The 55,341-nt window shown below is 34.6% G+C and overlaps 6 protein-coding genes across 6 annotated transcripts; 3 read left to right on the forward strand and 3 right to left on the reverse strand.

Annotated features, from left to right (window-relative positions):
• Nucleotides 1-15,538: 15,538 nt before the first annotated feature.
• LOC110624046 (dynamin-like protein ARC5) lies at nt 15,539-22,666 on the forward strand. Its single transcript, XM_021769104.2, has 17 exons — nt 15,539-15,934; nt 16,004-16,168; nt 16,264-16,386; nt 16,755-16,976; nt 17,600-17,733; nt 17,843-17,935; nt 18,016-18,079; nt 18,412-18,460; nt 18,666-18,748; nt 19,193-19,350; nt 19,472-19,532; nt 20,227-20,289; nt 20,379-20,479; nt 21,027-21,084; nt 21,555-21,899; nt 22,031-22,195; nt 22,282-22,666. Exons 1-17 carry the CDS (start codon nt 15,620-15,622, stop codon nt 22,369-22,371), a joined length of 2,289 nt encoding a protein of 762 aa, XP_021624796.1. The 5' UTR covers nt 15,539-15,619; the 3' UTR covers nt 22,372-22,666.
• Nucleotides 22,667-22,812: 146 nt separating this feature from the next.
• LOC110624048 (pathogenesis-related thaumatin-like protein 3.5) lies at nt 22,813-24,802 on the forward strand. Its single transcript, XM_021769107.2, has 3 exons — nt 22,813-23,343; nt 23,743-24,412; nt 24,519-24,802. Exons 1-3 carry the CDS (start codon nt 23,235-23,237, stop codon nt 24,655-24,657), a joined length of 918 nt encoding a protein of 305 aa, XP_021624799.1. The 5' UTR covers nt 22,813-23,234; the 3' UTR covers nt 24,658-24,802.
• Nucleotides 24,803-25,162: 360 nt separating this feature from the next.
• On the forward strand, nt 25,163-30,016 carry LOC110624047 (putative disease resistance RPP13-like protein 1). Its single transcript, XM_021769105.2, has 2 exons — nt 25,163-29,521; nt 29,644-30,016. The coding sequence occupies exon 1, from the start codon at nt 25,384-25,386 to the stop codon at nt 29,440-29,442; it is 4,059 nt and encodes a 1,352-aa protein (XP_021624797.1). The 5' UTR covers nt 25,163-25,383; the 3' UTR covers nt 29,443-29,521; nt 29,644-30,016.
• Nucleotides 30,017-33,336: 3,320 nt separating this feature from the next.
• On the reverse strand, nt 33,337-33,861 carry LOC110624332 (basic blue protein). The gene is made up of 2 exons (XM_021769431.1): nt 33,696-33,861; nt 33,337-33,584 (listed from the first exon to the last, which is right to left on the reverse strand). The coding sequence occupies exons 1-2, from the start codon at nt 33,859-33,861 to the stop codon at nt 33,337-33,339; spliced, it is 414 nt and encodes a 137-aa protein (XP_021625123.1).
• A 2,772-nt stretch (nt 33,862-36,633) lies between these two features.
• LOC110624333 (basic blue protein) lies at nt 36,634-37,132 on the reverse strand. Its single transcript, XM_021769432.1, has 2 exons — nt 36,961-37,132; nt 36,634-36,854 (listed from the first exon to the last, which is right to left on the reverse strand). Exons 1-2 carry the CDS (start codon nt 37,130-37,132, stop codon nt 36,634-36,636), a joined length of 393 nt encoding a protein of 130 aa, XP_021625124.1.
• A 2,995-nt stretch (nt 37,133-40,127) lies between these two features.
• Nucleotides 40,128-40,692, reverse strand: LOC110624334 (basic blue protein). Its single transcript, XM_021769433.2, has 2 exons — nt 40,515-40,692; nt 40,128-40,357 (listed from the first exon to the last, which is right to left on the reverse strand). Exons 1-2 carry the CDS (start codon nt 40,690-40,692, stop codon nt 40,128-40,130), a joined length of 408 nt encoding a protein of 135 aa, XP_021625125.1.
• Nucleotides 40,693-55,341: the final 14,649 nt, after the last annotated feature.

Below are 55,341 nucleotides of genomic sequence, written 5' to 3' on the forward strand. Positions count from 1 at the left end.
TTAACGATGTATCAATTATTTTATTAGCTTCAATTTCAATTTAGAAGGGTGAAGACATGTTGAAATTTGCACCTGTGAACTTGTGCATGCAACAAATCTCTATTTAATTTCTTTGCTTGACATAGTATAAATTTTAGTTTTTTTTTTTTAAATAAAAATTTTGTAAGTTAAAAGGAATTATTTGTGATAAATAAATAAATTAAATTAAATTTGTACAAAATTTTTAATTTTAAATAATTAGTTAAGGTTATCCGGCTCGAATTATCATTTTATAAATAAGTTGTCGAACCAAAATAAATAAAAAATCAAACTGAATTTTTAAATTAATTCAGTTCACCCATATATATATGTATGGATGAGTAGTATTCAGTTCAAATCGAAAAAATCGATTAAACCGAATTAATTTAAAAATTCAGTTTGGTGTTTTATTCATTTCGATTTGATTCGGTTTTTAATTTTAAGAATTTCGGTTATTTCAGTTTGTATTTTGATTAGAAAAAATTGAAAAAATCAAAGCGAACCGATTAGTGATAATAATAATATAGAGAGATTACATCATAAGATTAAAATATTTCAATGAAATTTTTAAATACTAAAAATAAAGTGTAAAAAATAAAAAGTTTATTAAAATTTCAAATTGATCAAATCGAACTGAATTAAACTAAATCGGACCGATTCGATTCTATTTTTGATCAAAATCAGTTTGATTCAATTTTTATAAATATCAAAATTTCAATTTTTGATTTATTCAGTTCGATTCAATTTTAAATCAAACCGATCGATTACTCACAATATATATATATGTAATTAAAATTATTTAGATGACTATTTTGTGTTAGGTGTAAAAGAGGCTAAAAAATTATTTAAATTAAATTTAACCAGACTGACCTTTAAATAATGGATTTTGTATCATTCTTCTACATTTAATTTGATCCACATATTGTGATCTTAATTTTCATGCTTTTTAATTTGACTATAAATTTACTCAATAATCAACTATCCTATAAGGACAACCTTAGAATAAGTATTTCTTCATCTTTTTTGAACAAAATCCTATTAAAACTTTGTACTTGTACATGTTTTTTATTTGGAGAAATTTATGGCTGCCAATTAGACACTTGGCTTATTGTTATCCCTTCTCTATCATTAAAAATTGTACAATTGATTTTTAAAAAATCTAATATTTATATTTAATTCAAATCTTTTAATTTTAATTTAATTAGTTCAATTTTTATATTTTAATTAATTTATAAATTTCGTAATAATTTAATTATTTAGTTGATATTATTATTATAATTATTTTTTAATTAATTAATGGATTACAAAAAACATAACGTTTGTAGCATTTTATAATTTAATTTAAATATTTAAATTTTAAATAAATTAGTCCAATATATATCAATTTTGATTAATTTTTAAAATTAAAATTAAACATAAATAATTTAATTATTAAATATATTTTTCATATTTTAATAATGATAAATTTTATTTTTCAATAATAATTATAAATATTTTATAATAAATATATTATTTAATTAAAATAGTATATAGAATAATTAAAAATAATATATTTATTATAAAATTTTCATAAATATTAATGTAAAATAAAAAAATTATTTACTGTGAAAACTGTCGAATATATATTTAATAATTAAATTATTATTATTTTTAAAATTAAATATGAGTTAATATTTATATATAAAATTAATTTATATTTAAAAAATAATAAAATATTATATTTAATATTCTATCTGAATTCTTATATTTTAAATTTTGAAAATTAACTAAAATTACACTTAAATGGATCAATTAAATTAAAATTGAAACATTTAAATTAAAAAAAAATAATATAAACATTTGACATTTTTCAATCATTTAATCATTAATTTATATAAAAATAATAATAATAATAATACATATAACATATCAATTAAATCATTAAATTATCATATATATTATTAAATTTAAAAATTTATAAATTAATTAAAATTATATAAAATACAATGGTTGAGCTAATTAAATTAAAATTAAAATATTTAAATTAAAATATAAGCACGCCACAAATTTGAAGTCCTTTTAGATTAATTAGCCTTAAATTTTTTCTTTTAACAGGCTACATGTGATAAATATGTACATGTTTTAATAAATACATGTGATAAATACTTTGTTTTTAATATGTGAAATTTATTTGAATTATCAAAATCTATAAACAGGTTTTAATAATTCTGAGCAGATTTAATTTTAAGATCAATTATATGTTGAAAATTTTGATAATTAAATTGGGTTGTTTTATCCTTGACCTTTAATTTAATAGTATTAAAATTGTAGATTTCAAGTTCAAATTTCAATCCATATATCAAAAATAATAATTGATGACCGCTGGATTTTTCTCACCCCAGTCTAGGGTCAGACCTATGAAAATAGCCCATTACTTAGAGATTCACAAGCCACTCACGTGAACTAGGTCCAGTCCGCCCAGCCTCACGACCGGGCTTCACTTTCGTTTCTCAACCAGGTCGACCTCGCCTTCACTGCATCTCGGGCCGATTCTATTTGGGTCCAGCTTCGTTCCTGTCCTCCGGTTCAATCCGGAACCCGAAGGAGGACCCATCCGTCTGCCTTGTGGACCCACTTATACGCGCACAAAGAGAATCAGAGGCCGTTACGCATGAAACAAATATCTGATTCTCTCGTACGTCCGTATCAACGTAGCAGGAGCTTCGTTCCTGTCCTCCGGTTCAATCCGGAACCCGAAGGAGGACCCATCCGTCTGCCTTGTGGACCCACTTATACGCGCACAGAGAGAATCAGAGGCCGTTACGCATGAAACAAATATCTGATTCTCTCGTACGTCCGTATCAACGTAGCAGGGACAGGTGGTCAGTGATACGCGTTCCGTTGACACGTCACTAGCAGACAAAAGGAAACATATAAAAGGAGAAATACTCTCTTCTAGGTTTAAGTTTTTTCCAGTTTTACAGAATCCTTGTAAAACCCTATTTTCTGGATCTCATATCATCAATAATAATAATAATAAATTTATTTCAGTCTTTTTAAGGAAATAAAAATAGCAATATTTAAATATTATTTTCAATTTTAAATTATTTTTATTATTAAGTGAAAATTAACGATATAATATTATAAAATATTATTTTAATATAAATTAAATTATAAATTTTAAAGTAAAAAGCTAATAATTTTTATATTTTTTCTGGTTGTTGTTCCCACCGCCATAAATAAGGACTGCAAGGTGAGTGTGTAGGTCCGAAAGGGCGGCAGCAACGACCACCATCACCACCTACATCTCTTCCAGCACATACCCATCTTAATTGCTAGAGATTAAAGGCCAGTCTGTAACATGAAATTGACGTCTCTCACCTGTGGTACCCAGTTTTATTTCTCTGTCTCTCAACTATTAAAACTCCACAAATTTTATTACATGACCATTCGACTATTGACATTCAAGTCTCAATCAAATCGAACCTAAAATTCATTAGAATTCATTATGCAAAATTAGCACATAATCTAGTTGAAGTAGGTCAGGTTAATCGGGGTTTGAACTTATCAAGGAGGAATTCAGCTCATTTGACATGATTGGATAAGAGAGCAAGTCCAGCTGCATTACGATCCTATCAATACGAGCATTAGAAGAAAATTAAATAATCGTCTGACGATAGTGAACAGACAAGTACACCCCTAAGTACAGTTTTATATAATAGCATTATGTAATATTGTAATAAATTGACGGTTATATATTAGTCAGCGGTTATATGTTATTATAGATTAAATAAATAAAAGAGAAAAACAAAAAAAATGAAAAAAGAAAGGTGTGAACTATTCAAGTCAATCTTATTCATTCATTCTAAAACTGGATTTCTTTTTAAATCTCAAACCATTACCTGTCAATTTTTTTTAATGTTCTCATACATCAAAATCTATCAATTATTTTATTTATGTCAATTACGTATAGTTTAAACTATAATTCTTTTAAAACAACCACAAATTTTATAAGAATTCAATTTAATTAATTTTTTTAATAATTATTTTGATTAATTAAATAAAAATATTAATTTTTTTTAATTTAAAATTTTTTATTATAAATTAAAATGAAATTATGAATAATTTTATAATGTAAAAATTTTCATGAATTTTTTTTAACTCATTAATAATCGTGGGCTTCTACACAGCCAGGACAACAATACTCATTGCACAATGGATGGATATACATGCTAGATTTGACTGTAGGTTGGTTTTAATTCATAATTGGATTAAAAACGATGAAATCCGTAATTTACTTAAAACCATAATTGAAGCAAATTAGAACATGCCAATTCATGTTTAGCTAAATATGAAAATTACATTTAAAATATAAAAAAATTCATGAAAAGATTTGATTTATTAAATTTTATTAAAATCAAATCGAAATAAATTCAATATAAGAGCTTTAATAAATTAAAATAAATCAAATTCAATTCATATTTAACCCAAACCGTAATTTACATATATATTATATGATAAGCATAGTTTATCGCTCTATTTATTTTGTGATCTCGGTATGTTATGACTTTTAACTATATAATAAAATGCTATTGGTATATATTATTATATAGAAAACCTTTTAAAATTTTAGCTTATAATTATTTTGAACCAAATAATTTTAACCTTTTTATCTATCCACTCAAAAACAAATAAAAAAAAAGCTATTAGATTCAAAAAAAAAAAAATACATAGGTAAATCCAAAAGGCAAATCCACGAACTCTGAATTTTTAATGTTGAGTCGAGAAACTTTCGTCATCGTCGCCTTTTCAGTGACAACAAAGGAGGCTCATATAGTTGTCATTGACAAAAAAAGGTCTAATACTTATGAAATACAAAATAACTATTAACACAAGAGGACTTTAATAACTGAAAAATATGAAACAATGCCTAATTGTCGTAAGCACAAAATAACTATTAACACAAAAAGATCCTAACAATCCAAAACCATGAACCAATGCCTAGTTGTCGTCTATGCCAAGAGAAGGAATACTAAAAAGAGCTCCTTGGCAATATCTTCTCCTTGAGGATCTATTATCTAAAACTAGCAGAGTCGTATAGAAATTTACAGGTGCTTAGTGATGATCTGAGATCCAGAGAAATAGGGTTTTTACAATGGATTCTGTAAAATTTAGAAAAAGCTTAAATATAGAGAGGAGTATTTCTCCTTTTATATGTTTCCTTTTGTCTGCTAGTGACGTGCCAACAGAACGAGTATCATTAGACCACCTGTCCCTGCTATGCTGATACGGACGTACGAGGGAATCAGATCTCTGCCTCATGTGTAACGGCCTCTGATTCTCTCTGTGCGCGTGTAGGCGGGTCTACGAGGCGAATGGATGAATCCTTCTTCGGGTTCCGGGTTGGGCCGGAGGATAGGAACAAAGTTGGGCTCAGATGGGATCGGCCCGAGGTGCAGTGAAGACGAGACCGGCCTGGTGGAGAAAGCCAGATGAGGCCCGGTTGTGAGGCTGAGCGGACTGGACCCTGTTCGCGTGAGTGGCTTGAGGATTTCTAAGTAATGAGCTATTTTCATGGGTCTGGCCCTAGACTGGGGTGAGGCGAGTTGAGAGGTCATCACTTAGCAACAAAATTTGTTGAGTTGCCCCTCCATCCAACTAAGAAAGATTAAAGACAAACTAGAATATCAAACAAACGAGCTAACAAGACTTATGAAGTGAGAAAAAAATCTTTTCAAGAGCAAGATCCATCTCTCCTTTGAATATTCAAGATCAATGCGTGGAAAAAATAAGACCGGTGAAACTTCAATTGGAATGGTCTCTACATGCAAAAAATCTTACAACTAAACAAAAAAACAACAGAGAAATGAATAGATCGAAAAGATTTTCTCTCAAAATTTAATTAGATCTACAATTAAGAAAATAAAAAAACAAAAAAAATAAGAACAAACGGAAAAAAAATTCTAAACATCGTTCAAAAATGGAAGGAAAATCCCCTTATTCGGACGGAGCATAGAAAAACCGATTGGTGATAGAGGAAAGATTGAGCTCTCGGGCCGAAAAAAAATGTGTAGAGAGAGTTTTTTCCACTTAGTAATTTTAGGTTATATGATATTTTAGAATTTACCCAATTATGCAAGGCTAGTTTAATTTAGTTTGTGAGAAAGTTGTAGAGATGGACCACTGTGGTATGGGTGTTTGCTGAATTGTGCTCATTTCAGTGTCAGTTCTTTTCAGCGAGTTCGCACAGTATGGTCTAGCGCATGTCATTCATTATTTTCAGTTGGAAAGATATAACAGATCCATTTCATAACAATCTTTCTCAAGGGGAACATGTGCTACAATTAAATGATTTCATTTTCATAGTTCAGGGTTCGATTTTTTATTTTTTATTTTTATTTTTATTTTTGGGCAAAATTCAATTTTCAATCTCTGAATCCTTAGTTAAATTGCTATCAATTAAAGTCCTCCATTAATACAATTAAAATTAATTGTACATAGCTTTAAAAAATTCATTGAATAAAAAATTGCTGTATACAACTTTTTTACATATTTGAATCATTATTTATTTAATAAATTCAATGTTTGATTTAAAAGGGATAATAGCACCAAAATCTTTTTAACAATTATATTTAGAATTAAGCAGTATTTAATTTAAACTAAAAAAAATAATTGAATAAAATTAATTTAAAAATTCAGCTTAATTTTTTATTATTTTCGGTTTGATTTTTATTTTTAAAAATTTTAGTTATTTCGATTCGATTTGATTTTAGTAAAAAATTAATAAAATCGAATCGACTAGTGATAATATTAAATTATTTTTAATAATATAGAGAAATTAGAGTATATCTAATATTTAAATACTTCAATTAAATTATAGATTATTAAAAATAAAGTATAAAAAATAAAAAATCTATTAAAAAATTCAACTAACTGATTTGATTCAAATCAATTTTTATTTAAAATCAATTCGATTTGATTTTCATAAATACTAAAATTTAATTTTTAATTTATTCAGTCCGATTCAATTTTAAACCAATTAACTATATTCTAAATTAATATTATTCTGCCTTATAAACTACTGAATATTAAAAAAATTTACTTTTCAATATTAACAATTTACAATAGTGACTTATCTTTCTCATTTTTTTATTTATTTTATATTCTCTTCCGTTCGATGGAAGAAAAAAATATATTTCTTCTTTCTTCAAGATATATTTTTTAAAAAAAATTAAAAGACTTTAATTTTATTTTAATTCAAATATAAAATTTTGCTTGAAAATGCATTTTATATTATTAATTTTTTCAAAATCTTTTAAAAAACAAATTTCATATATTGTTGATGTTTTTCCAAATGTCTATTGTTAATGAAATATAATACTTGTATGTTTTGAAATTAAAATTTTACTTAGAAATAAAATAAATTGTCGAATGTTAAAAAATGTTTTTATTTATTATTTTCTTTGCTTCCTTTCAATAAAATTAGAATACATAAATATAATAATAATAATAAAGTTACTTAAAAAATATTGAAAGTAAAGAAAGTAAAACAATAATAAATGTGCAATTTTAGGGAAAAAAACCGAAATTTACACTTTTTATCTTGAACTTTTATTCTTTTTAACAATTGTACACTGCTATTAACAGCATGATTAACTTCTACTGAGTTTCACGACCATTGATAATGCTACATGAGAGTTTTTCAAAATAAATAGTAAACTATAATCATAAAATAGGATATGTAGTAATAATTTGATAAGTTGATATACGATCTCACCTATATAAAGAAAAATTCATGAGAATTTTTAAAAATAAGCCGTGAACTATAACTATAAGATAGGAACACGTGACAAAAATTTGATAAGCTGATACACGGTCCTATCCATAGAAAGGAAAACTCGTGTGAATTTTTCAAAGTAAGTCATGAACTATAACCATAAGATAGGGCCACGTAACAAGAATTTGATAACCTGATACACGATCCCACCCATAAAAAGAAAAACTCATGAGAATTTTTCAAAGTAAGCCGTGAACTATAACCATAAGATAGAGTCACGTGACAAGAATTTAATAAGTTGATATACGGTCCCACCCATAGAGAGGAAAACTCATGAGATTTTTTCAAAGTAAACAGTGAACTATAACCATAAAATAGGGCCACATGGCAAAAATTTGATAAGCTAATATACAGTCCCACCATAGAAAGGAAAACTCAAACGCCTGGACCCTTATAAATACTCAGGCGCCCGGCTCCTTATGAAGACTCAAACGGCCATTGTGCTTAGAATCAAGAGAAAGAAGACCTGCCTCATAACAAATCAGCCTCAGGTCAAACAGACTCACTCTCTCAACTTCAGGATAAGTCTCTATAAGAAAGTTATCGTTAACAACTATAATCCAGTAAATCCCCTTTACATCTGTGATCACAGAATTCCTGACCAATTAGACAAAGAAGATCCCTTACCAGCGAGTCGGCCACATTATTGTCGGATTATCAGAAAATACTATATTTATCTCTATTTTCTTACAGTATAAAAGGAGACTGATCCCAGAGACCAAGGCACACTATTCTCTCACATCAATACTCTGAATTCTAAGTAATTCATTACTCCCGCCTTGTTCTTCAGTTTACTAACTTGGATATTGTAGTGGCTGCCGCGGGCACCCACCACCTCATTTCCTTTGTTTTGTAGGTTCAGCCGATCTTAGCAACAACTTTGTTCCGACCATGTTCATAATTTTTAATTCTAGCAACATCATTGATTCTGTTACCGGAAAATCCATTGAATTCTCTCTGATCATTTGGATTAAAACCGGTCTCCTACCCTCTTCTCTTAAAAGAAACCTTTCTTTTATCTCTCTCTCGAAATGGCCGATACTTCTCGAGCTGTTGCTCAGATTGCAACCAATGAGGGCGATATCCTTTCTTCCACACTTGGCAGTGGACAAAACATGTCCTCAATAGTCAACAAAGCAAATCTCAGCAATTTGAACAACAAGCAGATGCTCCAATACATCCAAAGGCTGTAGGCTACCCTCGAATAGTATAAGGCTCGGGGGAAAGCATCAAACATGGCTCCCAGGGGAAGGGAAGAAGTCTCTGTAGACATCCCCAAGGGCTCAGACATAGGCAGTCAAAACGCCGCCTAAAGAAAAGGCCGAGTTCGAAGATAAATCAAACGAGGCTCCGAAAGGCATCAATTGGAAGCTGGTATAGGCCATGCAAAGATACCAGAAGAAACAAGAAGAGGATTTCAGCCTGGATGGTGCCTCACCTCTTTCAAAATAAATCTTAGCGCAAACATTCTCAATAAAGTTCAAGCTGCCTGGCTTAGACACAAATGATGGTACAACATATCCTAAAAGCCATCTGGTGATTTTCAGGACAACCATGCAGCTTTAGGATGTCAACAATTTTGTGTTATGCCAAGTGTTTCTGTCAACACTCATAGGTTTAGCTTAGAAATGGTACCAACATCTGAGCCCAGATTTGATTCAGAACTTTATGTAATTCGCTATGTTATTTAAATCTAGGTTTATTATTTGTACACCTCCAAAAAAGCTCTTCTGAGTTGTGAAAGATTCGCCAAGAAGAGGGCAAGTCTTTAAGGAGTTTTATCTCACATTTTAATATAGAAGTAATACAAGTGGAATAATTAAATCATGAGATAGCTTGTGAAACATTAAAGAAAGAGACACACAACGTCAAGTTCATGGATTCTCTAATTACGAACTCAGCCGCTATGTACCAACAGTTAATGGATAAAGCCCGGAAATAAATCAGGCTGGATGACGAAGTCTGAACATTGAAAGAGGACAAAAGGACGGGTAAAAAGCAAAACGAGAAATCAGAGGGGCGAGGATATGAAGGAGACCACCGAAGCTACCTCGTCTCCCGAAGAGGGGATGACCAAAGAAAGTATAAGAATTATACTCCGTTGAATGATTTTCAAACACGTATTCTATTGTGGATTAGGAAGAACGATAAGAAGATTAGATGACCTCCCAAACTCAATCCAGAAAGAGCTGGAAAGTGAGCTAGGATAGGTACTGTCATTTTCATAAAGACTACGGACATACGAAGAAGGAGTGCAGATAGCTGAAAGACGATATTGAGAGGTTAATAAAGGATGGTACACTCTAGAAATTTTCTAAGAAAAGTAGTGAAGAGAGGAGATCTGAACCCAAGACGCTAGCTCAGGAAACTACCATTGATAGTGAACCTGTGGTGATTATTATGTAAGTGCAGAAGGACATAGTGATGATTAGAGAAAATAAGCAAATCACAAAACAGATATAATAGATGCCGAGTCTGGTAAGATTAGGCAAAACTAGAAAGGACCATTTAGGTTCTTGAAGGATATTCACTCAGGGTCTGATAAGCTGGCCAAGCTAGATGGTCGAGTCTTTCGTCAGGCTATAATCCGGATATTAAACCGTGGAAACAGAAACAAAAATAAAAGGCCATAAGTCGGGAGTCCGTAAGGCCATAATCCATGCGTTGGACTGAGAAAACAAAAACAAAAATAAAAATCCATAAATCGAAAATCCATCAGGCTATAATCTGGGCATTGGATCGTGGAAATATAAAAAGCCATATGTAACAGCCCGAAAACCGAACTGCTACCGGCACTAGGATCCAGATCGACTTAAGGTCGCCGGGACCCGTAGTAAGCCTGCTATCCTGACTGTGAACCTGTGACATCCCATACATGATCATGTATTTTCTGTATAAACATATAAAACTTTTCTTCATTCCAAGGTTTAACCTGTACATGCACTATCTCTGTTCTCTACCAATCCCTACTAGAGCTCCTCATTGCTCTAGGCGGATCAAACTCATAATGTTAAGCCTGGCAGGCTTTTCTCATAAACATACAACAATATATAAACATAAACTGATCATGTGAAAACACAAAAAGGGATTACAACTCTTATAATCAAGCACCATTCTATCCACTGTACACATACATTATCTCTTTACATTTACATGTCCACACTGACTCTAACTATTACAAACTATATACTCTTCCTGTACCCTGCTGACTTCCCTCTGAATTCTGAACCTGCAATACTGAAGTTAGGGGAGAGGGATGAGCTACTATAGCCCAGTGAGTAGAACAGTAATAAAGAACAGGTGAGAAAACATGCTCTCATGCAATGTATCACATCACAAGTAATCACATCTCAGCATGGACGGATCAACACTCCCTCTATACCATATGCCTGGTCCCCGTAGGGCTGTTCCAGGTCTTTGTGCCTGGTCCCCGTAGGGCTGTTCCAGGTCTTTATGCCTGGTCCCCATAGGGCTGTTCCAGGTCTTTCCTCTGAGGGCGATTGACTCCTTACTATGTCCATACAGTCATAGAATCAAGGATAAATGCAATGCATCATATTCGTGTACACTAATGCACTCACCCTATAGCATATTCATGATGCATGAAGTATGATAAAATATTCATTTTTCATATTAAACCATTACAGTTAGTTCCACTCACCTCTGGCTATCTCTGAACTGACTCTGCAGGTTCTGAAACTGAACTCACTGCTCTTACCCTTCTCGAGGGTTCCGACACCCGAGATTCCACCGGACTACAGGAATTCCGATGCCGGACTCAAGCCGGGTATTACACCATAAGTCAGAAATCTATCAGGCCATAATTCGAGCATTGGACCGTGAAAACAAAAAAATTCATAAGTCAGAAATCCATCAGGCCAGAAGAAGGGAATCCATTAGGCCAGAAGAAGATCAGGCCATAAGCCAAGAATCCGTCAGGCTAAAAGAAGACCAGACCATAAGTCGAGGATCCGTCAAGCCAAAAAAAAACCAGGCTATAAGTGGAAAATCCATCAAGCTAGAAGACTGGGTGTTAGTCCATTTTACAAAAAGTTTCTACCAGGCCGTAGGGCAAGTATACGCCAGGCCGACCAAATCGGGTGTTAGTTCCGCTTCACCAAAAGTTTTTAAGGGATTTCACACCAGGCTGCAAGGCGATTATATGCTAGACCGACCAACTGGGTGTTAGTCTCGATTCACCAAAAGTTTTTAAAATATTTCATGTCAGGCCGCAAGGTGAGTATACGCCAGACCGACCAACTAGGAGTTAGTCTCGCTTCACAAAAAGTTTCTAAAGGCATTTGATGCAAGACCACAAGTCAGGAATTAGTCAGAAGATCAAGACATTAGTCAAGGCAAAAAAAAACCCAGAAGATGCATAAGAGCCATAATACTCGAAAGACGCTTAAGGGCAAGAGAGCCCGAAAGAGGCACAAGAGCAAAAATGCTGGGAAGACGCTTAAGGACAAAAGAGGCCGAAAGAGGCATAAGAGAAAAAATACTTAGAAAACGCTTAAGGAAAAAAGAGACCAGAAGAAGCAAAAGTGCAAAAATGATTGAAAGCTAGTCAGGGCTAGAAAATGTCCGGAAGCTCGACAGGATGAAAAAAATGATCAGAAGACTAGTCAGGGCTAGAGAATATCCGGAAGCTCGACAAAGTAAGAAAATTCTCGAAAGATTAGTCAGGGCAAGAGAATACCCAGAAGCTTGACAAAGTGTGAAAATGCTCTGAAGATTAGTCAGTGCAAGAAAATGCCCAAAAGCTCGACAACGCGAGAAAATGCTTGAAAGATTAAGTCAAGGCAAGAAAATGCTCGGAAGTTAGTCATGGCTAGAGAATGTTTGAAGCTCGCAAGGGCTAAAAAATGTTTGGAAGCTCATCAGAGCTGAAAAATGCATGAAAGGCCCATCAGAGTTGGAAGGTCAAGGAGTTCGCAAGGTCTAGAAGATGCCCGGAAGCTCGAGCTAGAAGCTCAACAGGATTAGAAAATGCCCGGATGATTCCCAGAGATAATTAGAGCAACATGGAACTCATCAAGGCATTACTATATCACTCGAATCAATTTTTACCAGACAAGACCTTGAATTTGATTGATCGACAGGGCAAGTAAGAAGAAAGTAAGGATATCGTGCGCTCAACCTGGACAAACAAGCCACATGGCTTAGACCACGGAGATAACTGTCACCTTCGAATCTAAAGAATTGAAGACTAGTAGGAGAACTTCTAATGCTGCATGAGAATTTTTCAAAGTAAGGCATGAGCTTCCGCCATAAAACAGTGTCATGTGGCAAGAGCTTGATAAGCTGATACACAGTTCCACCCATAGAAAGAAAGACTTGGACGCTCGAATCCTCATAAATACTCGGACGCCCAACTCCTCATGAAGACTTAGACGACCATTGTGCTCGGAACCAAGAGAAAGAAGACCTTGCCTCATGACAAATCGATCTCAGGTCAGACAGACTCGCCCTCTCAACTTTAGGGCGAGTCTCTATAAGAAAGTTACCATTAACAACTATAATCTAGCAGATCCTCTTTATGCCTGTGATTATGAAATTTTCGACCAATTAGCTGGAGAATATCCCTTACCAGCAAATCGTTCTACATCATCGCTGAATTATTAGAAAATACTATATTTATCTCTATTTTCTTATAATATAATAGGAGAACGATCCTAGAGACCAAGGTATGCTATTCTCTCACACCAATACTCTAAATTCTAAGGAATTTAGAGTAATTTATTACTCCCATCTTATTCTTCAATTTACTAATTTGAGTATAAAATTAACTGCCGTGAATACCCACCACCTCACTTCATTTGTTTTATAGATTCAGTCGATCTTAGCGACAACGCCGTTCTAACCATATTCATAATTTTTAGTTCTAGCAATATCAGATACTAAAAAATCAAATTAATTCAATAACCATAATTTAAAGTATAATTATTAATAAACAATATTTAAATATAATTGTTAAAGTTAATAAATACTAAAATAACTTTTTTAATATTATCCCATTGAAAATGCAAATTGTGACAATTAAATAATGAAAAGCACAAGTAATATAAAATATTTTGGGGGTCATTATTAGACTATTGCTATTTACTGAATATAATATGATTAATATATGCTTCCAAAACATTAGTTGAGATTATTAAAACATAGAGGAAAGCAAATCTGACTATTATAGTATAAAATTAAATTAAATAAAAAAGAAATGAAAAAGAGAGTGAAAATATTATCTGTGAGTATTTACAGGAAAAAAAAAAGTAGCGAAGTAGAATATTTTGAGAACTCTCGTTTTTTTCTTAAAAAAATAAAAAATTATGTTTCTAAAGAAAAATATTTTTTTTAAAAAAAAATTATACCATTAGCACCGACAAACTATTCCAATCATATATGGTGGTAAAAATATTTATATCGCACCTTAAATTATAAAGTTTGATCTTTAAAATTATATTTATATTTAAATACCAAAATAGAGATGTTTAAAATATTTATATCGCTTTGTATGTGTGTACTTGTCTGTCTAAATATCTAGTAGGAGTAGATTTTGCTAGACATGTAGTTCTCAAAAAATATTTTTAACAAATTTTGAATTTTATAATTGTTAGAGAAATTTTTAAGAAGCGAAGGTTGGGATTAATTTGGAAGATTGGGATTATATTTTTAAGAAATATAAATTTGTTAAAGAATTTTTAAAGGGAAAATGTATGGAATTTTCTATTATTAATGTGAAAAATGAAAATTTTATATTCATTCTATTTTCATTGGTTTGGGAATATTAATATTTCTGGTGATATTTCTATCACAATGTTATTAAAATCGTATTATTTGAATATAATTTTCGTAGATATTATATAAATATTTTTTTAATAATATATTACTCTTTCTATTTTATAATTTTTATTAACTTTTTATTATTCTAAAATTATCATTTACTTTCTTTTTTAATCATAATAATAAATAAATCAATTATTATAATTCTATTTAATTTTATTTTATTTTTAAAAAATTTCTTAAAATATCTATTAATGTTTAATAAAATTTAATATATTTAAAATGAATATAATTAAAAAATTAATAAAATAAATTATATTTTTTAATATATATAAAAAGGTAAAATGAATAAAAATTATAAGCCAGTAGAATATTACATGATATTTTTAAAATTTATATTTTTAAGTAAAATAATATGCAAATATGTATTTTCTTATTATAATCGTATATAAGATTAGAAATTATTACTTTTACCCAATAAAACATGTAACACAAAATAAGAAAAAAAAATCAATTAAGATAATTTAATCATGTTCAATGTTTAATTTAATTATGTACAATGTATAATATCAAATTATCATAACACTAAAAAGTATGTGCTTCATTTTATTATTTGCAAGAAAAAAATAAATAAATTTTTACATAATCATAAAATAACTCTATTTTTTAAAATAAGATTTTTTTTTAATTTAAAAAATTGAATTGTTTTATTTTAATTAATATTAAAGCATGGGAGAAATTTCATTTCTACTCCGTTATATCAAAATGTCTAAATAATGAAAAAAAAAATAAAGGAAATGGAAAGCTCGTAAAGCTAATCTACGGCTCAAGTTCTGAATTTGAAAAATAAAAGAAATAAATTTCAACGACACCGTTTTATACATAGATTCCCGGGAACTGTAGAGTGTAGTGTAGACTGCCGTTTTCAACTACCTTCTCTGCTCTACGCATAGGATAAAGCTCTCACTCTCTGCTCCCTCTGTAGCCTATCACTTCTGAGCGATAATGACGAGAGACGCAGTGCAGGAGCAATGGAGCCTTTACGAAGCCTACAACGAGCTCCACGGCTTGGCCCAGGAGCTAGAGACCCCATTTGACGCTCCCGCAGTGCTAGTGGTGGGTCACCAGACTGACGGCAAGAGCGCTCTCGTGGAAGCCCTCATGGGCTTCCAATTCAACCACGTCGGCGGTGGTACGAAAACTCGTCGTCCAATTACCCTCCACATGAAGTATGATCCCCAATGTGAGGTCCCTGTCTGCCATCTTATGTCCGATGATGATCCCGCATTTGTTCAAGAGAAACCCCTTCATGAAATTCAGGTATAATTGGTTGAATTTTCTTTCATCTGATTAGTTCGTTTCTTGATTTTTCGATTTTTTTTTGGTTAGGCATTCATTGAATCAGAAAATATGAGGTTGGAACGAGAGTTGTGCCAGTTTTCAGCTAAGGAAATAATTATAAGAGTGGAGTATAAGTACTGTCCCAATCTCACCATTATTGATACTCCTGGGCTTGTTGCTCCTGCACCAGGTCGAAAGAATCAAGCATTACAGGTGGGAAGAAGAATTTTTAACCATTTGCAGCTTTTCTTTTATGGTTATCTTTGTGATTTGTGATGGTTATGGCTTTGAAACGCATTTCATTGCAGAGCCAAGCTCGTGCTGTGGAGTCTCTTGTGCGAGCGAAAATGCAGCATAAGGAGTTCATTATATTATGCCTTGAAGATTGTAGTGACTGGAGTAATGCAACTACTCGAAGAGTAGTAATGCAAGTATGTGTCTTTTTTATTAGTTGTCCAATGAATTTTATTTTCTTTGCCTTCTATATTTAGGTCTCTGGGATTCGGATAGGAATGTGTGAAGTTTTACTGTTATTCGTGACAGCTTCTTGGTAAGCTTACACTATGGGGACCGTGCAGTGACTTGCATCTGGGCTAAATAATAGGAGAAGTGTGAAATAACATTATACCCAACTTCAAATATTGCCTTTTTTTTTAAGGAAAAGAACTGAACTTTTGTTTGCAGCGTATATATGATTTGTAAGTTGGATAGGTCATACTGATAGAAACCATCTTCAGAATGGTATGATTATGTTAAATCTTCCTCCAGAGTTTATGGATGCTTTTGTTATTGCATACAGATTGATCCTGAACTTTCAAGGACAGTTATCATCTCAACCAAACTTGACACTAAAATACCCCAGTTTGCTCGCTCTTCAGATGTTGAAGTTTTCCTTTCACCCCCAACACATACACTGGACGGTTTCATATTGGGTGACTCTCCCTTTTTTACATCTGTGCCTTCTGGAAGAGTTGGTGCGGGTCATGATTCAGTTTATAGATCAAATGATGAGTTTAAACAGGTTCAATGTCTAACTACGACAGCTATTCTTTTATTTAGCTTTTGTTTAATGCTTCATAACTTCAATTAAATGAACTTCGTCCCATTTACATTTGTAAGTAGAAAATTACTATCACATTGCAGCAAGTTCATATCAATTCCAAAAAATTGAGAAAAGAACAACAAAACTAAAACATCTTTAATAGTGCAGACATGTTAGATTGGAAAAGTAACAAAAAAGAAGAAAAGAAACAATTATCAAAGAGAGAAATCAAAAGGATAGGAAGCTGGAAGAAAATAATTCAAGCACAAAAATCTGATTGATAAAAATCACGTCATTAGCTTTATTGATAAAATTAGTTCATGAACCTTTTGTACACTCAAGCTAAATACACAACTGATATTATTAGAATTTGAAATGTAATTTATGTTAGCACTTCCCCTTCATTTTTGTGAAGTGAATATGACTTGACATTATATTTTTTTTAATAATATATATTAAAATCCTTTCTTGTCAAATTGCTGATTAATGAAGATATGTATTAAAAATTGTCTTAAACATCATAAGCATATATGCAACTCATGTACTAGTCTGTATTCTAAATTTACCATGTCATAACTTCATAACCAATCCTCTTGAAGCAGGCCATATCCTTAAGGGAAATGGAAGACATTTCAGCTTTGGAGGAAAAGCTAGGGCGTTCATTATCAAAGAAAGAAAAAAGTAGAATAGGTGTTAGCAAACTAAGGTCATTCTTAGAGGAATTGCTACTGAAAAGGTATAATATCTGTTTAGGGCCTTATGCTTGTGTTTTTCTCACATTACATATGTTTCTTTGTTGATCTTTTTGTGTTGAATAACCAAAATGTTTGATATCTGTTTGTAAGGTACATGGACAGTGTTCCATTGATTATTCCACTTCTTGAAAAGGAGTCTCGCATTGCAGCAAGAAAGCTCAATGAAATCATTAAAGAACTCAGGTTTGTTGTTTAAAGTATGCAACACATTGCAATTTGTATCTCATGGCTGATTTTACAATATTTTTTTTCCATGCATGCAGCACTTTGGATGAAGTGAAATTGAAGGAAAAAGGAAGAGAATTCCATGACCTATTCTTAACTAAGGTTTCTCTAACTTGGTGCTACTGCTGTCCCCCCCCTTCCCCCTTCTCTTTTTGTGCTGATGTTAACATTTATTTTCTGCCTCATCTCTCCTTATCTTTTTTTTTTCTTTTTTTTTTTTGTGCATCTTTTTCTCAAATATGTAATGTAATCTGAATTGGCTTAGTGCAATTTTTGGGGTAGAAAAAAGGTTGACCTCGTTTTGAGTGCTTAGTTGCTTGTGATTTTGGTCCTAAGAACTAAAATTTGAAACACATATGATATAAACAGCTTCATTCGCTTTTTTTAGCTTTCCTTGTTTGTTTATGTTGACTAAATATGCTTTTTATGCTCAGTTGTCATTGCTCTTGAAAGGAACGGTAGTTGCTCCCCCAGATAAATTTGGTAAATAATTTTATATTGTTCATTTAAACACATCTTAGTATATGCTAAATATTTGTCCTATTATGATATGCAGTTATTACTCAGAGAAGTGAATTTAGTCTCTTCAGTCTCCTCTATGACTATTCTTTAATCATTTTTGGCTTACTATTAGTAAATGCAGGAGTCTTGTCTTTGACAGTGAATGGATCATGTATGTTTGTTGCAGGTGAGACGCTACAAGATGAGAGAACTAATGGAGGGGCATTTGTTGGTACTGATGGTCTTCAGTTTCCGCAGAAGCTAATTCCTGTAAGATATGTAGCTACCTGACTTCATTTTGTGAATTCACTTTCTTTTGCTTTGGCACGAATTGCATGATGTGCAGCTTGAGAATAGTGGCTGTATGCTAACCCTGCAAAGCTATTCTATACTCATTTTTCTACAATAACTGATTCCTAGTTTATTCCCTTCATAGATTTTTCATAAACCTAAATCCCGTGCCAGGGAATCTATTCTGGCATCCCTCTCTCATTGATAATCTTTTTGTTCTCTAAGCAGCGGATTCTTTATTAGCTCTGCCATTTAACTTGAGTTAAAAATATTTCCTTCTTCTGCTTCTTGTGGTATTATTATATTGTAACATGCTTTTAATAAATTGACAAAAGCAAATAACATTTCTCTTCTATTCCAGTCACTAAGTTCTAATATTTAATAATCTAAATAAAAGTTTAGCATGTTCTTTTCCTGGTGTAGAATGCAGGGATGCGTCTTTATGGGGGTGCACAGTACCATCGAGCCATGGCAGAATTTCGATTTGTTGTGGGGGGAATGAAATGCCCTCAAATTACTCGTGAAGAAATTGTAAATGCATGTGGAGTTGAAGACATCCATGATGGAACTAACTACTCTAGGTATTCATGGATTTCTGAGTGAGCCATTAATGCAGTGCAAGTTGTCTATAGGTTGTAAAACTCCTCCCTTTTATTTGCAGTCAAACTTTATTTTTCCAACTTGTTTTTTATGCGCTCTCAGGACGGCATGTGTGATAGCTGTAGCAAAGGCTCGTGATACATTTGAACCTTTTCTTTATCAGGTGACTAGTAATATTTTTTTTTCTTAACAAAATAATTGATCTGCATTTTCATCCTCCTCCATGCCCCGCGTCCCCAAAGCACATATGCAGTCAATCCCTCACTTCTCTTAAAACATAAAGTATGCATTTTTTTTAATCTGTTGACCAATGATACAGCAGATAGTGATTTCATTTATACTCACATAATAGCATTTTCCAACTGTACAACTACTTCAAAAAAGTCAGCTCATAGAGAAGCAAGTAACCTATTCAAAATTCTCTGGTGCTGATGTGTATATTGTTAATAGAAGGGTGAAAGTGTACATTAGTTTTAAAAGTTAAATGCAATATAATCCAAGTGAATAAAAGCAGAATCCCTGTGCATATCTTGTCTGAAAATCCAGGGTGTTTGGTGTTTATTGTTTACTTTTATTTTTCAAATTTTGTTGAACAGAACGGAATTGAGTATTAGGGATTTAGGCTGGTTTGCATAGGAAATATCTTATTAATATTAGTTCTATTCAAGTTGCATGACCAGTATCTGAGCTTCTGTAAATGAAATTTTTTTTTATCTATTGATTTGGGCTTCCAAATTTCATTTTTTGTTTATTTGTCTTTGCCATCTATTGCAAAATTTTGTTTGCCACCCCCCTTCCTCCAACACACATATTAAGTTGAATATAGATTTTAGAATGAATTTCTTTTGCTGGTGCAGTTGGGTAATAGGCTTTTGTACATCCTGAAGAGACTGCTTCCCATCTCTGTCTATCTGCTTCAGGTATGGATTTTGTTTATTGGGGGTTGCTGGTGTTTATTTTCTGAACCAAATGATTCTATTTGTATCCTACTTTAACTGACTTGTGACAGAAAGATGGTGAGTATCTAAGCGGTCATGATGTATTCCTTAGGAGGGTTGCTTATGCCTTCAATAACTTCGCAGAATCTACAGAAAGAGCATGCCGTGAAAAGTAAATTGTTTCTTTTGTTACATTAATTTATATTCATTATTTTAATTGTTTTTCTTTTCCTATTGCTAATTTATCATTTACCTGAATTTTTTTGCAAACATTAAAATGCAATAACATAGGCCTGAATCATGAACTGTGAATTTCACATTTCCCGGGAGTATGAGCTAATATGAAAATATGTGGTTCCTACAATTTATTGCATTATGCTGTGATGGATGATGTTTCTTGGATCTATTCATGTTTCTTAGAGTTTACAGGAACAATTGAATTGAATTCTTGTAAATCCTTGATTTCAAACGTTGGGTAAATGTTTTTGTTCTACACACTTGTTTACTTTGTTTTCATCTATGTGCTAGTTGATGTAACAATCTCTGTTGTGATTGTTGTAGCAAATCTCCCTCTTTGGATGAAATGTTCAGAAATATCAGATGTGATTTTTTTTATTAAGCCTTCAAATTGTTGTCTTTCCCACTGAATCTGTATTGCCATCCTATGATAAAAACTGTTGTTTCCTCATTAATGTTCTCTTTCTTTAATTTTTTTCCAGATGTATGGAGGATTTAGTGAGCACCACACGTTACGTAACATGGTCTCTCCACAATAAGGTCAAAGACATTTGTGATATAAGGCATTAAATTGGATGGGCATAATACTTTTAGATCTATTCTTTGCGGATGTTTCATTTAGCTGTTGAGAGTTAGCTAATAGTGGTTTGACTCCCAACAGCTAAGTTATTCTTTTTGGTAAAGTTCAATAAAAAATTGGTAGTTGTTGGGACACTGAACCAGATTGATGCGAAAAGCTCCATATAGAGCTTTTCTGCTCACCTGATAGCTGATTTCATTTTATTTTTTGTTTGGACTAAACCACCCTTATTAAAATTCATTGATAACAAAATCAACATATCGATGGCAACCACTTACATGACCAAATAGTTAACATTTAGCAACTGTCAGCTATTAGCAACAAAAAGTGGCTAAACTTAAACAAGCTCTTAAAATCCACAAACTTCTGAATGTGTTTATTTTGTTAGTCCATTTGACATGCATTCACTCACTTTGATGTCAAACGATAGAATCGATCTGGGCTACGCCAATTCTTGGATTCCTTTGGTGGCACAGAGCAGTCTTCGGTGGGAGCTAATTCTGTATCAGCTGGTGTCTCCCAAGACTCGTCCTTGGTAACTGCAAATGAGAAGCATGAGAATAAGTCAAGGACAGAAGTTAAGCTGTGTCATTTGGCCTCAGGAATTGATTCAGGGTCTTCTGTTCAGGCAACAGAAACAAGGCTCGCTGATCTTCTAGACAACACACTTTGGAATCGGAGACTCGCTCCTTCATCTGAAAGGATTGTTTATGCTCTGGTACAACAGATATTCCATGGCATAAGAGAGTATTTCTTGGCATCGGCTGAATTGAAGGTTTAAGCATTTTCCATGATTATTTTAACTGATTGATGAGGAAAAGCTACCAACTAGTTAATAGCTCCCTTTTTACACACACATACACTTACTGTTGTATCTTCTCCTAAGTTTTCACTTGCTGTTTGCAGTTCAATTGTTTTCTTTTGATGCCGGTTATAGACAAGTTGCCTGCACTTCTCCGGCAGGACTTAGAATCTGCTTTTGAAGATGATTTGGATAATGTTTTTGACATCACCAATCTAAGGCATTCATTGGATCAGCAAAAGAGAGAAGTAGAGATTGAGATGAAAAGGGTATATTTTTCTTTTTCAAGTTTTCATTTTCCTCCCTTGCTTTCTTTACCATACAAAATCAATCACGAAATTTTCCGTGTTTGCAGATTAAGAGGCTGAAAGACAAATTTAGGTTGATATATGAACAACTTAATTTGCATCAAGTCAAGGCTGTTCCTGCTACTTCCAAGGAATGACTCCTGAACAAGAATGTCACAAAGGCAAGATGTAGCGAACTATTGCATAGTTACTTCATTTCTCGCTCTCCCTCTCTCTCTCTATCTCTCGGCAACCTCCATTAGATTATCTCAGAAGAACAATGGTCAAACTCTCATTTAAGGCATCCTTCTACTCTGATCTGGCCATAATTTTATTACTTAGTGGTCATGTTGATTTAATTAGAAGCTCTAGTGTGATTCTTAGAACAGGCATGCAGTAGCTGTATCTGTTTGAGCAAATTGGCATTTGGAATCAGTACTTCCATTTTGGATACTCTTTGAACTTCTAAATATTAGTTTGACTAAATCAAAACGCTAAATGCTACTTTTAAAAGTTTTCAAAAAGGGCCAACCTGCAAACGAAGTGGACTCTCAAAGCAGAGGAGGGGCTGCCATTGAACTTTCTATAGAACTCAGACAAGTTACATTTCTGTTCTGCCCTAAAGAGAGGGTGCTTTGTTTGTGGGAGTTTTTCTTCTATTACAAGGGAGATCGAATCCATTATTGTCAAAGGCATTCTCATTCTTTTGCCCAAAAAAAAAATAATAATAATAGCATTGTTATTGTCTTCTTAGGTTTGGTTTGATGGATTTTAAAATCAGGGAATTCAAAAAATCAATACAATTTGATTGGAGATTGAATTAATTCAAAAAAAATTGGCAATAAGCAAGAATAAAGTAAGAATAAAAAGTTTGGAGCAAGGAATCATCACTGTGTTGGAGATTGAATTAATTAAGCAAGGAAGACTTTTCTGAGCTGTCTCTATTTGTAGATTCCCTCTCTTCCACACGTATTCTTCCATTCTCTTTATCCCATGCACTCATATAAGAACTTCACTTCCCATGCTTCAGCTCTCCATGCAAACACAAAGCTTTGGAAGTGTAATTCAGATGGCTCGAAATCTCAGTTTACAAGGAGCTTTCCTGTTCATTTTCTTTATCATTGCATCAGGTAGCCTCCTGTTTCTTAACTCAGTATGTCTTTTCTCAGTTTTTTTTATTATATGATTTAAATTTTGAGTATATTTTTTGATCGCCGAATTATGATCCAATTCGAAAATTTTACAATTGAATAAAAAAATCAATATCAAATGTGAGATTTCACGAAACAGATCGGAATTAAACACTTTAAATTTTGAGAGTTTTGATAGATTTCATTATTTTTTTTATTAAAATAAAATTTTATCATTGTCTTACATTTAAATATAGATCTTACGATTAAATTATGATAATTTATATATATATATATTTTTAATATTGAGTTGTACGGATGTTTAGTATTGTGTGTTTATTCAATAATTTCTTTTGCAGTAACCTTTTGGAAAAAATTTATGTTTAATGTCTTTAACAGCACAAAATACTTCCACAACTACAAAAACCTTCACCTTGTTCAACAACTGCAAAGGGACAATATGGCCTGCAATTATTACAAAAGGTGACAACAATCGTGGCGATGGTTTTGTCCTGAAGCCAGCCCAAACAGCCTCCTACACTGCCTCAAGTGGCTGGAGCGGCCGGATATGGGCTCGAACTGGTTGCAATTTCAACAACAATGGTGTTGGATCATGTCAAACAGGCAGCTGTGGAACCTCTCTAAATTGTTCAGGCCCAAGTAGCCCACCCAACACAATTGCCGAATTTACCCTTGGAGATACCGATTTTTACGATGTTAGCCTTGTGGATGGTTTTAATTTACCTATTGGAATTTTACCCCTTAATGGCAAAGGAAATTGTAGCAATGCAGGCTGTGAATCAGATCTCCGGGGTAGTTGCCCGTCAGAGCTCTCCGTTAAGTCCAACGGGCAGGTCGTTGCTTGCCGGAGCGCCTGCGATGTGTTTAACACCGATGAGTACTGCTGTAGAGGAGCATATAGTGAGCCAGTGGCATGTGTGTCATCAAATTATTCCAAAGTTTTTAAGCAAGCTTGCCCTGCAGCATCTAGCTATGCATTTGATAAAGATTCAACAAGTATTATAACTTGTTCTGCATCAGATTATGCTGTCACCTTCTGTGCATCAAGGTGATCGAGCTCATATTTTTCAAGAAAATTACATCTTTTAATTAATGGGAATTTTACTTTTTTCTGATTTTTAATTTGCTGATGTAATTTTGTTGATGGATTTTAGGAATCAAGCTTTATGCAGTTACCATGATAACAAGGTAGTATGCAATAAAGCAAATGGCTCAAAAGCACTACTACCCAATGGATGGTGGAATCTGATGGTGATATTGCCTTTGCTATTTATTTTGCAAATCAAGATTTAGCAATATAGACAAATTTGTTCTATATAGATATGTAATATAAATGTATAGAGATTTATATAGACTCTACTATTATTTTACGTTATAAATTCATGTCTGATGTGTAAATTAATTTTTGAATTGAAATAATATTTTATTTTTACTCGTAGTTATTTTACTTATAAACAATTTATTTTATCTTGTTTCTTTTATTTTTTGTTTTTTGTAATTTCAAATCTGTAAATTATAATAGTAAATTTATATTTTAAGAGCAATGAAAAAATTAATATTATAAAAATAATAAATAATAAAAATTATGGGATTCACATTATAATTTTCTTTTTTCACCTATATTACTATTTGTTTTTTCATTAAGGCTTTAAAGTTTTATTCCTCAGAAATTTACTAAAAGAAAATTGATTTTCCAAGATATAATAACGTGTTATTTGAATTTTTCAAAAACAACTGGGGACTAATTAATTAAATTAGTAAAAATAGATTGTCCAAAAACTAAATATTTCAAGAGAAGGGGCAAAAAAAACAATCAACTCCATCTCCCCCCGCCACCAATAGATGATTAGCCAGTCCGCTTCATCTGCTAAGCTGGGTTCTTAGTCTCTGCTATTGAAAGTACTATTCTCAGATCTGAGTTTTTATTGTAAGAAAATTTCACTTGTTGAGCTTGGTTTCTGTGTTGCAATCCATCTCTTCTCAGACCTGAGTTCTTGGTTTCTTCTATTCTCGTTCCTAATGGAGGCGGTGACCGCTATTGGAGGTGCCATTCTCTCTGCTTCCTTTCTGGAGCTGTTTGATAGGATGACGTCTATGGAGTTGCTGAAGTATGCCCAAGAAGGAAACGTCCTTGTTGAACTCAAGAAATGGGAGAGGATGTTGAAGAAACTTTACTTGGTACTTGACGATGCCGAGGAAAAACAGTGGGAGAATCCATTGGTAAAGATGTGGGTAAGCGATCTTAGGGACTTGGCTTATGATGCGGAGGACGTTCTCGATGAACTTGCAACTGAGGCTCAGCGGCGCAAGCTGAAGGTGGAACCTCTGGCCCGTGCAAGTAAGTCATGGAAAATCATTTCTACTGTTTTTGCTTGTATAAATCCAAATACTATTAAGTTCAATGCTGCAATGGTTTCCAAGATAGAGAGAATCAGTACCCGATTAGATGAGATTGTCAAAGAAAAGAACAATCTGCATATAGTAGAGTCTAGAGGAAGTACTAGTCAAGTGAGAACAAGACTACCCACAACTTCTTTGGTGAACGAATCAAAGATTTACGGGAGGGAAAATGATAAGAACAAAATACTTGATCTTTTGAAGAAAAAAGGAATTGGTGGAAATGTCTCAGTGATTCCCATAGTTGGCATGGGAGGCGTCGGCAAGACGACTCTTGCTCAGCTCATCTTCAATGATGCCACACTGGTGTTTGATCTTAAATCTTGGGTTTTCGTTGGTGAAGATTTTGATGTTCTTACAATGACTAAAACGATTCTTCAATCAGTGGTTTGTGAAGGTACATATGGTGAAGATTTGAATTTGCTTCAGATAAAACTAAAGGATAAGCTCTCTCAGAAGAAATTTTTGATTGTGCTTGATGATGTTTGGACAGAAAACTATGATAATTGGACTCTCTTTTGCAGTCCTTTTGCAGTAGGAGCACCTGGAAGCATAATTATTATCACAACTCGCAATGAGAGCGTCTCATCTATGATGGGTACCATTCGAGGTTATTCTCTTAAGCAGTTGTCACATGAAGATTGCTTTTCTGTATTTGCACAACATGCTTTGGGAGCCATAAATTTTGATGAGCACTCGGAATTAGAAGACATAGGCAAAGAAATCGTTAAAAGATGTCATGGATTGCCCTTAGCAGCCAAGGCTCTTGGAGGCTTGTTGAGAGGTACCGCAAATCGTAACATATGGGAGGAAGTGTTAAACAACAACATTTGGGATTTGCCTGATTACAAAAACAACATTATTCCAGCTTTGAGGTTAAGTTATCTTCATCTTCCTTCTCATTTAAAGCGATGCTTTGCTTATTGCTCTATTTTTCCTAAGGATTATGAATTCGATCTGGATGAGTTAGTTTTGTTATGGATGGCAGAGGGTTTTCTATATATATCAAAGAAGATGAAGCAGCTAAAAGATTTGGGATGCCAGTATTTTCATGATTTATTGTCTAGATCGTTTTTTCAACAATCTACTAGGAATAAATCTCGATATGTAATACATGACCTCATGCATGATTTAGCCCAATCTGTCACTGAAGAGACATGTTTTCATTTGGGCGAAAAGATGGATGATACAAATCTATGCACAAAGGTTCGGCATTCTTCATTCACTACTCATTGGTATGATACCTGGTTAAGATTTGAGGGCTTTCACAAAGTGACAGGTTTACGAACATTCTTAGCATTGCCAAAACATTATGGCCATTTAACTGGTAAGGTGCTACAAGACTTGATGCCAAAGTTAAAGTGCTTGAGGGCTCTGTCACTTTCTGGTTATTGGATTGAGGAGTTGCCAAGTTCTATTAGTGCCTTAAAGCATTTAAGGTATCTCAACTTATCTTGCACTCTAATCAAAAGATTGCCCAAGTCAGTGGCTGAACTGTTAAACTTGCAAACGTTAATACTAAGTGGATGTGTTTGTCTTATTGAGTTACCCTCATGCATAGGCAACTTAATTAACTTGCAATGCCTTGATATTAGTGGTACAGATGAATTAAACGAGATGCCACTGCAAATTGGCAATTTGGCAAATATTCACACACTGACCAAGTTTATTGTGGGAAAAGATAATGGACTCAATATAAAAGAGCTGAAGAAATTTCCTCATATATCAGGTTTTCTTCATATTTCAAGGATAGAAAATGTGCTGAACATTCGCGAAGCAGAGCTTGCCAATTTAATGGAGAAGCAGCGCCTACAAGAACTAGACTTGGAGTGGGCAGAACTAGACTTGAATTCCTATGGTTCCAGAGATCCAAGTGATGAAGTGCAGGTTCTCAACTCATTACGGCCTCCTCAAAATCTATTACGGCTTTCAATTAAATCGTTTGGTGGAACTGAATTGCCCTTGTGGATAGGAGATCCCACATTCTCAAATATGGCAAGGCTAAAGCTTTGTAATTGTGGCAACATCACGTCACTACCACCACTTGGACAACTGCCCTCACTTGAAGAGTTGAGCATACAAGGCATGAACAGAGTGAAGAAAGTGGGCGTCGAGTTCCATGGGAATGGTTTATCTTTTGCTTGCCTGAAGACTCTAACTATCCAGGATATGTTGGAGTGGGAACAATGGTCTTGGTCTCGATGTGGGAATGAGGAGGCTGCAGTAACATTTCCTAATCTGCATAAGCTTGAATTGCGAAATTGTCCGAAGCTTTCTAGTAAATTACCCAGCTGTCTACAATCTCTGCAAGAACTGTCAATTGAATACTGTCAAGAAATGGTCCTCAGAAGTCTGTCTGATCTCACATCTCTGACTATCTTGCGCATTCATGAGGTCTCAGGTCTTGTAAGTTTACATGAAGCCCATATAGAGACATTGGTGGCACTAGAAGATTTGAGGATTGAAGCTTGTCATCAGTTAAAGTACTTGTGGAAATATGGAACTAGTTTATACAAACTTGCTTGTCTAACGCATTTAGGCGTCAATGGTTGTGAGCAACTGGTGTCATTGATAGAGGGAGAGGAAGGGCAATTGCCTTGTAATCTTCAAGTCTTGAAGATAATTGGTTGTCATAATTTGGACAAGCTGCCAAATGGGCTGCACAGCCTAACATCTCTAAGAGATCTGATCATCTCATTCTGTACAAAACTCTTGTCATTCCCAGCAACAAGATTGCCATACAGTTTGAGATGTCTTGAAATCCAAGGTTGTGATTCTCTAGAGTCCCTGCCTGAGGGTATCATGTGTGATGTTAACGACATCAAACAGACCTCTGTGCTTGAGACATTGAAAATCTGCACATGTAGATCTCTGATGTCTTGTCCAATTGGTGAGTTTCCTGCTTCGCTTAAGACTCTTAAGATCAAATGTTGTAATTGGCCGACACAGTTGTTACAGTCAGCATTCCATGGATTATCTCAGCTCAGATATCTAAGCATAGTAGACTGTCAACAATTACTGTCCTTCCAAGAAACAGGATTGCCTATGCACTCTCTTATCTCTCTAACCATCGGACAATGTGAGAATTTGAGGTTGCTGCCAAACCCAATGCATGATCTCCATTCTCTCAAGTATTTGTATATAAATAACTGTGAAGGTCTGGTGTCCTTTCCAGAAGGGGGTTTGCCGGTGAACTTGACTGAGCTTTCCATAAGTAGCTGTGGAGGCCTAGAGTCCTTTCCCCAAAGGGGATTGCCACCAAAATTAACCCAGCTTTCCATTCAGTATTGCAAGAATATTAAACAGCCCATGAGAGAGTGGGGACTCCACAAACTAACCTCTCTTAGACACTTTAGAATATATGGCAGCAGTCCAAGTACAAAGATGTTTGATTCCTTTCCAGATGCTGATGGCTTACTGCTTCCCACTTCATTGACCTACGTCAAGATTTGTGAACTCGAGAATCTGAAATCCATCTCAAAGGGACTCCAAAAGGTCACCTCTCTACAATGCTTATGTTTTGAGAGTTGCCAAAATCTCTTGTACTTGCCAGAGGAGGGCTTCCCTGATACACTTGAACATCTAATAATAATTGGATGTCCTCATTTGGCAGAGCGGTGTTGTAAAAACAAAGGAGTTTATTGGCCTATCATTTCCCACTTACCCTATGTTGAGACTTGAGATATTTAAAGCCCATCTCTAATACATTCATGGTCCAGATGAAGAATGAGGATGCAATCTGCAGCATTACATCGATGAGGTATGAACCATTATTTCAAAACCCCTTTAAAATCATAAAACTAAATAATGGAAGTTTTACTTATTTTCAATTTGTAATTATTGATATCTGTTGATGGATTTTAGGGATCACATTGTATGTAGTTACCATGGTGTGCAACACAGCAAATTAATGGCTCAAGAGCAATACTACCGTATGGATGGTGGAATGTGATGGTGACATTGCCTTTGGTATGTAATTTACAATCCAGGATTTAGCAGTATCTGTAATTATGTATGGTATGTGAATTCATTTTCTAAAATGAAAATGGAAGTTTAGAAAAAGTCATTTTGCCTCTCAACTTTATTTTCATCCGATTTATCTCTTCGATATTGAAATTGTGAAGGACTTGATTCCTGCGATATGGAAGCGAGTACATTGCCTTTGGCATTTAATCGCGATCCAGGATTTAGTCAGTTTCTGAGATCATGTATGGTGTGTAAATTCATTTCTGAAATGAAACTTGGAGTTTCCTCATGTTTGCTTTTTTTTTTTCTTGGTTATTTCACTTGTAAATAATTTGTTCCAACACAAGGACTTTTACTTTTCTCGTCTCTTTTATCTTTGTCTCTTCTTGTAATTTCAAAACCTGCACAAGAATCTTGGAAATTTGAAGAGATAATCCATGACAATATTATCTTCATAAATGAAAACAAAAGAATTTTGAAGAGCTTGGCTATGATTTACTTGGTATAATGAGTTTTGAAGACAGTAGTCGTATCCTTCCATGTCTCTAAATATGTGCACAATCAGAAAGAAAATTACGTGCACAGCTCCAAACTGCAAAATTTTAAAAGAAGAAAGTATGCCAATCTATCTCTTTGTTTATACACCCATATATCTAAATAAAATAAATAAATAAATAAATTTTATAAATCTGGTTTTAAAATAAAATAATGTTGCCGAGTGGAATTCTATTGCCCCCTTGAATTGAAAAACTTATTCACCACAACTATTATATGTATAACAACTAGGAGAGTAGTATATAAATCCTATCTTAATTCGTAGTAAACTGTTATACATATGATAACACATAAACAACAGGTTTGTTAAAATAATAGGGTTTGTTATAATAGAATTTGTTAAGATCACGACACGTGTATATAGGATTTAAAAAAATTTTGTAATCTAACCAACTAGCTTGATTGGGTAGCAGAAAGTCCATCTATGAAATTTAAAAATCAGAGCAATACCCCCTGATCTTACCAAAATCCGGAACAAATAGACAAACCCCTTCGAGACTCAATATTGAATGTAAGCCAACTATTCATAAGTAACTAAGGCAAGCACTTCAAAACAGATTGAGATAAGATCAAGATAAGATTCTGACCTCCTATACATTGATTACCTTTTCAATGCGTTGCCGAGATCATAAATGCACATGCGGTAAGATGGGTTGCGTGATCAGCACAATAAATAGGATATGGACTAGCTGACTCCGTATTTATTAGCCAACCGTCCATCATTAATAAGTCGCCTGACGTACCTATAAGAGAACACTCTAATTCAGTCCGATGGAATATAACACAAGGAGTGTCAAAACAATTAGAGATATATATACTACCGATCAAATCCAAAAGAAAGAGAACTTTCTCTCTCTATTTTCTCTTCTTAACTTCTTCCTCTTCTTCTCTCCATTACTTTTTTCGACATTTCCTACTATTAAATTTTAGCTCTAGCTTACAGATCTAACTTCTTCGTCGGAGGGTCTACACCAAAGCATTCCGTAGACCCTTGACCATCTTTGCATATTTTGCAAGCTCTTAATCTCAAAGCCATTCACTTCTCATCAAACCAATCACGACTTATCGATATGCTCATCAAGTTAAACTATAAAGCGTCTGCATCACGTGATCCGCCGAATTTCAAATCAGCATGGTAAACTAAAGAAAAGCTAATAATAGGAACCGAAGAGACTGAAAGGAAAAAATATGAAAAAAAGTTCAGAAAATCACGGGTTAAATCTAGAAGCCACAACACAGTAAAAGCCTGACACAAAAGGCGTGGGTGTAAGAAGGGATACAACATAAAAATAACTAATCAATTATGAGAGAAAAGTGACATACGCAATTTAAACTGAGCTATACAGTTACTTCTTTGGATTGAGACATTTTATTATCATGGTTAGTCACACAAATTAAATTCTAGATGAAAATTTTCTATATCTACATAAATACGAACATTATGGTATTTCAGCCTAATATAAAAATTTTGTTATTGGTGAAAACTAGCATGAACACTCATGAGAAAAAATATTTATGTATTTAAACAAACTACGCTATGAATTAAAATTTTTTGAAGAAATTTATACATGCAAAATGTTATTTATTAGACTCTTTAAATTGTATGAGTCAATGCTATTAGTCAAAATTAATATTCATTTGAAATATGAAGTTAATCGTCTTGTGCGATACGTTATTTGTTAATAAATATTATGAAATTCACAACGAACATTCTCATTACACATGTGTTGTGCAAATCCTTCGCAAATAAAATTGAAAAAGTAAGAGGAAGGCTAACAAGTCCGGAATCACCGGTAAGTCCACGAGCTTGAATTTTCGAAAAAAAAAAAATAAAGGCTAAGAGACCGAAAGATGTTGAAGAGCAGAAATGCTCGGAAGAAGAATCAAAGTTAAGAGCCTAAAAACCGACTTAAGAGTGAAAATGCTCAGAAGGAAAATTAGAGTTAAGAGTCTAGAAGACGCTTAAAAGCAAAAATGATCAAAAGAAGATTCGGGACTAAGAGTTCGGAAGATGCTTGAGGGCAAAATACTTGGGAGAAAAATTAGGGCTAAGAGCACAAAAATATTTAAGAGCGAAAATTCTCAGAAGAAAAATTAAGGCTGAACTCGTGCTCGGAAGAAAACTCAGGATTAAGAGCTTAAAAGATACTTGAAGGCAAAATGTTCAGAGAAAAAATAAGGGTTAAGAGTCAAAAAATGTTTAAGAACAAAAATACTTGGAATATTAAAATATTAAAAAATTATTAATCAATTCTTTATTATCTGTACCCATTAAGTATTTTATTATTTTATTTTTTAATATAAAAAAATTTATTAATTAATCTATTAATTTTATAAAAATATAAATTAATTAGTCTTTAATTAAAGACATTTTAGAATTTTTTTCAATATTTGACAGTGACTAATTAATAATTATAAAAATTTAAAATTGTTCAAGGTTTACCTGTTTAATAAAATTTTATAAATATCCATTTAAAACTAGTTTGGAAATAATTTTCCATTGATGTAGAAATAAGGTACTTTCTGATTGATAATGTATTTTTAAGAATTAATTACTAGTAAGTAAATAATAATTTTATTATTTTATTATTATATCTTTTAATATTTAGTATTAAAATAATAAATATTTATGGTTTTTAGTTAACCTCCTACTAAACACTATTTATTAATAGAAATAATTAATTATAATTTTATTCACATAAAAAAGGTACATGTTCCATTTCAGAAAATCTTAAATTTATAAAAATTTAATTCAATTTATTCTTTGTAAAAAAAGGAATTAATTAAAAAATTAAAAAAGAATAATTCATTTAAACTTTCCATTTTCAAGTATTCTTTTAAAAAAATCCTACTCAATTAATAGAATTATTTATTTAAGACTCGTTTATTTTTTTTTTTAATGAAAATTGAAAGAGTAGAATATAAAACTCTCGAATTTACTTAAATATATTTATTATCGGACTAAATTCACGGATTGAAAGAGTAGAATATCAAGTAGTACACAAAATTCATATAATAGCAAATCAATAGCTGCTATCAGATTTTTCTCATCATTCATACTAGCCGTTGAGTTTTCACAGCCGCTGTCGGAGGTGTTGGACGAGCGGTAGCATTGATTGAAAGTTTCATACCATTTTGACAATCTTCAGGATTACTATCTATGAAATAATTTGCTCCAAAAGAAAGAGGAATTTCATCATGTCCTGAATGAAAGCTTTGAGAATTCCCAGAAATTGTGCATGTATCATGCCCATTTTGATCCACTAAGATTACATTATACAACTGTTCATCATAGTTGAATACTGCATATACACATACCAAACCCTTCTTTAAAATAATAATAATAATAATAATAATTAATTATTGGGTATTTTTTAAAAAATAATTTAAATTATAATATAATTGATACATACCAAGTATGTCACCAGCAAAGAACTTGTATTGTAAAGACCAAGCTTCCATGCTAACGATTGGACTCCAACCCTCATCACCTCCAACAATGTATGTAGTTGACTGAGTGGTCTCAAAACAAAGCAGAAGAAGCATCAAAATTGCAAGGATTCCACCTTCTCTTGCCATGCCTATTTCTTCAAAACAAAAAGAAATAAACTTATTTTTTGCTTTGAAGACTAAAGAAATAATTGTATTGAAATTGGGTGTGAATGATATCCATATTTTGGCCTCTTTAAATACTATTAGTTAGAGCGTATTCGGTCGGTTTGGTTTAAAATCAAATTTAATCGAATAAATTGAGAATTAAAATTTTGATATTTATAAAAATCAAATCAAATCGATTTTAATCAGAAATTAAATTGAATCGAACTGATCTAATTTGATTCGGTTTGGTTTGATTTAATCGATTTGAATTTTTAATAAATTTTTTATTTTTTACATTTTAAAATTTAATTGAAATATTTTAACTTTAATATAATTTAATCTCTCTACATTATTGAAAATAATATATTATTATCACTAATCAGTTTAGTTTAATCTTTTTAATTTTTTTTTCTGATTAAAATTGAATCAAACCAAAATAACTGAAATTTTTAAATTTTAAATTTAAATTGAATTAAAATAAATAAAAAATTGAATTAAAATTTTAAATTAATTTAGTTCGAATAATTTTTTTAATTTAAATCAAATATTACTCAATTTTATTATTTTGGTTCGGTTAATTTTTTCAATTTGAAGTGAATCGTGCTGACCCGCTATTGGAAAGTAAGAATTAATTATGTTCATATTTATTATATTTGTATCACATTAAATATTTAAAATTTTTTACTTACCAAAAATAAAAATTTAATTTCTTGCCTTCCACTTTAATTAATTACATTCAAATATTACATATTAACTTTTATTAAATAAGATATCAAAAATATGAAATAGAGATGCTAATTAATTAAAATATAGATATCAAAAAAGATATAGTAATTAATTAAAATATTTTACTTACCGAAAATAAGAATTTAATTTTTTAAATGGATAAAAGAAATTCTTAATATAGAGAAAAATTAAACTGTTTAATTTTTTTAATTTATTTTTTTATATACAAAATAAAAACTATTCGTAATCAAAGATCTCCTAATTTTAATTAAAATAAATCTTAATTGAAATTAAAAAATAAATTAAATAAATTCTAATCGAAATGAATAAATATAAGATAATTCAAAAATAAAATCTAATTTAATTAATAAAAGAATAATTGACACTTTTAAAAATATAAGAAAATATAAAAAATCTTCTAATTAATTTAGATGGCAAAATTTCCATATAAGAAGATTTATTTGACTTAGGAGCACTTGAGATAATAGTGAGATTTGTCTTCAAAGATTATTAGTATAGGATAGTTAATAATTACAAAATTAATTTATTTAATATTTATTTTTATTATATTTATTTAGAATAAAAAATCTATAATAAAAATAAAAGTGAAATAAATATCTAATATTATTACTAAAAAATTTATGAGAATTTATTTATTTATTTATTATAATAGTAATTTATTGAATTTGAATAAATAAACATTTAATTATTTTTATAAAAATAAGAAGTGAGGGAATAACAAGTTTATTAAATATACCACTATTAATTTAATCATAACAATTTGCTCTTAATTTTAATTTGCAAAAAAAAATTATTATAATTAAAGTATAGAATATAAAAAATTATTTATTCATTAGAGGTAACCATAAAAATTTAAGTGAATAAGTTTGGAAAATTAAAAAAATAAATTAGCAAAATTAGATTTCATTTTTTTATTTTATATTTAAAATTACATATAAATATCCAATTTCCTATGTTTTTACGGCTTAAAAAAATAAATTTCTATTTTATTTTAAATTTATATACTTAAAAATAAAATTTTATTTTATTTTAAATTTATGAGTATATAATATTGTAACAACAATATATATATAAAGGAAAAAATAAAATTGCTAAACAAAATATATTGTAATTTATTATTATGATAATGAAAATTTAAGTTTATAGACTACTCAAAAAATTTTATTTAAACTATAATAATATTCTAAATTTTTTAGAATTAACAAGTTAAGTAAAACATAATTATATATAATAATACATATGATATTTACATCAATTGAAAAAAACAAAAAAAATGCTTTAATTATTCTAAATTAACTGAAATAATTAACATTCTCTCTTTTTAAATAGCCACCGGTGATCATATTCGGTTCAAATCTAAAAAATTTATCGAAACGAATTAATTTAAAAATTTAATTTAATTTTTTATTTATTTTAGTTCGGTTTTTAATTTTAAAAATTTTAGTTACTTTAATTCGATTTGATTTTAATTAAAAAAAATCAAAAAAATTAAATTAAACCGATTAGTGATAATAGTGTATTATTTTTAATAGAGATTAAATTATATTAAGTTAAAATATTTTAATTAAATTTTAAAATATTAAAAATAAAGTGAAAAAGATAAAAAATTTAAAAATTTAAAACGATCAAACCGAACTGAATTAGATAAGTTTGATTCGATTTAATTTTTTATCAAAGCAGTTCGATTTGATTTTCACAATTAATTAAATTTTAATTTTTTATTTATTCAATTCGATTCATTTTAATATCAAATCGACCGATTGCTAGCAGAAATAATTATTTATATTAATTAAAATAAATTATTCACATCAATGGATATATAAAAAACAAGAGACAGTAAAATATGCTTTAAAATAGAAATATATTATGAAAACCAAAGCATAAGTCTAACAAACAAACTCTTGTTTTATTTCTGTATTACTTGAGATGTATATCAATTACTACACAAAATTCATATGAATAGTGTCTGATCTTTCTAATTCTTCATAGTAGCCGGCCGTTGAGTTTTCACAGCCGTTGTGGTGGACGAGCGGTGGCATTGATTGAAAGTTTCATACTATTCACACAATTTTCAGGATTACCATCTATGATGTAATTTGGTCCAAAAGCAAGAGAAATTTCCTCATGTCCCGATTCAAAGGTTTTAGCATTCTTAGTAACTGTGCATGTCTCATACCCTTTTTTATCCACCAAGTTCACACTGTACAACTGTTCATCATAGTCGAATACTGCATATACACATACCAAACTCTTCATTAAAATAATAATAATAATAAATTAATTATTGGGTATTTTTTAAAAAATAATTTAAATTCTAATATAATTGATACATACCAAGTTTGTCACCAGCATAAAACTTGTATTGTAAGGACCAAGCTTCCATGCTAATGGTTGGACTCCAACCCTCATCACCTCCAACCTTGTAGGTAGTTGACTGAGTGGTCTCGAAACAAGGTAGCAGAAGCATCAAAATTGCAAGGATTCCACCTTCTCTTGCCATGGCCATTTCTTCAAAGGAAAAAAGAAAGAAAACTACTTTTTGCTTTGAAGATTAATATTGAAATTGGGTGTGGATGATATCCATAGTTTGGCCTCTTTAAATACTATTGGTGGAAGGAAGAATTGATTATGTTTCTTAATTTTCTTTTTTTTTTTTCATATTAACTTTTATTGAATAAGATATCAAAAAAGATATGAACTATGAAATTGAGATGCTAATTAATTAAGATATAGATATTGATTATAAAATGGAAAGATTACATCTGATTTTTATTAATTAAATTAGTTATGAAACAATAAAAATGGAAATTAATTTTTTTTTAAAAAGACCTTTGGCAATGATTACAAATTTATAATATGTAGCTAATTCATTGTTAACGGTAGACAATAATTTCTAAATATGATGATTAGCTACAAAATTAATTATTTATCCGTCGCTATGCTATGACATTATTAGTGATGGAATTTTAATGAAATTTTGACCTGCACTAAAATTATGTTCTTTTATAACGTAAAAAAATTGATTTTTTTACTAAAACAAAGAAGGTAAATACATTTTTATTCTCGAATTTCCTTAAGGAAATTAAATCTTACCTAAATTTTCCAAATAACAGAATCCTCTAAAAAAATTTCTGTAAATAATGCCATCAAATTAAAAAAAAAATTACCGAAAATACAAGATAGTCTATCAAAACAAATCGTAAGCATTATTAAGAAGGAACATGTGGCAAGACATGTAAAATATACTAATCCGCATGAGGAAGGAAAAATTTGAACACTTTAACACCTAAATCATTACAAAAAAACTCATTATTTTTTCAATAAGGCGAGTTTTAATATGAAATTACTGTTATCGAATACAGTCTAACATATGTCTATTACATCTGTGATTGCGGAATTCCCTATTGACTAGTAATATCCCTGATTAAGCAGACATATCATATTTATCTCTATATCTTACAATATAAAAAAAAATCACAAAAAAGTGTATACTATTTTAAAACACTAAAACTCTCAATAATTTATTATATTTTGTCTATTCATCAAAACACTTATTTGAGTGTCGGAGTAGTTATTGTGGACATTCACCACCACCTCACGTTTTCTTTTTTGCATATTTTAACCAATCACAATACAGTTCCGATCATTTCGTCAATATAATATCAATAACCAATCACAATACAGTTCCGATCATCTCATCAATATAATATCAATAATATCATTTAGTATTCAAATTAGAGTGTATAAATTAATTTATGTAAACAGTTAATATTTAAAAATTAAAATACTATATATATGGATAATATTTTATTAATTTTTTAATTAAAAACTGTATCAATTTCAGATTAAGAATACACTTGCTATTAGATTAACAAAATAAAATTAATAATTAGTAGTGTATTTTTTATGGAATAATAGTTAGCCTTAAAATAAAATCATGATGTTTGGTTCAATATTTAAAATAAAGTTAACAATTATCCATTAATTGCTTTCAAAAAAAAACAATTATCCATTAATTAATTTTTCCAATGTTTGGTATAATAAAATAAAAAATAAAAAAAATTTAGAAAAAGGTTAAAAATTTAATATATTCAATAACACTTATAGGAACAATATATTAATTTATTTGTATATTAAAATATTTATTAATTTATTTGTATATTAAAATCACTCGAATAAAATATTTTTTATTTTATAAAATTAAATTACTTAATAATTTATTAAAAAACTATATTAAAATTATATAAATTAAATAATATAAATATTTAATACATATTAATAAATTTTTTACTTAAAAAATTTTTAAAAAATTAATTTTATAAAATATAAAGATATTTTAATCGTATAATTTTCAATTTACTTTTAATTCATTCTATAAGTGAATGGTTTTTCTAGTTACCCTTCACATCTGATCTCAATGACATCAAATTTCTTTGGTTGCATAAGAATATTAAAAATGAATGTTTTCAGACTTATAGCATATTTGAAATAAATTATTTACAAATAACTCATTTGAATTTTTATACAATTATATATGATTTTATATTTTAAAATAGATTTTTTAGAAATTATAATGAATTAAATTCTTTTTATTTCAAACATGATTTTTTTTAAAAAAAATTCATTTAAATTAAATTCTTATAAATTTTTTAATTTCAAATATGGAACAATTTATATACTTTTTTTTAGAATAACTTAGAAATCACTAATTGATAATTAGATGTATGAAAATTTTAAAAACTTCATCAACCTATTAATGCCTTGTGCTTATTTTATTTTTTCCCCATATTTATATTTAAAATGAAAGAATTTTTTTTAGGTAAAAATTTAAAAAATAATTTATACATAATTATTTAAAATATTTTTTCTATCAAATATTTTTTAAATTTGATGTTCTGAAATTCAGAAAATAAAATTTATGATGTATATAGAAAGATTACTTTTCTCCCCTTTATTCCTTTTCCTTTTCTGTTTTATGACGCATAACTGCCCCTCTTACAGTGCCGTTCTTATCACTCAGACTCGTATGTCAGCATATCCCCTCTCTTAAGTAGCTGTTTGGTATCTCGGCACGTGTACTGATAGAGCTACAAACTGGACCAACTTTCTTATCTCTTATCATGTCACCTTATTGGGCTATTTTCGGGTGCATGGTCAGTCCGGCCTGCTTCATGTTAGTGGACTGGGGTTCGCAATATTGAGCTGATCCGCTTGAGAACGGCCTGATGTACTTTGAGCCTGTATTCTTTTTCAGAACTCAATATCATCTCAAAGCGTACAAAGTCCGACGGCCACCAAAATAAATCTATAGACTACCTATGATGCATTAGTGGACAAACACACATGAAGATTTATGTAATTCTTGATTCATTTGATTTATTTAAAAACAAATGGGATTCATTTGATTTCTGAAAATCCCACAAATTTCATACATAGTTTGTCATTAATCATCTGTCGCTGCCACTGCAGCGGTGGCAGCAGCGGTTGATTTTCTGCCGTTCTCAATGTAGCGATAGCTTGCGCCGGGGCGGAGGCGAGGCATTAACAGCCAATTTCATACCCTTTTGACAAACAGCTTTATCACTAGTAATGAAATAATTTGGTCCTGAAGTAAGTTGAATTTTATCATTTCCTGTATCAAGAAGTAGATCATCTGGAGAATATGTGCATTTCTCGTACTTCCCTTGATCCACTACCACCACGTCGTACAGTTCTGAATCATAGTTGAACACTGCATGAACATACACATATTCAAATCATTTTTAAAACTTGAGAAAAATGAAAATTTTTAGTAATTTAATTTGTTAATGGGTATTTATTAAAAAAGAAACTGAGTTTATAATTTATTTATTAAATATTTTTTTAAAAAAAATGTAATTGATACATACCTAGTGTGTCATCAGCAAAAAATCTGTGTTTTTGAGCCCAAGCTTGCACGTTGGCGTTTGGACTCCAGCCAATATCACCTCCAACAACGTAGGTGGCTGCTTCAGTGGTCTTGAAATTAAGCAGCAGAAGCACAGGAAATACCACCAAAATTCCAAGAATTTGACCTCCCCTTGCCATGGCCACCTTTGAAAAGGAAAAGAAAATAATTTTTTTTTCTATGAATATCTCATTTAATTATATAAATATGGAAGTAATGTAAATATTACAACACATATTAGCGAATGTTTTTAAAATTAATCTATATAAGATATATTTACCATATAAAACTTTTGGACAGTTACATGGATGTAGGTCTAAATATTCGATTGGTTCAGTCAAAATCGAACCGAATTGAATAAATTAAAAATTAAAATTTTGGTATTTATAAAAATTAAATCGAATCGATTTTGATTAAAATTCGAATCGAATCGATTTGATTCAGTTCAATTCGATTCGGTTTAATCGGTTTAAATTTTTAATAAATTTTTTATTTTTTATATTTTATTTTTAATATTTTAAAATTTAATTAAATTTTTTTTATTTTAATATGATCTAATTAAACAGTATTATTGAAAATAATATATTATTATCACTAATTGATTCGGTTCAATTTTTTTAATATTTTTTAATCAAAATCGAATCGAATCGAAATAATTGAAATTTTTAAAATTAAAAACCAAGCTGAATCGAAATGAATAAAAAATCAAATTAAAATTTTAAATTAATTTAATTCGATTGACTTTTTTAATTTAAACCGAATACTGCTGATCCTACAAGTTTGGTAAAGTATAATTATATATTATCCTTATAATATATTTTCTACGGTATATTTTCTAGTTTTGGCAAAAAAATATGTAACTTAAAAATATAATAATCAATAAGAAAAAGAGTTAATATATTTTTTAAATTAATAATTTATAATTAAATAATAATTTTAATATTTATTATTAAAATAATACGCATTAATGTAATTTTATTTAAGTTTTTAAAATTAACCTCCTACTAAATGCTATTCATTATTAAAACATTAATTAATTATTTTTTACATTTTCTAGTTATTTCTTAAATTGAAATAATTATTTATATAAATTGAAGTATAAGGTAGAAATTATGTTAAAAGGCAATTATTTATATTAATTGAAATAAAACATTTACAAAACAATAAATGCTTTAAATAAGCTAAATTAACTTAAATAACGTCCGTCTTTTTTTTTTTTAAAGTAAAACTACTAGTTGTATTAATAAAATTTCATCAAATAAAAAGGAATATTATCCCAAACAGAGAGACGACTATACCTAATAGATTCTCTAGTCAAAGTATGAGCAGTTAGAGTGGTATGACGACGAACCTATGTAACAGAAATATCAGTTCTAGAGTTTAACAAAAATTTACAATCATTCAAAATCACACCCAATTCAGAAATGTCTAAATGTGGAGACTGAAAAGATTGAATCACTTGCAAACAGTCCATAAGAATACAACCATTAAAAGGCAAAAATTCCGTCGTAAAGAGCAAACAGTAACGAAGAGCTAAAATTTCAACAATTTTCGGCGTACCATTACCTTCCGAAAAACCAGAAACACCATATTGAAATATACTCTCTGTAATACCCGGCTAGACTCCGGTATCGGAATTCCTACCGTCCGGTGGAATCTCGGATGTCGGAAGCCTCTAGTAGGGTAAAAACCATGTTTTTATAAAATGTTTTAATGTGTTTTATGTTTTAAGCATGAAAGAAAATGAGTTTTTGCATGAAAATAGCATTGGAGGAAAACTCAAGTTCGGCCGCCGAACATGCATGCGTTGCGGGTGTGCTTTAGGCCCCCGAAAGCATAAGTGAGGGAAGTCCAGGTTCGGCCGCCGAACCTCAAGTTCGGCGGCCGAACATGGCATGCATGCGGAGGCACATTCGGCCCCCGAACGTGGTCTGGCCAGCCACTATAAAAGGGTCCCTTAGCCGAAAACGGGCGAGCTTTTTCCCCATTTTCGGCCAAGGTGAGCTCTCCGCCGTCCCTCACCTATCTTTGATGTTTTCCTCTAGATCTTTCAAGATTTTTCATTTGTTTTAACTTTGTTTTGAAGATTTGAGCTTTTGAGCAAAGTTTTGGAGCTTGGAGGTTCAAGAACCCACTCTCTCCCACCTCCGAGTTTTAGGTCGTCTCTCTCTCGATCTTCAAGAGGTAAGAGCCGATCTTAAGCTCATTGCATGTTTAAAGTAAGTTTTAAGTAGATCTATGAGGGTAGAATGCATGTTTAGGTTATGGTTATGTTTATGGGTTTAATGTATGTTCTTGAGCAATGTGGATGCTTGATGTGTTGTAGATGGGGTTTATGTTGTTTTGAGGCCCCTAGGAACATGTATGCTTGTGTTTGTGTGTTGTAGAATAGGTTTGATGCATGTTTGTAAGGTTTGGAGGCGAAATGTGCAAAGGGAGCCAAGTTTCTGCCCTTTGGCAGAAACCAGGTTCGGCAGCCGAAGGACTTTCGGCCGCCGAACATGGCTGGGGAGGCAGCCTTTCGGCTGCCGAAGCTTGCCCCCGAAAGGAGACTTTCGTCTCTGTCTGGCAGTTTTGGCCGCCGAAAGTGCCGCCGAACATGCATGAGTTTCGTCTCTGTCTGGGAGTTTCGGCCGCCGAAGGTGCCGCCGAACCTGCCTGACTTTCGGCTCTGGAGGGACTTTCGGCCGCCGAACCTGCCGCCGAAAGTGCCCTGTCCAGGCCTCCTTTGCATGTTTTTCTATGGTTGTTCCATGATGTTTTAGGGGGTTTTTGGGGAGTAGTTTATAGTTATGTTCAGGTATGTTTGGTCCCTCATTTGAGTCCACCTGTGTAGGTTTGGACCCGAGGAACCGAGGACCCCAGCAGTGAGTTCAGCTGCTTCGGTGTTAGCAGAGTCAGCCAGAGGTGAGTGGAACTAAACTTAATCTTTTAAATTAAGAAATTAAATGTTTTATCACGTTTCATGCATCATGATTATGCAATAGGATGATTGCATTAGTTTTCACGAATATGTCGCATTGCATCGATTGTTGTTGATGTGGGTGAATGTTGGATGACCCAATTAGTCCATGACAGGAAGACCAGGACCCCATTCTACGGCCTGGCACAGAGTAAGGAAAGACCAGGACCCCATTCTACGGCCTGGCACGGTTATGGGACTCGAAGACCAGGAGCCCAGAGGAGGCCCTGGGATAATGGTAAGTAATGTATGTATGACAGGAAGACCAGGACCCCATGCTACGGCCAGGCACAGAGTTAGCTTGGACTAATTGGTGACAAGTTCACCCAACCCTTATGTGAATTGTCTGTGTTATGATGCATTTCATAGAGCATAGTGTTAATATGTTTCATAGTTCTACTCACTGGGCTTTTAGCTCACCCCTCTCCCTTTTACCCCTAGGCTTGCAGGTACAAGATAGAAGAGGAGGTCGGTTAGAGTAAAGCTTGTTTATGTAATAGATAGAATGTGGACATGACAAATCGTAGAATGATGTAATGTAAAAGTACAGTATAGTTATGTAATGATGTTTATGGATATTAGAGGTGTGCTTGACCATAGAATGTCGTTATCCCTTTTAATACATGATCTTGGATATTTTATGTCGTTTATGCAAACCAACTCAGCACAGGTTATGTCACCCATTGGGGGCACTGATGAGATCCCACAGAGGGATCAATGTTATGTTAACGTATATGCTCAGGTTGAGTTTGGTTGATGTGTATGGAAAGAAAAGTTTTAATTTTTATGCATGTTGTTGATCATGTATGGGATTATACAGGTTTACAGGTTTCATGTCAGGCTTGCTACGGGTCCCGGCGGCCTTAAGCCGATCTGGATCCTAGCGCCGATAGCGGTCCGATTTTCGGGTCGTTACAGAATGGTATCAGAGCACTAGGTTCATATGGTCGGACCTAGAGTGTCGGGCTCATAGATGTGATAGAAGGTCAAGCACAATAGGAAAGATCATGTCCACTAGGATAGGATATGGAGTCCTGTCTTACATGATGATGTGAAATGCCATGATTATATGCATGTGCATTAATGATATGCTATGATGTGTGATGCGGGTTCATGCGTGCCCACATGAACCATATGATGCTAATGTTTATGTGTTGTGTACTATTTTTTAGAAAACAGGATGAGAGGAACTCGTCGATTGACTGGAGTGCCACCTGAGGATGAGGGCATGAGCGCCCGTCCTCCAGCATTGCCTAGGGCAATGTCTAGTAGGTCTAGCAGAGACAGAGCAGTAAGAGACCCTAGAAGGTCTCTGGATCTGGGTAGGAGCAGATCAGTCAGAGGAACAGTTCAGGGAGGAGCGTCAGAGGACATGGGGGATGATATGGATGTAGAGCAGAGGAGGGATGGCAGTTTGGGAGTTAGCATGTCAGAAGAAGGTATGGGACAGTCCCAAGGAGGCACTAGGCCACGGGATTTGTTCAGCCACCCCACTACCCACACTTCTCACAACATCCCGGGTATTCGATGGGAGGCACATCGGATTACCCTAGCTTCACCCCTTATCCCACACAGATGCCATACCCACCATACTACCCACCATATTCACAATACCCAATGTATCCACCTCCACCTTACTATCCAAATCCAGAAAACCCTACCTCAGAAAATGTTGCACCACCTCCACCACCTACAGAACCAGCAGCCCCAGTTGTTCAGCCATCTAGACCTAGCTCGACCAGTGGGAGCAAGGTTAAGATGACTGACTACATGAAATTGGGTGCTCCTCAGTATGAAAAAGGGGATGACCCATTTGTGTATCTCGAAAGGGTTAAAGTGATCACAGAGGAGATTGGAGCTGATGACAGTAGAGCCATTCAGATGGCTGGGTTCACGCTTAAGTGCAAGAAGGCACGAGAGTGGTTCAAGAATTATGTGAACCCGAGAGTCGACAACATGTCGTGGGAAGAGTTTGCAAACGAGTTTGCAGGATGGGCTTTCCCCGATAGTTCAAGGGAGCTGAAGATGATAGAGTTTGAACAGTTGAGGCAGACAGAGGATATGAGTGTAGAGGAGTACACCGACAGATTCTTGGAGCTGTTGCCTTTTGCTGGGCAGAGTCTGGATACAGATTCGAAGAAGTCAAGGAGGTATGTCATGAAACTTCATTCCAGGTATTCCTCCTTGATTCAGTCCGTGGACAGGGAGAGCTTCCATGCCATAGTAGATATGGCTAGGAAAATGGAGGCCAGTGCCATCATTCAGGGGATAGTTAAGCAGACAGTGGCACAGCCTTCTGGTTCTAAAACTCCAGGTGGGGGAAGGTTAGATCCCTCTATCTTGAGTGCAGCAACTTCAGGCAGTAAGAGATGGGGTAAGCCCAAGGGTAAGAAGAATAAGTTCTGGAACAAGGTTAAGTCTAGTCTGGGATTTGGAAGTGACTCAAGCTCTGGTGCGGATAATGCAGTTTGTGCGAAGTATGGTAGGCCACACAAGGGAGTATGTCGGTTTGGGACGAATGCCTGCTTCAGATGTGGTCAGGAGGGGCATATGGCTCGAGAATGTCCAAGAGCAGTCCCGATGGCTCAGTCCCAGCAGACAGCCTCAGGCAGTGTAGCGCAGCCAGCAGCTCCAGCCATGACTCAGGCCAGTGGCAGAGGCAGAGGGAGAGGGGCAGCCTCTTCTTCAGCGGGTTTCAGAGGTGAAGGTCCATCAGCTCCAGCACGGATCTTCACAATGACATAGCAAGAGGCAGATGCATCTAACACAGTAGTGGCAGGTAACTTAATCATTGGTTGTTCAGATGTGTATGCCTTGATGGACCTGGTGCATCTCATTCTTTTATTGCTCCGAGAGCCGTGGGGAGGTTGGGTCTGATGACTTCTGGGTTAGAGTGTCCTCTCTGGGTCAGTGGACCCAAGTGTGATCCATCAGTGGCAGAGTCAGTCTGCCAGTGTAGTCCTGTGTTTGTTGAGGGAAGATGCTTGTCCGCTGACCTAGTGGTTCTAGATTTGACAGATTTTGACGTCATTCTAGGGATGGACTGGTTATCTACCCATGGTGCTACCTTGGACTGCAGGGACAAGGTAGTCAGGTTCAGAGGTCAGGATGGGTCTGAGGTTGTCTTAAGAGGAGACAGGAGGGGTACACCTAGAGGTCTGATATCAGCTCTTCAGGCTCGTAGGTTGCTCAGGAGGGGATGTCAGGGGTATTTGGCTCATGTGAGAGAGCTTAGCAGTCAGGTTAGAGAAACCGCCTCGGTGCCAGTGGTTAGAGAGTTCTTAGATGTGTTCCCAGACGAGCTGCTAGGTTTACCACCTGCTAGGGAGATAGAGTTCGAGATAGAACTGATGCCTGGAACCCGACCGATCTCTATCCCTCCCTACAGGATGGCACCAGCAGAATTGAAAGAGTTAAAGGAGCAGTTACAGGAGCTGGTAGATAAGGGCTTCATCCGACCGAGTACCTCACCCTGGGGTGCTCCAGTTTTATTTGTGAGAAAGAAGGATGGATCCCTTAGACTTTGTATCGACTACAGGCAGTTGAACAAAGTCACTACCAAGAACAAGTACCCTTTGCCAAGAATCGACGATCTATTCGACCAGCTAGCAGGAGCGGGTTGTTTCTCCAAAATAGATCTGAGATCTAGGTACCACCAGCTGAGGATCAGAGATGAGGATGTGCCAAAGACGGCTTTCAGGACCAGATATGGACATTTTGAGTTCCTTGTAATGTCGTTCGGGTTAACCAACGCCCCTACAGCATTCATGGATCTCATGAATAGAGTGTTTAGTCAATACCTGGATCACTTTGTTATTGTCTTCATAGATGATATCTTAGTGTATTCCAGGAATGCAGAGGAGCATGCCCATCATCTGAGGTTGGTTCTACAGACCTTGAGGAAACATGGCTTGTATGCCAAGTTCTCTAAGTGTGAGTTCTGGCTGAGGATCATTTCGTTCTTGGGGCATGTAGTGTCAGAGAATGGGATAGAGGTGGACCCCAAGAAGACAGAAACTGTGGCTAACTGGCCTAGACCCACTTCAGTGACAGAGATCAGGAGTTTCTTGGGTTTGGCAGGTTACTACAGGAGGTTCGTTCAGGACTTCTCAAAAATAGCAGCTCCTCTGACCAGACTAACCAGGAAGAATCAGAAGTTTCTGTGGACCGACCAGTGCGAAGAGAGTTTTGAAGAGCTTAAGAAGAGGTTAACTTCAGCACCAGTGTTAGCTCTGCCATCTAGTGATGAGGACTTCACGGTTTTCTGTGATGCATCCCGAGTGGGACTGGGTTGTGTGCTTATGCATAATAAAAGGGTGATTGCTTATGCTTCTAGGCAGCTAAAGAAGCATGAGTTGAATTACCCCACACATGACCTTGAGATGGCAGCAGTAATCTTTGCACTCAAGATGTGGAGGCACTACCTCTATGGGGTAAAATGTGAGATCTTTACAGATCATAAAAGCCTGCAGTACATCCTGAGTCAAAGAGATTTGAACTTGAGACAGAGAAGATGGGTGGAGCTGCTGAGTGACTATGATTGCAAGATTCAGTATCATCCGGGTAGGGCGAATGTCGTGGCAGATGCCCTAAGCCGGAAGTCACTAGGCAGTCTATCCCACATCACGGCAGAGAGGAGACCAGTGGTGAAGGAATTTTACAAGCTCATTGATGAAGGTCTACAGTTGGAGTTGTCTGGTACAGGTGCTTTGGTTGCTCAGATGAGAGTGACACCCGTGTTTCTGGAGCAGGTGGCTCAGAAACAGCATGAGGACCCAGAGTTAGTGAAGATTGCCAGGACTGTTCAGTCAGGCAAAGACAGCGAGTTCAGATTCGACAATAAGGGGATCCTCCGCTATGGGAGTCGTTTATGTGTACCAGATGACATAGGGCTAAAAGGAGACATTATGAGAGAGGCTCATAATGCAAGATACATCATTCACCTCGGGGCCACCAAGATGTATCAGGATCTGAAAAAGGTTTATTGGTGGCCAGCTATGAAGAAAGAAGTGGCACAGTTTGTGTCAGCCTGCGAAGTGTGTCAGAGGGTGAAGCTGGAACATCAGAAGCCGGCTGGAATGCTTAACCCGCTACCTATTCCAGAATGGAAATGGGAGAATATAGCTATGGACTTCGTAGTGGGGTTACCGGCAACGTCCAACAGATTGGACTCCATATGGGTGATTGTGGACAGACTCACTAAATCTGCTCACTTCATCCCTGTTAGGAGTGGCTATTCTGTGGACAAGTTGACGCAGGTGTACGTTGATGAGATAGTCAGACTGCATGGGGTTCCTATTTCTATAGTGTCAGATAGAGGGCCCCAGTTCACCTCCAGGTTTTGGCGGAGTCTGCAGAATGCCATGGGTACTAGATTGGATTTCAGTACTGCCTTCCATCCACAGACAGACGGACAGTCAGAGAGGACCATCCAGACCATAGAAGATATGCTAAGAATGTGCGTGCTGGACTTTGGCGGTTCTTGGAGGCAGCATCTACCTTTGGTGGAGTTTGCCTACAATAACAGCCATCATGCTAGCATCGGGATGGCTCCATATGAAGCTTTATATGGAAGGAAGTGCAGGTCGCCTGTTTGCTGGGAAGAAGTTGGAGAAAAGGCCTTGGCAGGGCCTGAGTTGGTAGAGATCACCAGCAGGGTGGTACCCTTAATCAGAGAAAGAATCAAGACGGCTACAAGCAGACAGAAGAGTTATGCAGACATCCGCAGAAAGCAAGTAGAGTTTCAGGAGGGAGATCTGGTATTGCTCAAGGTGTCTCCAATGAAAGGAGTGGTTCGCTTTGGGAAGAAAGGTAAACTAGCCCCACGATACATCGGACCCTTTGAAGTCTTGCAAAAGATTGGGAATGTGTCGTACAAGCTAGATTTGCCTGCTTCAATGGAGAGAATCCATCCGGTTTTCCATGTTTCTATGTTGAGAAAGTTCGTGTCAGATCCGGGCAAGGTTCTTAGTGAACCTGATGTGGAGATCCAAGAGGATCTCACCTATGTTGAGCAGCCAGTGCGGATCATAGACACCCAGATCAGGAAGCTGAGAAACAAGGAAATCCCGATGGTGAAAGTCCTTTGGAACCACCACAATCTGGAAGAATGCACTTGGGAGACACGGGAGTCCATGCTCCAGCAATACCCTTATCTTTTCTAAGGTTAGTTCCTTGTGAGTCTTATGTGCTCTGTGTGTTTGTTATATGTATGCCTTGCATGTGCTAGTTGAGGAACATTCGGGGACGAATGTTCTTAAGGGGGGGAGAATGTAATACCCGGCTAGACTCCGGTATCGGAATTCCTACCGTCCGGTGGAATCTCGGATGTCGGAAGCCTCTAGTAGGGTAAAAACCATGTTTTTATAAAATGTTTTAATGTGTTTTATGTTTTAAGCATGAAAGAAAATGAGTTTTTGCATGAAAATAGCATTGGAGGAAAACTCAGGTTCGGCTGCCGAACCTCAAGTTCGGTGTAATACCCGGCTAGACTCCGGTATCGGAATTCCTACCGTCCGGTGGAATCTCGGATGTCGGAGACCTCTAGAAGGGTAGAATCATGTTTTATAAAAATGTTTTAATGTGTTTTATGATTTTAAGTATGAAATTAAATGAGTTTTTGCATGAAAAGTCTTTGGAGGAAAACCCAGGTTCGGCCGCCGAAAGTCAAGTTCGGCCGCCGAACATGCATGCGTTTTGGAGGCACGTTAGGCCCCCGAAAGCATGAGTTAGGGAAGTCCAGGTTCGGCCGCCGAAAGTCAAGTTCGGCCGCCGAACATTGCATGGATGCGGAAGCGCATTCGGCCCCCGAACGTGGCCTGGCCAGCCACCTATAAAAGGGGCACTTAGCCGAAATGGGCGAGTTTTCTCCCATTTTCGACCACAGCAAGCTTCCGACCTTCCCTTTGCAACTCTTGTGTTCTTCCTCCAAATCTCTTCCATTTTTCTTGAGTTTTAAACTCACATTGCAAGTTTTGAGCATTTAAACCAAGTTTTGGAGCTTTGGGAACTCAGGAGCTCATTTTCGTGGATCTCCAAGTTTAGGTCGTCTCCCTCTCGATCTTCAAGAGGTAAGAGCCGATCTTAAGCTCCTTATGTGTTTTAAATAAGTTTTATGCAAGATCTATGGGTAGGAATGCATGTTAGGGTATATGTTGAGTTATGGGTTAATATTGATGTTTTGAACAATGTGTGTTGATTGAGTGTGTTTGAAGTGTTGTAGTTGGGGTATATGACTGTTTGAGACCCCTAGGAACTTGTATGCATGTTTTGGTTGAGATTTATGCATGATTTGAGGTTTTGGGAGGCAAGGGGTTCATGTGAACCAAGTTTCTGCCCTTCTGGCAGAAACCAGGTTCGGCCGCCGAAGGGAGTTTCGGCCGCCGAAGGGAGTTTCGGCCGCCGAACCCCCTTGTGGATGCAGCATTCGGCTGCCGAAGCTTGCCCCCGAAAGAAGACTTTCGGATCTGTCTGGGACTTTCGGCTGCCGAAGGTGCCGCCGAAAGTGCCTGACTTTCGGCTCTGGAGGGACTTTCGGCCGCCGACGAAACTCCCCTTGTGGATGCAGCATTCGGCTGCCGAAGCTTGCCCCCGAAAGAAGACTTTCGGATCTGTCTGGGATTTTCGGCCGCCGAAGGTGCCGCCGAAAGTGCCTGACTTTCGGCTCTGGAGGGACTTTCGGCTCTGGAGGGACTTTCGGCCGCCGAACCTGCCGCCGAAAGTGCCCTGTTCAGCCATTTCTTGCATGTTTTTATGTGATGTTTTCATGATGTTTTAGGGGGTTTTTGGGAAGTATTTTAGAGTTATGTTCAAGTATGTTTGGTCCCTCATTTGAGTCCACCTGTGTAGGTTCGGACCCGAGGAACCGAGGACCCCAGCAGTGAGATCAGCTGCTTCGGTGTTGTCAGAGTCAGCCAGAGGTGAGTAGGACTAAACTTAATCTTTTAAATTAAATGTTTTATCATGTTTCATGCATCATGATTATGCAATAAGATGATTGCATTAGTTTTCACGAATATGCCGCATTGCATCGAGTGTTGTTGATGTGGGTGAATGTCGGATGACCCAATTAGTCCATGACAGGAAGACCAGGCCCCATTCTACAGGCCTGGCACAGAGTAAGGAAAGACTAGGATTCCATTCTATGGTCTAGCACGGTTATGGGACTCGAAGACCAGGAGCCCAGAGGAGGCCCTGGGGAAATGGTAAGTAATGTATGTTCTGACAGGAAAGACCAGGACCCCATTCTACAGGCCTGGCACAGAGTTAACTTGGACTAATTGGTGACAAGTTCACCCAACCCTGATGTGAATTGTCTGTGTTATGATGCATTTCATAGAGCATAGTGTTAATGTGTTTTAATAGCTCTACTCACTGGGCTTTTAGCTCACCCCTCTCCCTTTTACCCCTAGGCTTGCAGGTTCAGGGTAGAAGAGGAGGTCGGTTAGAGTAAAGAAGTCATGTTTATGTAATAGCTAGCAATGGACATGATCGAATTGTAATGTAATGTCTTAATCAGTATAGTTATGTAATGAGATGATATATATGGATAATAGAGGTGTGCTTGACCATAGATTGTTGATATCCCTTTTAATACATGATCTTAGAGATTTTTTTATGATGTTTATGCAAACCAACTCAACATATGTTATGTCACCCATTTGGGGGCATTGATGAGATCCCACAGAGGGATCAACGTTTATGATTTATATTATGTACAGTGCATGCACAGGTTGAGTTTGGTTGATGTATATGGAAAGAAAGTTTTTAATTTTTATGTATGTTGTTGATCATGTATGGGATTATACAGGTTTACAGGTTTCATGTCAGGCTTGCTACGGGTCCCGGCGGCCTTAAGCCGATCTGGATCCTAGCGCCGGTAGCGGTCCGATTTTCGGGTCGTTACATTCGGCCGCCGAATATGCATGCGTTGCGGGTGTGCTTTAGGCCCCCGAAAGCATAAGTGAGGGAAGTCCAGGTTCGGTCGCCGAACCTCAAGTTCGGCCGCCGAACATGGCATGCATGCGGAGGCACATTCGGCCCCCAAACGTGGTCTGGCCAGCCACTATAAAAGGGTCCCTTAGCCGAAAACGGGCGAGCTTTTTCCCCATTTTCGGCCAAGGTGAGCTCTCCGCCGTCCCTCACCTATCTTTGATGTTTTCCTCTAGATCTTTCAAGATTTTTCATTTGTTTTAACTTTGTTTTGAAGATTTGAGCTTTTGAGCAAAGTTTTGGAGCTTGGAGGTTCAAGAACCCACTCTCTCCCACCTCCGAGTTTTAGGTCGTCTCTCTCTTGATCTTCAAGAGGTAAGAGCCGATCTTAAACTCATTGCATGTTTAAAGTAAGTTTTAAGTAGATCTATGGGGGTAGAATGCATGTTTAGGTTATGGTTATGGTTATGTTTATGGGTTTAATGTATGTTCTTGAGCAATGTGGATGCTTGATGTGTTGTAGATGGGGTTTATGTTGTTTTGAGGCCCCTAGGAACATGTATGCTTGTGTTTGTGTGTTGTAGAATAGGTTTGATGCATGTTTGTAAGGTTTGGAGGCGAAATGTGCAAAGGGAGCCAAGTTTCTGCCCTTTGGCAGAAACCAGGTTCGGCAGCCGAAGGACTTTCGGCCGCCGAACATGGCTGGGGAGGCAGCCTTTCGGCTGCCGAAGCTTGCCCCCGAAAGGAGACTTTCGTCTCTGTCTGGCAGTTTCGGCTGCCGAAAGTGCCGCCGAACATGCATGAGTTTCGTCTTTGTCTGGGAGTTTCGGCCGCCGAACCTGCGTGACTTTCGGCTCTGGAGGGACTTTCGGCTGCCGAACCTGCCGCCGAAAGTGCCCTGTCCAGGCCTCCTTTGCATGTTTTTCTATGGTTGTTCCATGATGTTTTAGGGGGTTTTTGGGGAGTAGTTTATAGTTATGTTCAGGTATGTTTGGTCCCTCATTTGAGTCCACCTGTGTAGGTTCAGACCCGAGGAACTGATGACCCCAGCAGTGAGTTCAGCTGCTTCGGTGTTAGCAGAGTCAGCAAGAGGTGAGTGGAACTAAACTTAATCTTTTAAATTAAGAAATTAAATATTTTATCACGTTTCATGTATCATGATTATGCAATAGGATGATTGCATTAGTTTTCACGAATATGCCGCATTGCATCGATTGTTGTTGATGTGGGTGAATGTTGGATGACCCAATTAGTCCATGACAGGAAGACCAGGACCCCATTCTACGGCCTGGCACAGAGTAAGGAAAGACTAGGACCCCATTCTACGGCCTGGCACGGTTATGGGACTCGAAGACCAGGAGCCCAGAGGAGGTCCTGGGATAATGGTAAGTAATGTATGTATGACAGGAAGACCAGGACCCCATGCTACGGCCTGGCACAGAGTTAGCTTGGACTAATTGGTGACAAGTTCACCCAACCTTTATGTGAATTGTCTGTGTTATGATGCATTTCATAGAGCATAGTGTTAATATGTTTCATAGTTCTACTCACTGGGCTTTTAGCTCACCCCTCTCCCTTTTACCCCCAAGCTTGCAGGTATAGGATAGAAGAGGAGGTCGGTTAGAGTAAAACTTGTTTATGTAATAGATAGAATGTGGACATGACAAATCGTAGAATGATGTAATGTAAAAGTACAGTATAGTTATGTAATGATGTTTATGGATATTAGAGGTGTGCTTGACCATAGAATGTTGTTATCCCTTTTAATACATGATCTTGGATATTTTATGTCGTTTATGCAAACCAACTCAGCACAGGTTATGTCACCCATTGGGGGCACTGATGAGATCCCACAGAGGGATCAATGTTATGTTAACGTATATGCTCAGGTTGAGTTTGGTTGATGTGTATGGAAAGAAAAGTTTTAATTTTTATACATGTTGTTGATCATGTATGGGATTATACAGGTTTACAGGTTTCATGTCAGGCTTGCTACGGGTCCCGGCGGCCTTAAGCCGATCTGGATCCTAGCGCCGGTAGCGGTCCGATTTTCGGGTCATTATACTCTCAGAGTTTTCCACAACAAAACCGTAACCATAAAATCTTGAGCTTGAAACAAAGGCCCATCACTTGACAAAGCAAACTAAAATTGTTCAACCTTGAAGATGACGCACGAATTTGGAGATGAATGGCTTCATGATCACGAGCAGGGTTGGAGGAATAAAATAAATTCCTGCCCTGATATAAAGTATCAGTGGTATTTTCATATAAAGTACCAGCACGTTGAGCAGCTTCCCAATTCAAGATATGATGCATGACGTCTTCCACAAGGTGAGCTGCTGAATTTTGCATCTGGTTCTATAATAATAAATCCCTTGCTGATCATAATCTCCATGCACATACCATTACAAAGTTTTTTCGAACCTTGTTTTGGGATTTCAAAATCTTTAGTAAAAAATTATAAAAATTATCATTAGGCTGTAAATCTCCCACTCCCCCTAACCTCCAAACTTTATTGGACATAGGACAATACAACAAAATATGATTGACACTTTCATATTTATGGCACCAAAAACATCTAGCATCCATATTCACACCCTTTTGCCTTAAGTTATTTTTTGTAGGCAATATATTCCTACAAGCTCTCCAACAGAAATCCTTCACTTTTGAAGGGACCGAAACATTCCACAAATTAGTCCCTAACTCACCCCCACATTAAAAGATGATCTTCCTAGCAAGTCCATACAAACAAAGTATGCGGATTTCACCGTATACACACTTCTTTTATTAAAGTGCCACAAGGAGAAATCTTTATTATTGGTAATACTAATAGAAATACTAATAATAGCTCTAATATCTCTTGGAGAAAAAAAATTCATTAAAAGAGCAATGTTCC

The sequence above is a fragment of the Manihot esculenta genome, chromosome 10 (assembly GCF_001659605.2).
Source record: "Manihot esculenta cultivar AM560-2 chromosome 10, M.esculenta_v8, whole genome shotgun sequence".
Lineage (NCBI taxonomy): Eukaryota > Viridiplantae > Streptophyta > Magnoliopsida > Malpighiales > Euphorbiaceae > Manihot > Manihot esculenta.

Coding starts and splice junctions, on each gene's coding strand:
- LOC110624046 (XM_021769104.2), top strand. CDS start 15,620: ATGACGAGAGACGCAGTGCAGGAGCAATGGAGCCTTTACGAAGCCTAC. Junction 16,387..16,754: donor CTCGAAGAGTAGTAATGCAA/GTATGTGTCTTT, acceptor TATTGCATACAG/ATTGATCCTGAACTTTCAAG. Junction 18,461..18,665: donor TGCTCCCCCAGATAAATTTG/GTAAATAATTTT, acceptor TGTTTGTTGCAG/GTGAGACGCTACAAGATGAG.
- LOC110624047 (XM_021769105.2), top strand. CDS start 25,384: ATGGAGGCGGTGACCGCTATTGGAGGTGCCATTCTCTCTGCTTCCTTT.
- LOC110624048 (XM_021769107.2), top strand. CDS start 23,235: ATGCTTCAGCTCTCCATGCAAACACAAAGCTTTGGAAGTGTAATTCAG. Junction 23,344..23,742: donor TTTCTTTATCATTGCATCAG/GTAGCCTCCTGT, acceptor TGTCTTTAACAG/CACAAAATACTTCCACAACT. Junction 24,413..24,518: donor GTCACCTTCTGTGCATCAAG/GTGATCGAGCTC, acceptor GATGGATTTTAG/GAATCAAGCTTTATGCAGTT.
- LOC110624334 (XM_021769433.2), bottom strand. CDS start 40,692: ATGGCAAGGGGAGGTCAAATTCTTGGAATTTTGGTGGTATTTCCTGTG. Junction 40,358..40,514: donor TTTTGCTGATGACACACTAG/GTATGTATCAAT, acceptor ATGTTCATGCAG/TGTTCAACTATGATTCAGAA.
- LOC110624333 (XM_021769432.1), bottom strand. CDS start 37,132: ATGGCCATGGCAAGAGAAGGTGGAATCCTTGCAATTTTGATGCTTCTG. Junction 36,855..36,960: donor TTATGCTGGTGACAAACTTG/GTATGTATCAAT, acceptor GTGTATATGCAG/TATTCGACTATGATGAACAG.
- LOC110624332 (XM_021769431.1), bottom strand. CDS start 33,861: ATGGCAAGAGAAGGTGGAATCCTTGCAATTTTGATGCTTCTTCTGCTT. Junction 33,585..33,695: donor CTTTGCTGGTGACATACTTG/GTATGTATCAAT, acceptor GTGTATATGCAG/TATTCAACTATGATGAACAG.